Source organism: Urocitellus parryii, chromosome 7 (assembly GCF_045843805.1).
Source record: "Urocitellus parryii isolate mUroPar1 chromosome 7, mUroPar1.hap1, whole genome shotgun sequence".
Lineage (NCBI taxonomy): Eukaryota > Metazoa > Chordata > Mammalia > Rodentia > Sciuridae > Urocitellus > Urocitellus parryii.
This window is the reverse complement of record NC_135537.1, coordinates 160,453,905-160,519,358: the sequence shown is the minus strand read 5'-3', so window position 1 is coordinate 160,519,358 and position 65,454 is coordinate 160,453,905. Positions and strand designations below refer to the sequence as shown.

The 65,454-nt window shown below is 50.9% G+C and overlaps 5 protein-coding genes across 8 annotated transcripts; 1 reads left to right on the top strand and 4 right to left on the bottom strand.

Annotated features, from left to right (window-relative positions):
• Positions 1 to 7,099: 7,099 nt before the first annotated feature.
• On the bottom strand, positions 7,100 to 21,701 carry Osbpl7 (oxysterol binding protein like 7). Its single transcript, XM_026387042.2, has 23 exons — positions 21,540 to 21,701; positions 20,067 to 20,220; positions 19,842 to 19,967; positions 19,648 to 19,701; positions 18,328 to 18,441; positions 17,885 to 17,980; positions 17,657 to 17,774; positions 16,946 to 17,049; positions 16,615 to 16,707; positions 16,400 to 16,532; positions 16,228 to 16,322; positions 15,945 to 16,040; positions 15,102 to 15,239; positions 14,429 to 14,525; positions 13,272 to 13,519; positions 12,948 to 13,085; positions 10,256 to 10,319; positions 10,067 to 10,145; positions 9,095 to 9,239; positions 8,839 to 8,983; positions 8,626 to 8,752; positions 8,297 to 8,419; positions 7,100 to 8,155 (listed from the first exon to the last, which is right to left on the bottom strand). Exons 2-23 carry the CDS (start codon positions 20,139 to 20,141, stop codon positions 8,047 to 8,049), a joined length of 2,517 nt encoding a protein of 838 aa, XP_026242827.1. The 5' UTR covers positions 20,142 to 20,220; positions 21,540 to 21,701; the 3' UTR covers positions 7,100 to 8,046.
• A 2,465-nt stretch (positions 21,702 to 24,166) lies between these two features.
• Positions 24,167 to 32,480, bottom strand: Mrpl10 (mitochondrial ribosomal protein L10). The gene is made up of 5 exons (XM_026386942.2): positions 32,389 to 32,480; positions 30,232 to 30,401; positions 26,726 to 26,890; positions 26,322 to 26,466; positions 24,167 to 24,473 (listed from the first exon to the last, which is right to left on the bottom strand). Exons 1-5 carry the CDS (start codon positions 32,438 to 32,440, stop codon positions 24,217 to 24,219), a joined length of 789 nt encoding a protein of 262 aa, XP_026242727.2. The 5' UTR covers positions 32,441 to 32,480; the 3' UTR covers positions 24,167 to 24,216.
• A 382-nt stretch (positions 32,481 to 32,862) lies between these two features.
• Positions 32,863 to 38,090, top strand: Lrrc46 (leucine rich repeat containing 46). Its single transcript, XM_026387119.2, has 8 exons — positions 32,863 to 32,935; positions 33,035 to 33,140; positions 35,216 to 35,324; positions 36,274 to 36,320; positions 36,588 to 36,697; positions 36,873 to 36,942; positions 37,269 to 37,414; positions 37,723 to 38,090. Exons 1-8 carry the CDS (start codon positions 32,926 to 32,928, stop codon positions 38,088 to 38,090), a joined length of 966 nt encoding a protein of 321 aa, XP_026242904.2. The 5' UTR covers positions 32,863 to 32,925.
• Positions 38,091 to 39,379: 1,289 nt separating this feature from the next.
• Positions 39,380 to 42,816, bottom strand: Scrn2 (secernin 2). 4 transcript variants are annotated; one of them, XM_026386888.2, is made up of 8 exons: positions 42,696 to 42,816; positions 42,189 to 42,362; positions 41,708 to 41,889; positions 41,033 to 41,232; positions 40,416 to 40,631; positions 40,164 to 40,329; positions 39,891 to 40,071; positions 39,380 to 39,701 (listed from the first exon to the last, which is right to left on the bottom strand). In XM_026386888.2, the coding sequence occupies exons 1-8, from the start codon at positions 42,696 to 42,698 to the stop codon at positions 39,495 to 39,497; spliced, it is 1,329 nt and encodes a 442-aa protein (XP_026242673.2). In that variant the 5' UTR covers positions 42,699 to 42,816; the 3' UTR covers positions 39,380 to 39,494. The 4 variants fall into 4 exon arrangements, with proteins under 4 accessions (XP_026242673.2, XP_026242672.2, XP_026242675.2 ...); XM_026386887.2 differs by having other exon boundaries at positions 42,703 to 42,816; XM_026386890.2 differs by having other exon boundaries at positions 42,710 to 42,812.
• A 6,357-nt stretch (positions 42,817 to 49,173) lies between these two features.
• Positions 49,174 to 50,304, bottom strand: Sp6 (Sp6 transcription factor). The gene has a single exon (XM_026387113.2). It carries the CDS (start codon positions 50,302 to 50,304, stop codon positions 49,174 to 49,176), a length of 1,131 nt encoding a protein of 376 aa, XP_026242898.1.
• Between the last annotated feature and the right edge of the window lie 15,150 nt (positions 50,305 to 65,454).

The following is a 65,454-nucleotide window of genomic DNA, read 5'->3' as shown; positions in this document are numbered from 1 at the left end:
CAGGGAAGCCGGGGCCAGCGCTGCTGCGGGCACAGGCGACCAAGGCCGCGGCGCGCCAGCTCCCTCTTCAGTCTCTGGTTCTCGGGCTCCGCCCCGCGGCCAGCCGGCCTGCTGCACCCGAGCGAGTGCCCGGGGCCAGGGGCCAGGCCCTTCTCTGCTGCTCCCGGAGGCCTGTTCCCACCTGGCTGCCCTCAGGCATCTCGCGGTCCGCATTTCCCCAGCCACATCCCCTCCTGGGCCACTCCCTGTGGGTCCCAGAGCGTGCGCTGAAGGTGATGCCTGGGGACAGGTGTCCACATCTCCTTGATCTCCATGTTTGCCAATCTGGGTCTTCCTGTCCTTCCAGAAGTTCCTGGCCCCTTGTAGCTTGCTTGTCTTGAATGTCTGGGGCGGGTGGGACAGGACTCCCCAAGCCAGGCTCCTTAACGGGGTAGTGGCATCAGTCAGCTGACGGACACAAGGAAGGTATTCTGTCACAGCAGCTGATGGTGAAGGGACCTCAGAGATGAGGGATGCTGCTCCTCCCTTTCCGCCAATGCCAGAGCTCCCCACCTTTTTAGAGATGTTTTGTATCTTCCTATTGTTGACAAAAATACTGGGAAATTGAAGGCCCCAGCTGGAGTCTGCAGGCCCACACTCTAAACTCTGCTGTTTCTCTCCTGGAAGACTGGCTGCTGCCTGGGGAGGGTTCCCCAGAGTGGGGGCAGCACAGCCAGAGATGACTCAGGCCCAGGGTGCTCCTATGGAGGAAAGAGGCTGCCCTAAGCCTACAGGACTTTGCTAAGAGGAGTAGGGAGGGAAGTCAATGGGACCCACCCCTGCAATCTCCCACTGTTTCTTCATTCTCAGGGGTCCTAGATGAGACTGATAGGAAACAGAGAGACTCAAGTGGTGGGAACATGAGTTTAACAAATAATTCTATAAAATGGGTCCACTGTGCTGACTGACCCCCACATGCTTTTTTTTCTTTAATTTTTTTTTTTTTTTTTTTTTTTTTTTACCTGCAGCCCTGCCTGGCTGAAGTCCATTCCTCAGCAAACTACCTGTTATCTGCAGAAAAAATGCAGGCCCTAAATGCCAGTAAAAAGGGACTTTTGTGAACATTACACAGGCTGAATCCAGAACTCAGGGAGATAAGGATAATTCCCCCTAACCATAAAATCTGTAAGAACAGGTTCTAATTAGAACCGGCCAGCATGAGCCAAAGTGACCTAGAATTGTCATGGCAGTGGGGACTTGAAAGTCTGATGTCATCCTGCCCTCAGTCAAAAGTCAAGAGGTGGACCTGGTTGGAACTCTCTGAAAATTTCCCTGGAAAACTAGAGGGCAAGAGATGCGGTGCTGTCCTTCTCCCTTCTAAGAGGACCCACTCTCTCCCTTGAGAGTGTCCTCATTTCCCCTTTTCCATCCCTTCTAATAAACTCACGCTTGTTACTATGAGTTACATGTCTGAAATCTTTCTGACTTAATCACAAGAATTGGGGTTTGAAGGGGGAGGAGTCTCTGCACTGCCTCAGTTTCCTAGAAGACCCCAGCCCCGTAAGAAGATCACAACAGCCATGACTTTGCTAAACTAGTAGTAGCATAATGGATACCTTCTTTCAAGTTCCCATTCTTATCCTTCCCAGGAGGGCATAATAGATGTCCCCACCTCCAAATCACACATGCATACACGTATGCTCCCCCCTTATGCTCTCCCCTTCAGAAGCACACAGGAATCTTCTCCAGCCAACCCCTGACATTTGGAGAACCCCAGACAAGAGTAGAAATGCAGAGTGCCTGAACAGGGGTTCTGTCTGGATCTAACGGTAATGCTCTTTCTGTTTCCTTTTCTATCTGCCTTTCTCTTTGGAAGTCCAAAGTGGGATTGAAGACTCAATTGAGCCGGATGGGGTGGCGCACACCTGTAATCCCAACAGCTCCAGAGGCTGAGGCAGGAGGACTGAGAGTTCAAAACCAGCCTCAGTGGAGGTGTGGTGCTAAGCAACTCAGTGAGATCCTGTCTCTAAATAAAATACAAAATAGGGCTAGGGACGTGGCTCAGTGGTCAAGTGCCCCCTGAATTCAATCCCTGGCACCCCTCAAAAAAAGGCTAAATTGAGGGGTACCCACCCCAGTGTGTGATGGGCTGGCTCTGAGGACGCAGAAGCAAGAGAGACGTTCAGGGCAACTTAGGAAAACACCTAAAGTCTCCAGGGGGTGGAGGACCTGGACAAGTTGTCCTGGTGAGTCTGTTACCTGCAGTGAGAGGTCCTGACCACCTTCCTGCAGACCATCTAAGCAGCTTCTAGAAGTGGGTTGGGGACACCTAAGTCTCCCAGAACAGGGGTTTCCCCTCTCATGAGAATTTTCTGAGTCATTAAAGGGGTAATGGTAGAGTGACTAGCAGTTGGTAGGAATGTGGGCTGTAAATAGTGTCTGCTGCTGCCAATTATTACTGCTGAGTTCACCCCAGCCATGGCCAGGGGCTTGGGAGCCTGACACTCTGAACAGATGGTTGAAGCAGGCACCTGCCAGGTGGTGCTCAGGAAGTGACTGAACTGGTCCTTTCCAGGGCCTCAGGCGCCCTCTTCAGGATTCTTGGAGGATTGCACCACTTTGTCTAAGACACACTTCCTGCTCTTCTTTCTCCTTCTTGCTCCTGCCCTAACTCTTCCTTTCTCTTCTACTCACACATTTCCATAGCCCAGCCTGCCTATCCACCTTTCATTCTCAGGACAGGCTTCTCTTATTAGGAATCAACAGGGCCCAGCATGCCCAGGGTTCTGGCACCATAGAGCTAATGGTTTGGACTTGGCCATATGAACCAACCCCTCTTTGAAGGTTTGGATGTATCTTTCAGCAACTCCAAGATTCTGAGCACTATGTGATTATATAATGAAACACGGGAAGCACCCTAGAACCCCCACTCCCAGGGCCAACCTCTTCCAGCCCCTGAAGCCACCAGTGGAATTGAAGTCAGACTTGAAGACCTCAGCAGCTAGCTCAGGCACTGCAAGTCCCCCAACCCCACTGTCCTCACTACCTTCCATTTCCCCTAAACAGAGAGGATGGGTACCCTACAAACCTCAGCACCCTGCCATTCAGCTAAAGGCTGCTCCACCCTGCACTGCTTCTTTCCACCCACGCCAGCCTCGGGGTTGCTCCCCACCTCCCCTCAGAGGGAATATGAATGCCCGGCCCCTCCACAGACTCAGCGCTCGCTTCCTTCTCTGGTTTATTACACACACACACACACACACACACACACACACACACACACACACCACCCTTTATTCAGAAGATGCAGAGAATTTGAGGGTTAATTGCAACTCATCTTGCAATTCCGATGTACCTGTCAGCTATTCAATAGTTAAATTAAAAATAGATCCATATCTGGAGCAGTTGCTGGGGTGGTGGAAGGTCCAAAGTAAATGAGGTGAGGACTGTGACACCTCGTGCCTCTTCCTCCCTCTGCCCCCATGATTGTGATACTGAAGACAGTAACTGACTCAGTGACAGTAGAAACAAAAGCAAGTCAAGTAAGCATGAATACATAGGCAAGGCTTTATTGGGACTTCTGCTAGAGCCAGAGGGAGACACAGTGCTATGTGTCAGGCTGTTCTCATCAAGAACATCCACAGCAGGGCTCGGTGGTGCACACCTGTAATCCCAGCAGCTCAGAAGGCTGAGGCAGGAGGATCACGAGTTCAAAGCCAGCCTCAGCAATGGCAAGGAACTAAGCAACTCAGTGAGGCCCTAAATAAAATACAAAATAGAACTGGGGATGTGGTTCAGTGGTGGAATGCCCCTGAGTTCAATCCCTGGTACCTGCCCCAAAAGAGAACATCCACAGTCAGGCCTGGTGCTACATGACTGTAATCCCAGCAGCCCAGAAGGCTGAGACTGGAGGACTGCAAGTTCAAGGCCAGCCTCAGCAACTTAGCTGAGGCCCTAAGCAACTTAGTAAAACCCTATCTCCGTCGGGGGGTGTGACTCTGTGGTAGAGTGCTCGCCTCACATGCGTGAGACCCTGGGTTTAATCCTCAGCACCACATAAAAATAAGTAAGTGAAATAAAGGTATTGTGTCCAACTACAACTAAAAAAATAAATATTAAAAAAAGACACTGTCTCAAAATTTAAAATAAAATAAAAGGGCTAGGGATGTGGCTTGGTGTTAAGTGCCCCTGGGTTCAATCCCCAATGCCAAAAAAAAAAAAAAAAAAAAAAGGACAGCTGTGGGCTGTGGGATAGGCAGGGACCCAAATGTCTTGATGTCACCACATATGGAGTAGGGTTTTGGTTGGTCAGGGCTCTTCATCACACCTCTTCATGTGAAGTGTGTCTCATTACCATCTTAAGTCTCCACTTCAGGGTGCAATTTTTTACTATGCTAATAAAGCAAAGGCTAACTGTAGGTGACTTTGGGGACTATTCTATACATGCATTTGCCCTTTCTCATCTGAGGAGACCCTCGAAGTCTGCTGACCACTTAACTTCAGAAGGCTGAGCCGACTTCCCCGCATCCTGTTTCCAGATGTGTTCTCTCTCCCATAGCCTTGAAGATAGATTCACTTTTCAACTCCTAGTTTTCTGTAATGTCTGTTGACCCCCTAAGATTGAGAGCTAGCTTGACTCTGGCATTCCCCCAGGAGGTTTACCCCCTTAAACCTCAGGGGTTCTGTTGGTAATGGGGGTCCCTGATTGTCTCACTGCCTCTGCTTTCAAGCTCTGTCCTTTGTCATCCGGGGAAGTGGGCCCTGGCTCGACGCACTGGTGTACTCCAAGCTGAGTCAATATTTATAGTGGGGGTGGGGGGGCTGGGGTTGTGGCTCAGTGGTAGAGCGCTTGCCTACCACATTGGAGGCCCTGGATTGGATCCTCAGCACCACATAAAAATAAATAAAGATATTGTGTCCAACTAATAAATAAATAAGTATTAAAAAAAGGAAAGGACTCTTCTTCCCCTGCTGGTCCCCAGCAAGGTGACAACAATCTTATCTTCCCATCCCGACCTGCAACGTTATGTTGACACCTGGGCAGCAGGGCTGGGAGAGGATGCAGATCTAGATGGGGCAAGGCACAGAGGGCTTGGTTCCTGGGCAGTGGAGCTTCTGGTCTCATGTCTCCACTGGAAAAAACGACTTTGGGATGTGACCTGTTTCAAACTTCAGTTCTTAAAATACATAGAAGTCGGACACGGGCTGCTGTCAGGTGCTGCGTTGCTCTAGGGGATGGCCAGGATCCGTCATGCACACTGTTTTTAAAAGATCCTGAATGTGCATAGGTTTGGGTTGGTTTGAAGATGCACTGAGATTATTTTTGACACGTGTCATCTGGACAAGTGTGCTCATTTTGACTTTTTTTTTTTTTTGGCATTACTGGGGATTTTTTTTTATATTTATTTTTTAGTTGTAGGTGGACACAATACCTTCGTTTGATTTTTTATTTTTAGTTTTTGTATGTGATTCTGGAGATTAGAACCCAGGGTCTTGTGCACATGAGGCAAGCACTCTACCAACTGAGCCACAACACCAGCCCCATATTACTGGGGATTTAATTCAGGGATGCTACACCAACAAGCTCCTCTTTTTTTTAAATATTCATTTCTTTATTATTTATTTATTTATTTATTTTTTAATATTTATTTTTTAGTTCTCGGCGGACACAACATCTTTGTTGGTATGTGGTGCTGAGGATCGAACCTGGGCCGCACGCATGCCAGGTGAGCGCGCTACCGCTTGAGCCACATCCCCAGCCCATTTCTTTATTTTTGGTACTGGGGATTGAACTCAGGGGTGCTCTACCACTGAGCCACATCTCCTCTCCTTTTTATTTTTTCATTTTGAGACACAGTCTTGTTAAATTGCTGAGTTTGTCCTCAAGCTTGTGATCCTCCTGTCTCAGCCTCCTAAGTCTAGTGGGGGCTCTCTCTGGCTGGGGGAGAGGGAGAAGAAAGTGACAGTTCTTGTCACTCCCAGAGAAAGTATGACTTTGGGTGGGGCGAGCCACCAAACCAGAGCAGGGACAGGGGGATGTGGCTGCGGTGGGGTCGGGCAGGGGTGAGGCAGGCTGAGGGGCGGAAAGAGAAGTAATGAAGTGTGGGGACCAGGCTGTTCACAGACGTTTTCCTTTAAGACCCCAAAGAAGCCCAATGATAGATGGAAGCATCTGAACAGAAAGGCAAGGGCTACTGGACCCAGGTCACTCGGCTGTGGAATAATGCCTGAGTGGACCTTGATGGTGGACCTTCAGCCTGCTGCTCTCCCTCCCCTCCCTTCCTGAACTCTCATCCATCTTGGAGTTGGGGGGACACAGACCCTACAACAAATGCCCACACCAGGGGAACAAGGACCATACAGTTTTCTACCTGCTTGAAGATTTGGATTTTTTCCACCAGGACCTGGGCAGCAAAGGAGGTATTTAAAGCAGCAATGAAGAGCCATATTTTCTCTTTTGAAATCCCCACGAGAGCCAGCATTAGGATGGAAGTGACTGTAATAGTCCAGACAAGTGTCCAAAAGGGCCCTATCTGAGCCAGGTGCACAAAGAGAGACACTAGAGGTAGAAGTGAGAGTGAGAGCTGCCATAACAAAGTTTCACACAGTGGGTGGCGTAAAACAGCAGACATCTGTTCTGTCACAGCTGAGCCAGAGGTCCAAAAGCAGGTGTTAGCCTTGGTTCCTTCTCGAGAAGGCTCAGAGCAGGGCTCTCTCCCAGCGCCTGTCCACGCTGCCACCTGGGTTCTGCTGGCTGCAGTGTCCTTGATGTTCCCTGGTTTGCAGATGCCTCACTCCAGTCTGTGCCCACCTGCCCACACGGCCCATGCCACGTGACCTGAGTTTCCATGGTCCTCTTCCCTCTATGTGTGTCTGTGTTCCCAACTTCTTCTCTTTTTAAAAGGACACCAGTCATTGCATGACAGCCCACCCTGATCCCATATGACCTCGTTGTAACTTTCTATCTGCAAAGACCTAGTTTCCAAATGTGTCACATTCCCAGGAACTAGGGACCAGGAACATATCTTTTTGAGGAGACACAATTCAACCACCTGCAGTGGCCTTCTCTGGTGCTTGGACACATGTTTTTCAATGAAAGATCACAGGCCAACATCTGGGACAGTCTTTATTGGAGCTTGGAATGTCATAGCAGTTCACCTGACTCAGAGGCAAGAAAATGAGCAGCAACAGTGGTGGACACCCAGCAGAGGGGACATCCAGACTACATTAAGGACCCCTGCTTGCCTGCAAGCAGGACACAGTACGCACACGCACATGTACACACACACACACACACACACACACACACACACACACTCCTACACAACTTTACACTCACACCTGCTCACTCCTTCCTCGTGGGCCTGAGGCCAGGCATCTCAGACTACCCCCCTCCCCCAGCCCACCCGCCTCTGGAGAGGATTCATTCACTTTGGGGCATCTGCGGAGCCGAGACTGAGGGGAACCACTTGAGGATCAGGGACCAAGGAGCTGGAAGCTGCAGGCGTTTTGCAGTTTGGGAGGAGAGGATGCAGGAGGGTAGGGATGGCCAGGGACCAGCCACAGGAAACTGGAGGAGACCCTGCTGGACTTTCTCCAGGGAAAGGGGAGAAGATGCTGGAGACAGGGCAGGTGGAAGGAAAAGCTGTCTCCTCTCCTCTCACAGCAGGGGCCAGCGCCCTGGGCGCAGGAAGCCTGGGGGGCATCAAGGGGTCCCCTGTGTCCTAGGAAGGCACTGAAATGGGGAGCAGATCCTGGGAGCCTAGAGTCTCCTCCAAGCACTCCAAGGGGGACAAGGAAGGGGGTGACAGAGCGAGAAGGGTCGCACATGCCAGTTGTTGAGGCAACAAGACTGGGGAAGCATGGATTCTGCTTCTTACCCCAACAGTGGGGCTGGGCGTGTGCTGAGTTGCAGCCCTCTGGCCAGCAGAGGGAGAGGGCCAGAGCCAGGGCATCCCCTTTGGTCTCAAGGGCAGTGAGGGGGAGCCCGGCCTCACCCATGTGTCCGTGGTCGAGAGTGGGGGCAGGAGAAGTGAGGACCAGGGCCTCCTGCCCCCAGAGCCAGGGCTACCATAGCACAGCCCCATCCAGGTTCCCATAGCCCGGCTCGGCGCGCAGCCTCCAGTATGTGTTGTTGGTCACCCACCACTCCTTGCCACTGCTGTCCGTCTGCCGCCTGTCGGGGGGAGAGGGCCATGGGTGTGAGCAGGGGACCAGCAGAACATAGGCAGAACCCTGAAGCACTGCATCCCAAGGTTGCCCTACCCCACCCTGAGCGGGAAGGGGCTTCAGAGAGGAGCAGAGGCCGGTGCAGCACCTGAAGAAGCGGGCCTGGTGGACAATGTTGTTCTCCTCCATCACTCTTCGCCTGTCTCGCTGGAGCTGCTCGATCCTTCTCTTCTGCGCCTCTGCGGCCTGGATGTTCCCCTCCTCCAGGTACCTGATGACCCAGATGGCCATAAGTGGAGCTGCCAGCCCAGGGACTCCCAAAGCCTAGGCCTGTGTCTCCTTCCCAGCTCTGAGCTCTGTCCCCCAAACAGGCCCCATTTCCCTGAGGCAACTCTGAAGCACCAGCTCTGAACTTGCCAAGGCCCTAGCAGTGGGGAGTGGGCCCGGGGCTCCAGGGACACCCTGACTGGCACTGACCTCTGGTCAGGCCGGAGCCGCGTGTCCGTGGAAGGCAGTGTCCGTTTCAGTTCGGCCGTCAGTTCGTTCAGCTCCAGGGCAAACTGAGTGAAGCCGAAGTTTCGCTCATGGTCTGGGGGCATTGAGTCTGGAGGAGAGGCAAGGGGCTGGGCAAGTGGACTGTGCCACAGCTGTCCCCACCCCTGCCCAGCCTTCCCTGCCCATCTCACTTACTGGGTTTCCAGATGCACTGACCACCTGGGGGAGGACCCCGGTACAGCCCCTCGTGCCACTTTCCAAATAGTCGGTGGAGGACACGGCCACTCCGGCTGAGCACGGCACCCTGCACCTCGTGGACGTTGGAACTCCAGTACTTGGCCTGGGGTGGAGAAGGTGGGGTCCTAAGGGGGTGTCTCTTACCTTACCCAGGGTAACCACAAAAGAAGAAGCTGCTGGGGGTGAACAGGAATGGTCAAAGTAACAAGTCTACCTTGCAGAAGGTGATCTTGCAGTGGCAGGAGCTGTCCTGTGTGTTTCGGATAAGCACCTCCCCATAGTGCTCAATCCAGCGCTGGCCACTCAGGATGTTATGAATGCAGGATGTCACCTTGTTCCATTCAAAGTGGTCTCCAAACCTGAGAGAGACAGGGCATGGGAGGGGAGTGGTGGCCCTGGGGAACAAGTGGCCAGAGGCAGGAGGGCACCTGTCTCTCTGGAGCAGGTCACCTGAGTCTGTGGAAGGAACCTCCAGGATCCTAGTGCCAGCTCTGCAGTGAGAGATGACTTATCTAAAAAGCAAAGTCACCTTCACAGAATGCTTTCAGTGAACTTGACTCCTTTACGAAGCTCCTCAGTGCCTAGGTAATGCATATAAAAATACAGACAGGCTCCCTGTCACTATGAATAAGCCCCCTTCTTTCTGACTTCAGTACCCCACCTATAAATTGAGCTAGATGATGCCACATCCCCCTCCCTTTATTTCTTATTTAGAGACAGGGTGTTACTATGTTGCTTAGGGCCTTGCTAATTTGCTGAGGCTGGCTTTGAACTTGCCATCCTCCTGCCTCAGCCTCCGGAGCCACTGGGATCACAGGAGTGTACCACAGCTCCAAATGTGCTTTGTGACCCATCAGTCTGGACATCCCTTTAGGTTCCTCTGTGTGTGTGTATGCACTTACTGGCTTGAAGACTCAATGCATTTCTCACTATATCAAGGTCAAAAAATTGTGAAAGACACTGAGTCAGAGGACTCCGTGGGCCCTCCCAGCCTTACTGTCCTAAGGCTTCTCCCTCCCCTTCCTTCCTTTAGGGCAGCTGTTGCACATAGAGTGGTTAAACCTGCACACACTGTCACCTGCAGCAGCAGCAGCTTGAAGCCAGACGGTCCTTCCTGTCCTGAATGCCCGCCCCATTCCCATCTCCAGCCCAGAGGATACCAGCTGCTGAGAGTCACAGTACTCACCTGGGCAGGCTGACATTGACTGTCCCCACAGGCACAATCTCCAGGGATTTGCCCCAGAACTTGTTCTTCCACTTCATGTCTGCAGTTGGATTGGGGGAGGGAGAAGGGACAGCAGAAATAAGGCCAGAGAGTATCCCAGACCCTCCCTGGCTGCCCTTTCCCCAGGTCCACCTGCACCTGCCCCCTCACCTTGCCAGAAGACGAAGTTCTCTGACTCTGCGTGGCATGCCGAGATGGGGGGGTGGTGGGAGACCTTGGAGAGCAAATAAGTTCCCTTGAGGCTGTCCCTAAGGAGCTTGGGGTCTGCTCCTGACATCAGGGTCCCTCAATGTCCCTTACCCCCACCCCATTTCCCTGTGAACTAGAGGATCAGTTAGTTCCAGGTCTCTTCATTCCCGTCATCCTTGGCTACCACCAAATCTACATCTTTTTCTCCCCACGGAACCTGTCTGTTTTCCCTCCTCACCCACTCACTCCCCTTGGGAGCTCTCCTGGCACCCTCTCTATGGTGCCCTTGAGAAACCCGGCTCAGACGGAAACATTCCCTCAACCATGCCCAGCAGAACCTCCACCCCTATCGGAAACAACCCCCCGGAGGACCCTCTGCCCTCATCTTCCCCTCCCGTGGACGCTAATCACACCCTGCCCTTCCACCCCACTCCTTTGGACACACCTGGCCTCGTCCTCACTTGGGATAGCTCCACATCTGGGACCTTAAGCTCTAACATCCCATAGCCACCCTCCTCATCTCTCTACCCAGTCCTGTCGCCCATGGCTCCGGTCAAGACTTTCCTGTCCCCAAGGGCTCTGCTCTGTCAACCCTATACTGCTTCCCTTCCTCCTACCCATGCCTACACCTTGTCACCTACTGCCCTCAACGGCCTGCTTCCAGCACTCACCAGGAATGCCAGCAGCACAGTGTCCTCTGACCTCACCCCCAACACAACCCTCAGTGGGAAGCTGAGAATCGACGTGCTTCTACCTCTGGCCCCGCATCCTCCAGCAATCCCACAAGGACCCAGGCCCAAGTCAGCCCCTTTGGACACTTGCACCCCCATAGCCAGGAAGAACAGAGCTGAAGAAGACAACTCCTCAAGCCCAGGGCTGCCCGCCAGCCCCTCCCAGGCCCTTCTCCCTGGGACCTCCGCCACACCCCTCCCGCTCCCTCTTCCACACCTTCTGTCCTTCCCTCTATTTTTCTTCTTCTCTCTGAATAGAAAGAATCTCCTGTTTCTCCAATCTTAAAAAATAGTAAGCCTTCCCTTCCTAGACCAGCACATTTCTGCTCGTACCTGTATAAAACATTTCTGGGAAGATGTTAGTGGCAGATGTCCCCTCCATGGGTTGGGAAGGGACACTTGTTTCCTATTGTATTGTGTAAAATATTCACCACCTTTTTTTTTTTTCAGTACAGGGATTGAACCACTGAGCTATATCTCCACCCCCTTTTATTTTGAGACAGAGTCTCACTAAGTTGCTTAGGGCCTCGTAGTTGCTTGAGGCTGGCTTTGAACTTGTGATTCTCCTGCCTCAGCCTCCCAAGCCGCTGGGATTATAGGCATGCACCATGGTGCCTGATACTGTCTTTTTAAAAACCCTTAAAATCTAAACAAACAAGCAAATTGCCTCAACCTTTCATCTTCCCTCTAGTGGTCTCTCTTTCTCTCCTCTTTCCCTCATGGTGATATTTTTTGGAAATAGCCTATATTTTTCTCTACTTTTTAAAAAACATTTATTTGTTTTTAGTTATAGTTGGACACAGATCTTTATTTTATTTATTTATTTTATGTGGTGCTGAGGATCGAACCCAGGGCCAAGCAGGTGCTAGGCGAGCGCTCTACCACTGAGCCACAACTCTAGCCCCTCTCTACTTTTTTTCAAACCTTCACTTAACATCCTCTGTAATCCATTCACTGCCCCACCCTTTCTCTAAAACCTCCTTTATTCAGAAAGCTACTGATGCCCCCCAGGTCCCATGGACCACCCATTCTCCTGCCCAGACACACCATAGAGAGCCTGGGTCTTCTCCCGCCCTCTAAGCTGGTGACTCCCCAGTCTGCTAGCTCTGCTCAGCACTCTCTGAGGAGCTTCAGGCCCACTGACCAGTTCTGCTGGACATCTCTCTGGAAGTCGAGCCCATTGAATGATGATGATGAGGCTACCTAGCCTTCTCCCTCATTGGCCACATCTCCATCCCCTACACATAAGAATATCTGCTGACTACTGAGTCCTGTCAAGAGCAGCACATAAATAGTTTTTGAACTTAATATGCCATAGCCCAAGTGCAGGCTGTCATCAGCTCTTACGAAGATGACTTTACTGGCCTCCTAATGGCCTCCACCAACCAGCATACATCACCGAGGTGTTTTTTACACAAAGCAGCTCTAAGAAGTCACTTTAATGTTTATATCTTCCACGGCTCCCACTGTCTTCAGGATTTAGAAACAAATGAAAAGCCAAACCTCTCCTTACCTTCACCAATAGGGCTCCTCAGGATCTGGCCTGTCTCTAACCTTCCAGCCCTATCTCTAACCTTCCCGAACAAGTGCCACCTATTCCTTTATACTGACTGGAACGTCCAGTCTCCCACAACCCCCACCCACACCCCAGTGGTACCCATCCTTCAAGATCAAGTTCAGGATCACCCCTGAGGTGTGCCTTTCCAAGTCTGCAGGATGCCCCTCTACACCTGTTTCAGGTCCACTTCCCACTTGGAGTTGACAGCTCCCTAGCACAGAATCCTCCATCTGCCTGGCACAGGGACCCTGCCCCATGCTCCTCTCCATGTCCTGGCCCCACTGGCCCCAGCTTCTGGACCCTGAAGTACAGGTCCTCCCCTGCCCAGCTCCTGGAGGCTGGCCCCCTCACCCTGGGCCCACACCTGCTCGCTGATGAAGCGGAAGCCCCGGTCAGGCCGTTCACATTCATAGGTCTCGCCCAGTACAGGGTTGAAGGGCTTGCAGCCTGCTCGGTGGTACGTGGAAGAGTAGGCAGAGACGGCGAAGGCCGCAATGTATACCTGCAGGAAAGCAGGGGCAGTGTCACCATGGTTGGTGACTCAGAGTAGGGCCCAGGGAAGGGACACCCCTCTCTGCAAGCAAAGTCTGGGGTCTTGAGATGGAACTTCAGCAGCAAGGATCAGCCCATCTGGGATTTCTGGGGGACAGGGTCTCCAGGGAGGAAGAAGTGGCCCTGGGGCAGGTACCATGCGCTCGCAGGGGTCAGCCATGTGGCTGGCCTGGTCCAGGAGGCTGCTGTACTCCAGCTCCTCGCAGAGCCGCTGCAGCGTGTTGAGCGGCTCGTTTAGCTGCACGGGCATCGACACCTTGGACAGGTCTTTGCCGATGTTGTTGCGTAGGATGTTCCACAGGCTCACGTCAGCCCCCGGCCCGCTGGCGGCTGGCAGGCAGCGGCGGCGAGGGGGCCCTGCAGCTCTCGCTGGAACACACCCTCCTGGGGCCCATCCCAGCCAAGTCACTCTCCCTCTAGATACTGGCATCCCAGAAGCACAGGCCCACTGGCCAGTCCACCAGTCCACACAGCTTGCCTCCCAACCCTGGGGGGAGTTGCTGGGTTGTAGATCTGCTCAGTTCCCAGGCCCGGGTCTCCACCCACTGTGGGCTGGGTGACTGGGATCTGCTGACAAGCTCCCAGGGGTTCAGGCAGGGAGCAGGGCTTCGAACCACCCAGGGGGACAATTCCACTGCCAGACACTGTGCCCCAGAAACCATGGCCAAGTTACACTCACACACATACACACACACCCTTTTATAAACACAGAAGCAAATGTCCAGACACAGACTATTCAGCTCCTTTTATAGGAGACAAAATAGACTCCAAGAAGCAAAATGATGGGTTCAAAAGTACTCTAATAAAAAGTGGCAAAGTGGGAGGGGCGGGGTGGTACACTCCTGTAATCTCAGTGACTTGGGAGACTGAAGCAGGACGACTTCGAGTTCAAAACCAGCCTCAGTAAAAGCAAGACACTAAGCAACTAGCAAGACCCTGTCTCTAAAATACAGGGATGTGGCTCAGTGGTTGAGTGTCCCTGAGTTCAATCTCTGGTGCCAAAAAAAAGTGGGACCTTCTGCTCTCTGTCAGGCCTGTTTGTAGGCCTTCCCAGCCCATAGGAACAGAGGCCAGCACCAAGTCTGAGCCTGGCTCTCCACCCTGAGCTGCTTCTGGAATATTCTCCAGCTTGTGGCTTAGACTTTCTCAGCTCAGGGGTCATGCTGGGGTCAGCACCCAAAGCCATTAGCCCACCCATCACCACAAGGGACTGGTCTGCACGAGTCCGAGAGCCACAAGCAAATGCAATTCCTCTACCCACCCACACCCCACATCCACATGCCCTCCTGGCACCTCTCTGATAGCGCTCAGCTCCCCTGAGGTCCAGCACCTCTTCGGACAGGCTGGTGGTAATCTCACTGGTGCATGATTCTTCCTCTTCCTCAGAGCCCTGGGCCAGAAGAGATGACAGGCTGGGCAGACTGTGTCTCTCCGGGCAGCTGGGCAGTGCCCAGGGCCTGGCAAGAATCTGCCCAGCTAGCACTCTGATGGGAAGGGGAAGAGAAGGTATTGGGGGATGAGAGCTCTGAACCCTAAGACATTGCCCCAGGAGGACTGGCCCAGCTGCCTTGGAGGGACAGCGCCTAGCCCTACCACTGGTGAGGGTAGGAGAACTAAGGAACCTGGCAGAAGAGAAGGGAATCCGGGGACTGCTGAGATTTAGGGTGTAAGGAGACCTGGAGTCAAGGGGGTGCTGAAGCTGAAATGGGTCACAGGGAGATGACTAGGGTGGGAATTGAGGCAGCAATGTCAGAGGACCCAAGGGGGATAAAACATGCCAAACTCGGTCTCCAGCAGAGATTTCTGAGCAAGACCATACAAGCCCCAATAGATGTGGATGTGTTCCCAGAGATAGCAGCCAAGGTGGTGAGAAAGGACTCAGGAATCTAGATCCTAGTCCCTCTGGACTCACCCGTACCTTCCCAATTTCCCTTCCCCCTCACTGCTGGCTTTCCTCCTCCCTCACCTCGTTCTCTGAAGAACTGGCGGAAAGGAGAACTTCACAGGCATCGAAGAACTCCGTGTGGGAATCAGCCAGGGACAGGATGCTACTCTGGGACAGTTGGGGGGTCAGCTCTCGCCCCTTCATGTACAGAGCTTCTTGCTGTGGGAGCCAAGGGAGGGTCAGGCCATGGTGAAAAGCCAGGCAAGGCTCGCTTTTGCTCAACACTCCCTTGAGAGGGAAGCACTATGGGGACATCCACTGAGTCTGCCATCTGCAGAGCAGGAGAGGCAGGGGCAATGTGCAGGACGCAAGAGTGTAGAGGACCAACCCCAGCTTCGGGGGAGGTGACCCGGTTCCATAGTAACTGCATGCACTTCCTGGCCACCAACTCTGAATTCTGCTGCAAATCCTTTTCCTGTATCAACCCACTCAGTACTGACACCCATCCTGTGCAAAGGTGCATTTTTTACCTCCACTTTGTAGGTTAGGGTAGTGAGGCTCAGGCCAAAAAGCTGGCACATAGCGGAGCCAGATTCAGACCCACAGAGTCCAGTCCCAGAGTCCGTTCAGCCTGGCCATAACTGTGGGGGCCTGGGCCCATCAATTCGATTGTTTGGGTCTCAGTTTTGTCATATGGTAGGTGAGAGCCACCACCTTATGAACTCTGAATTCAAAGCAAAGCATACTACATCTGTAAGGATGGGTCAAGGGTGGCCGTGTCCATATTGCGTGAAAAATATTGGAGCCAGGACTTCTGGACTTTGTTTTCAGGCTAAAACCCAACCTTGCCCAACACCCTGGCCTTCGCTCCTGTAGTGAAGAAGGTGCAGGGGAGATGGCCTGAAGCCCGCCCTGGCTCCTCACCTCCTCGGGGTTGAGGGAACTGAAGGAATCCGCAGTGGTGTCTGAGGAGATGGACAGTGAGTGGAGGCGCCTCTGCCCAGCTGGGGCCTCAGAGACCTGAGGAGGAGGGTGAGGGGACAGGGTGAGGGAGGAGAAAGTCTTCCCAGCCCTGCCACCCTCCTCTCTGCAGAGATGGCCTCTGCCAAACCCCCAGCCCCAGAGCAGACCTGCTGTTGGACTGGAGGCCTGAAGTCCTCAGCCTCAAGCCCTGGCCCTGACCAGCTGCCCTGTCCCCAAGGCTCACCCCCATCCTTGACAGCTCTGAACCCTGGTGCAGGTCCCTCAGTCGGTCCCGTTCGGTGGTGAGGGCAGCCAGAACACTGCTGAGGGAAGTGTGCACTGTCGGGGGCAGGGCAGGCCATCAGACTCCTTGCCCTCTACCTCCTGCTCCTCACCACCCACTAGATTGCACTCACCCTTCTGGGCCAGGGCCCAGAAACTGCGCTGCAGGTGGGCATAGTCTTGGGGTGGCAGCCCACGGGAGCCAGAGGAGTCCCGAGACTCCAGGTAGCGAGACAGGTTGGGAACAGAGCCATGGAGACGACCAACCTGCAGGTGAAAGGGAGGGAGTAGATGGAAGCTTCCTCCCGGGGATCCTGCCCCGGCAACTGGGGTCCTCACGCCACCTCACCCGTCCAATGGTGTCGTCCTTGGCAAAGCTTTGTGTGCACCACATGCGGCTGGTCCGTTTTCCTTTCTTGGGTCTCTCAGTTGTCACTGAGGCCTTGCAAGTTGAGGAGGGAGAAGTTTCACTCACAGGGTGGGGAAAGGGGGCAACCCGGGGAGAGGCAGACACCACAAAAGAGGGCACAGATCATGCTAGGCACCCAGGTACCATCCCCAGGGAAGTGACATCTCAGAGGAAGAAGCGAGGGCCGGGGAAACTCCAGCAATGGAGAGGAAGGGAGGCCCACCCCAGGGAGGTGATGGGGGTGAAGCCCTGTCTCCTCCCCCATCCTTACCTGGTGTGTGGGAATCACAGGGGCAGAGGGGATCCGGTGCAGGGACTCCAGGCTCTGGAGGAGTCTGTGTAACTCCTGGAGCTTCCCCTGACACTCAGAGAGTGCTGATGGAGAATAAAGGAGGACACTGCTCCAACACCAGCTGTCCCTCAGCTTCCCTTCTCCTCCCAAAATGTCACTAGCCACCACAAAGACCCTGACACTGCTCCTCTTCCCTGCTCAAGATCCCAAAGCTCCATGGTGTGGCCTCCCTGGTTTCTACCCTGTCTGCAGACAACCCCTCAGCTCCTCTAGCCACACATAGGCCCTATGCCCTGCCACTTTCCTCACTGGGTGCACACTTCCCTCCCCAGGCCAACACCACACCTCCCTATTGCAGGAACCCGATTCTAGAGGACATCCCCGCCCGGCACTACAGCTCAGGATTCTTCCCTGCACGGGCATTCACTGTCCTCCTTGTCAGGAATCCTGGTCATGCATCCATGTCTGTCTATGGGCCTAGGACACAAGCCCCACCATCCTTTGTAAGATTGGGGCTCCTCCAAGTAGGTTCAAGGAGACTCGACCACCTTGGAGGCAGAGGCCATCTCCCCCATCAGACTGGGGCTCCCTGGGGTAGGGATGGAGATACCATTTTCCCCTCCTGCTGACACCACCTAGACCCGACAGCATGGGTCACACCCACAGAAGCACTTGAGAGGGATCCCTCACCATGAGAGCAGCGGTCTAGCCCGTCACTGTCCCTCAGCCAGGAAGACACCTTCTCCCGAGGTCCAACTCCAGGTAGAGCTGAAGTGCTACCTGCTGTCAGAAGCTGGGTGCCAGGAGCCTGTGTGGTGAACCAAGGGTCAGGAAGGATGGTGCCCACCTTTGTGGGTCTCACAGTTCCCCGGAGCCACCATCTCTGAATCATCACATCCACCCTGCGGCCCATCATACCTTCCGATGAGTGGTGCTGGGCAAGTCCAGGCGCTGGGCCTGGCGGTGGGCACGCAGCTGGGCCACCCAGCTTTGGAACAAGTCCTGGGATTTGATCTGCAGACATGACGGAGAAGGGAGAGTATATTTGAAGGGAGGGCTACTTGCCAGGAGCTATAAGGACTCTGGTCGCAGGCAAATAGTGTCTGTCCCTATAGTGCCCCATTAGTGCAAAGCCCCCTTGCAAGCAGGTGAAGCACAGTCCCCTGTCTGAGCTCTTAGCCCCAGACCTGTTCACATAACAACCAATAGGGCTGGTCTGCTGTTTGATACAATGGCAACTTTCTTCTTGTCAAATTCAGGAAAAGACCTTGAGCTCCACAGACTCTCAGCCCCTATGTCTTCGTGCCCAGCACCTCTGCTAGGCAGAAGGCCATAATATTCCCTGGTTCCCAGGATGTTACCTTGAGATGGTAGATGTTGTCCTCAGTGTCAAGGTCAATGCGCTGGGCCTTTTTGTTGATGGACATGACTGATAGGCGGACATCAATGGAGCCATGGAACTTCCCCTTGGTGATCTTGAGTAGAAGTTTGGTGAGGACTGGTTTTAGTGTCTCTGGGCCACAAAACCACCATCTCCTAATACCACTCTAGGCTCAAAGGTCAGGCAGTAATTCACCCCCAGGTCCAAGGCACACTATCAGAGGGGGTTGCCAATCATGTTCTATGTACAGAACCCTCCAGTATGTCCAGCCTCACTCTGAGTTAGGAAGCCACAGAGCAAGGACAAATACTCTCACCCTGGGAATCTGTCTGGAGGAAGGTGGACCCCTCCCCATGGAGAACCTGGGAGTGCAGCCTTCAGTTCCTTGTTGCCAGTATGAGAAAGGTGAAGGGGGAACGCTCTCATTTCTTGGGTAGTTTGTACCAAGGCCTCATCCAGAGGTCTCATGTGCACTATGCCCTTACCAAGAGGGCAGCTCTACCTGGGGGCAAGCATGCTCCCCATCTTAGTGAGAAGGAGGCTGAGGCTCAGGGAAGTACAGTTGTCTCTAAGGTGTCTGAGAGAATGGTTCTAGAACCCCCATGATATCAAAATCTGTGGATGCTCAAGCTCCTTATATAAAATGGCCTAGTATTTGCATGTAACCTATGCACATCCTCCTGTGGGCTTTATTATTTGTGAGTGTGTGTGTGTGTGTGTGTGTGTGTGTGTGTGTGTTGCTGGGGATGGAGCTGGGCAAGTGCTCTCCTACTGAGCTACACACCAGCCCTGCTCCCATACACATTTTCAGATTATCGATAATAATTAATACAGTGTCAATGCTGTGTAAATAGTTGTATTGGTGTTTAGGTAGTAGTGACAGGAAAACAAACCTATACGTTTTCAGTACAGATATAATTTTAAAATACATACATTTTGTGGGAAGGGAGGGAGGAAGTGCTGGGGGATGATATTGGCCAAATTATATTGTATTATCACGTGCATGTATGAATATGTAATTTCAAACCCCATCATTATGTACTAATATCATGCACCAATAAAAAAAATGTGGAAAGAGAAAAAAAAAAAAGTACATGTATTTTGATCTGCAGTTGGTTGAATCAGAGAATGCGGAACTAAGGATCCAGAGGGCTGATTATAACTGGCCAGAGGCTGCTCACTCAGCAAATGGTGTACCTGGGACTTGGACCCTGCTCTGGGTTATTCCAGATACCCACTGCCTGCTCAGGGCATCCTGGGGCAGATTCCTCCCAGAACCCAAGCCAGGGCCCTGACTCACATCTTGCCGGGTGGTTGCATAGTGGAGGATCCCATCCTCGAGCACAAAGTACCTCTGTGAAGTCGCCCAGGAGAAGTAAGACCGTGTGGCCCAGAGGACAGAGAACAGAGAAGAGCAAATGCACATAGGCTTTTCTCCTCCATGTACAAAAGCCTGAGTAGCCAGGCAGCCTCCCCATGCCCTGCACAGCCTACCTTGTGCCAGCCTTTCAGAGGCCACTTTCTCTTCTTGAGCAGGTGACCTTCCTGCCTTTCAGGCTTGACACCTTCTGCTCCCAGCCTGCCCCGAGGCTCCTCCACTACCTCCCACAGCTCAGAGGCCTGCAGTCCAGGGCAGAGGGAGGGAGCTACTGAGCCCACTGCATTGCCTCTGCCCCTCGGGCCCAAGGTAGGCCCACCCATTGCTGCTGCCCCTCAGACCTGCTGCGTGCTGCTAGGCTTCGAGGACTGAGTGCTCTCGGCCAGTGAGGGGGTGTCCCTCTCTTGGAAGTCCATGGAGGAGGGAGAGGCCACTCCCTGCTGAGGATGTAGAACAGGTCAAAGGGGAAAGATGTCACCTGAACCTGAGGGGGCCCTTGAAACAAGAGAGAGACCCCATTAGTGCTGCCCTTGCTTTCACCTACCCACCTCTGATCCCTCCTGTGCCCTCTGGGAATAAGGGCTCACCTGCCATGCTTCTCCCCCACACCCTGCATCTGTTCCCATGCCACCCTGGGCGGGTCCCCTGCCTACACCCTCTGGTTATGGCTGCTGCTTAGAGAGGTGAACCAGCACACTGCAGACAGGTTGGTGCTGGGAGAAAACCATAAGAAGTGTGCCCAATCCCAGCTTGGGCACACATCCTGGGGCTCCCGGAAACACTAGGTGCTTTCTTGGCAGGATTCCCTGCAGGATGGGGATCAGAGGTAAAGCAGGGAAGTGAAGGAAGAGGCTCTAAGAAGAGACAGAGGGACTCAGATACTGGACAGGCAAGAGTTCAATCCAGCTGTCTCTTTCTCTAGAAACCCTCCACCCCCAGCGCAATGGTGTGGAGACTCCTTTGCCACTATCACCCTGCAGAACACCCATCAAACCCCGATTGGTCTCCATACCCGCAAGTTCTTGGACTCCTGTTTTCTGCTTGGGGAAACTGAGGCCTGAGATAGCCCCTATTTTCCCTTGTGCCTCCTCCCACAAAACATGCCTGTAGGATTCCCACCTCAGTCCCCTCCAAAGCTTCACTATCCTCTTACTATGGCTCCTGAGAAGTACCGCCCACCCAGAGAGAGCAAGACACTGGGCTGATGGGGACACTGTGGGCGGCAGAAGAGGTGGCCAAGAACATGCCAAGGTCCGCCCAGGTCCCGCAGCAGTGCCCACAGGCGCCCTTGGCACGGGCCCTGGTCATCCTGGCTCCACCAGGAGATCAATAATGCATGAGGCTGTGTGAGTGTGTGTGGGGGGGGGGAGGGGACTGAAGGGGTGAGGATGTCCTAAGGCTGGGGAAGCAGCTCGGACCTTCTTGTGGAGCTAGTAAGCACCTGAGGAGCTGAGGCCGGAGGGGACAGGGACGTGGCAGGGTAAGAGTGGCCAGGAGATCGGGGCTAAGGGCCCAGGGTGCAAGATGCTGAACGGAGGGGAAACTCCTGCATTCTGCCATTGAAAGTTCCCAAACTCTTCCAGTGTTTGGGTATCTCTGTGCCCTTGTCCTGGCCTCTGGGATCCTGACCCCTCACAGCTTGCCCGCAGAGGGGGAGATTCTACCATTAGGAAGGAGGGGGTCCAGAGGAGGCAGGCAGGTACCCCTTTGCCACCTCCATTCACAGCCCTGGATCCAGAGAAGCAGACCCACCAGCTCCAGGTGGGAGGAAGCCCTCCTTGGGAGTGTCAGCTTATGTCGCGCAGCCCCCTTACCCCAGGGTCCATGGACGCCAGTGCTCCTTGGCCCGCGCACCGCTCTGCCTCTGAGTCACTGTCTCCGAGTCACCGGCTCCCTCCTCACAGAGCTGAGCAGTGGCAGCAGCTGCTGCAGGAACCAGGAAGGAAGGAGACGTCGGAGCCTCCCCTCTAGCCGGATCTCCCCACCTTCCCCTCCCCCCTGTCGCCTCCTCCCGCCAAGCTCCAGGCGGCCGCTCAGCTCTGCCCCCCTGCTCCCCGGAGGACTCAGGACTGAGTGGACCAACGTGGTATGGGAATGGGGGCATAGTCTCCACTAGGCACGGTTCCAGACAGATTAGAGGACTGGGGAACTGCTGGCCTCAAGCCAGAGTGGTAAAGGATTTGTTCAGACTAGTGTGGCCTTGACCCAAGGGAGCGCCCAAGGCCATTTCCTTATTAACCCTGGCCTCTCATTTTACATCTGAAAATAGATTGCAAAATTTGGAGCTAGGTAAGGTATCAGGTTGACAGGGAAGGGACAGATGCCCCCCTCCCTCCCCTGACACAATAGATAGTGCCAGGAGCATAGTCAGCAGTGCAGTCAGGGGGAGAGGGGACAGTCCATGACCCCACACTGAAGCTGCTCTCAGGGAGTAAAGCCCCACCATGCCTCTTCAAGAGGGTTCAGAAGTGTCCCTGAAGTGAGACAAATCCCAGAACACAGTGTCTCTGAGCCAGGAGCTCAGGTCTGGGGCAATAACCCACCAAATACTAAAAAGGGAAGGCAATTTAGACACCCTCACCTGCCTTTCTGAGCACCTCTACCCTTCTGCTAGAGGAATAAGTCCAATTGCTCAAATCTAATTAAAAATTGGCTCTTGAGAAAGATCTAAAATTCATTCAAAAGGATTGACAGATTGACAACTTTAAGTGCAATGAAGCAGCTTTTTGGAAAGAAGTGGGTTTTTAACTATGGCGACTCAGGCAGGTGAAGATAGAATGTGAAGTTCTTTTACAGCCCCAGAAATCATGTGGGTTACTTATCTACCTCACCTTGTCCCCCTGTGGGCTTGGTCACACTTCAGAGTCATGCATCTCTTAGGTACCTGCTATCCTAGCTCCGCAAAGAATCTCAGCACTACTCTAGCCTCCCCAGGACAAGGAGTGTTGTTAATAGTTGGCAGGGTTCTGGAGGCTGGGAGAGCCACTATGCAGCCCTGGGCAGCACTAGCCAGACCAGCTCTCACATCTAGGAGCCTCAGGGGTCTTTTAATTCACTTCACAGTAATTGGACATCCCTGGGCACCCAGGACAAAATTGGGCACTGTGAGTGGCCCAGGCCATGGAAACACTGCTGCAGATTATCACTGCCAGATATACCTATCCAAGACCAAGGACATTGTGGCATTGCTCGTCTGGGAAGGAATGCCAAAGAGCCGCCCTCCTGATACATCCTTGGGTTCACCCAGGATGTGCTCCTATAAAGACAATGACAGGCCACTAATTCAGCTTTTTTATTAGGAATTTTGGGTTCCTCAAGACTGGGGGAGTCCTGCTAGAGTCCCCAGAACCCTTGGGTCAACAGAGAACCCAGCTACCCTAGTCCTTTTGTGCAGAACCACTTGAGAATTTTTGCTACTGGACACAGCTGTCAGCTGCCGTCAAAAGGACAAGCATGGAGGGGCTGGGGTTGTAGCTCAGTGGTAGAGTGCATGCCTTGCACGTGTGAGGCACTGGGTTCGATCCTCAGCACCACATAAAAATAAATAAAGGTATTGTGTCCATCTATAACTAAAAAAACATTTTAAAGAAAAAAAGGACAAGCATGGAAGAGATGCCATTTATGGTGAGGGAAGAGGAAAAATCTTCTAGGAAGGGAAGTGAGGAGAGTCAGAGACGACCCTGAAAATAACCTTGTAAACAGCGAAACAGAGTCTGTAAAATATACTTCATTTTATCACAAGCAGTGCTCCAACCTCTACAACATGGCACACACCCCCAAGGGTGGAGCATTAACATCAGAGCTCACCCCAAACCTACTTGGTGTCAAAATTCTGGGTGAGGTCATCAGAACAGAAAGTCTGATTTGAGTCCCTGTCTGCCATTTACTAGCTACATGACCTTGTGCAGACTATTTAACTTCTCTGACTCTTCATCTTCTGTGAAATGGGGACAACATGGTGAGGAATAAACTGATATGTATACAGTCTTTACTTAGCTGAGCTACTGTGACAGGTTGTAGCCCCAAGAGGGTGGGCTGTGGAGATATATGCAGTAAAGAACTGTGGTAAGGAGGCAGAGGCAAGATCCTCATCTTTCCTGGCTCTTTGCCTTGTACCTGGAGAACTGACAGGCTTTGCACTATCAGGTACCAATTTGGGAAAACTAAGGACAAAGAGTGATTAGGGGCTGGGGCTGTAGCTCAGTGGTAGAGTGCACTGGCTCAATACTCAGCACCACTTAAAAATAAATAAAGATATTGTGTCTATCTACAACTGGAAAAAAAAAAAAAAGACAGTAATTAGCAGCCTCCATTCTGATATGGAATTCTTGTGTATCTCCAAGTGGCCCTGCCCCCAAGGAGGTCTTTGTTAATAGAAGTCAAGTCACATGACACTCTCCCACCCCAAATTCTTCCACAACTCTGACAGAAGACAGCACAGTCAACAGGAGCAGAGTATATTTATGGGCATGGCTTGGCAAAACAGGCTGGCTAGGAGTCCAGAACAGGGTCAGGAGGATCAGGCTTCCCAGTGGCCAAAGTGGCAGAGTCCCCCTCTCGCTGCTGTCTGACATGCTGACCCAACAGGGCCGTCAGCTGGATGGGCTGGTGCTGAAGCAAGAAGTGAGTCTGGGCCATGAGGAAGGCGAGCCCTCCTACCAGCTCCCCTTGCAGCAGGGACAGACTGGGTAGCTTGGTGTAGTTGATGAAGCCCTGTCTGCTGAGAATGGTATCATCGATGCAGCCACCTGGAAGAACAGAGAGTCAGCTGGGCTCCCCACAAATGCCTGTCTTCTCTAGAAATAATGTCCCAACCCTAGGAATCTGCTCTCCATTGCCCCTCTCTCCCCTCCCAGCCTGCCCAAGTCTGGGTTCCATTGCCACACCCACTCCCATCAGTAGAGATCTTTACCCTCCCTTCCTTCCTTCTGAAAACTTGCATCATGCATCCAATGGCCCCAACCCCCTGAAGTCAGCATTTCCTAAACTTTCTTAAAAACAGAATCATGGAGTGGAGGGAAAAAACAGGGAGTTATTTGATAGAGTTTCAATTTTACAAAATGAAAATTAGGGGCTGGCTGGGGCTGGGGCTCAATGGGGTAAAGGTCTAGTCTAGCATGTGTAAGGCAATGGGCTCAATCCTCATCACCACATAAAAATAAATAAATAAAATAAAGGTATTGGGTCCATCTATGACATATACAAATATATGATGAAAAGTTATGGAAGCCAGGACTGGTGGTACACACCTGTAATCCCAGTGACTGAGAAGGCTGAAGCAAGAGGATTACAAGTTCAAACCCAGCCTTGGCCCTATACAACTTAATTAGGCCCCTCTCAAAAAAAAAAAAAAAAGTTATGGAGATGGTGATTACACAATATTATAAATGTATTTAACATCACTATACTTTTAAAAATAGCAGGTGAAGATGTGAGGGGGGAAAAAAAGAAGTGGGTCACATTAGATTGGGTAGAGAGAAGTGATGGGAGGGAAGGGGAAGGGGGGAATGGAAGGACAGCAGAATAAAATAGACATTATTACTGCTGTGGATATATATGTGACTGCATGACCAATGTAATTCTGCAACCTGTACACTCAGAAAAATGAGATATTATATCCCATCTGATTCAAATGTATGATATGTCAAGATCATTGTACAGTCATGTGTAACTAATTAAAACAAATAAAAAAAAAGAGAGAGAGGAAAAAAAAATATTTAGCAGGGGGGCTGAGGCTGAGCAGTAGAGTGCTCATCTCGCATGTGTAAGGCCCTGGGTTTGATCCTCAGCACCACATAAATAAGATAAAGGTATAACTGTCCATGTATAACTAAAAAAAAAATACTAAAATTAATTAAAATAGTTAACAGGGTAAAATTTATTTTATTTTTTCATACTGGGGATTAAACCCAGGGGTGTGTTACCACTGAGCTATATCCCCAGTCCTTTTCATTTTTTATTTTGAGATAGGGTCTCACTAAGTTGCTGAGAGTCTCACTAAATTGCTGAGGCTGCCCTTGAACTTGCAAACCTCCTGCCTTGGCTTCCCCAGTTGCTGAGATTACAAGTGTGTGCCACAAATTCTGGCTCCTAAAACGGTAAATTTTATATTATATGTATTTTACAACAGAAAAATTTAAGGAAAAAAAAGAATCACGGGTGGTACTATAAAAATGGTTTTCCTATAAAATTCAAATTTCCTAGGGACATGGGCAATATTCTTTACAGATAAGCACCCTAGTGAGTCTTAGAAGAATCTGGAAAAACTGGTCATTGGTCCAGCACCCTTTACTTCAGATATTTATTTTAAATACCTTTTATTTGTGTGGGTTTCAGCACCCACTACATCGCAGACTCAAGGTGTCTGAATTTGCCGTCTCCCACCCCAGAGCCCCCTTTCGGTCTTCCTTAGTCTTTCCTCTAGCACAGAAGTGGGGCTGTGAGACAACAGAGGTGTCAAATGACAGTCAGCCCTCAATAAACCTGCCGTTGATTCTGGTCCCATCCATGACAGCATGTTCCCTGTAGACCGCACCAGGCTAGTGGCACCTGCCCCACCTCACTCCCAGATCTAACTGGCAGGAATGTTTGCTCACCTAGCAGTGGTAGGAAAGGCACACCCTTTAAGATGCGCACCATCTCCTTGACCTTGGGCTCTTCGCTGACCAGCAACATGTTGTGTCCCACAAAAAGGGGCAACAGATTTTGGTACTTGGAATCTTCCAGAAAGGGTTTCAGGACCTAGGATGGCAAGAAAGAATGGCTGATGGGGAGAAAGTGGGGACAAGTGACACTTACCTTGGTCATGGGCCACATCAGGTGAAGGTGCAACCCCTCAGCCCTTAACTGCAGCTTAGGCACCCGACTAGGAGGTGGTTTGTCTAGGCCAGCTAAGGGAGGAGTCAGAAGTAGGCTATGGAGGGAGCAGAGCCAACCTCTGTCTGGCAGGCATGAAAGCAAAGGGTGGAAAAGACAGGCCTTGTGACAGAGTCACCCCTACCTCATTGGGAAAGACTTTCATGAAGATCTTGTGTTTCCGCAGCTGGTGCCGTATGGCAAGTTTGTCCTCTGCACTCAGGGCCACATTTTGGCAGACGGCTATCATTCGGTTGTCTCGGAAAACTGCTGCTATCTCCCGACGGAGGAGCCGGATGAGGCCTGTTTCCTGAAGGCAAGAAGGGATGCTGAGGGACATCAGCTGTCTATCCCCCTGGCAGCTCTCAATCTCTCCCAGATAGGCACTGGGGCTTTCGGTGATGGCCAAATGTGCAACACATTGGGGATCAGGTGAGGTAGCTGGGCACCTGACTCAGTGAGGTATAACACCTCCCACTGTAACCCTTCTGTTTTCATTAGCTAATCACAATCTTCAGAGTAGTGCTTTCAAACCTAAGAACTCTTGACCTCCCCAAACAGGTCAGCAGGCTCCCTAGTCAACACTGTTTGACAATAATATTGTGAAAATTACTTCAGTTATCAATCTGACATTGTATTCATATTAAATTATTTTACCAGTTATAAATACAAGATGAGGATATAGTTGGGTGACAAAGCTTGTGCTTAGCATGCATGAGGACCCAGGTTCAATCTATAACACCAATTAAAAGGAAAAAAAAAAAAAAGAGTCGGGTGCAGTGATGTGCACCTGTAATCCCAGCTGCTTAAGATGCCGAGACAGAAGGATTGTGAGTTCAACGCCAACCTTGGCAAAAGTGAGGCACTAAGCAACTCATGAGACCCTGTCTCTAAATAAAGTATAAAATACAGTCTGGGGTTGTGCTTGCCTAGCATGTATGAGGCACTGAGTTCAATTCTCAGCAACACATATAAATAAATAATTAAACAAACAAAATAAATAAAGGTCCATCAACAACTAATAAAATATTAAAAATAAAATATAATAAAGTATAAAACAGGAATAGGGATGTGGCTCAGTGGTGGAGTACCCCTGTGTTCTATCCCTGGTACCCCTGCCACAAAGAAAAAAAAAAAGAAAGAAAGAAAAATACAACACAACTTTTGCACTGTTAGTTTAAATGTGAGACAAAACATTTTTCACAGAACAAAACTTAATTTTCATTTTTTTTTTTAATTTTTAATATTTATTTCTTAGTTCTCGGCAGACACAACATCTTTGCATCTTTGTTGGTATGTGGTGCTGAGGATCGAACCCGGGCCGCACGCATGCCAGGCAAGCGCTCTACCGCTGAGCCACATCCCCAGCCCAATTTTCATTTTTTTTAAAGAGAGAGAGAGAGAGAGAGAGAGAGAGAGAGAGAGAATTTTAATATTTATTTTTTAGTTTTCAGCAGACGCAACATCTTTGTTTGTATGTGGTGCTGAGGATCGAACCCAGGCCGCATGCATGCCAGGCGAGCGCGCTACCGCTTGAGCCACAACCCCAGCCCAAAACTTAATTTTCTTAAGAAAATGTTTCTCAAAATTGAGAACCTCAGGACCTAAGAATACACTTACATATCTCTACAACACTGTTTAAGATTTTCTATTTCCCTAAAGCAAAGAATCTAAAATTTATTTAGCTGGGGATGTACCTTGGTAGCAAAGTGCTTGTCTAGTATTCTCAAAGCCCTGGGTTTGATTCAGCACCACAAAAAACATTAAAAAAAATTGAAAATAATAAAATATATTTAAAAAGTGGACAACCTAGAAGTCATGTGCTTTTTGCAGAATTCCATGAAAAAAATACAATATTGTACTAAATGTAGGTTCCAGTCCTGCCGTGTTTGATATAGTAGCCACTAAGGCAAATGTGGCTATTTATATTTAAAGTAATTAAAATCAAACACAATTAAGAATCAGTTACTCAGTCACACTAGCTTTATTTCAAATGCTCAGTAGTCACAAGTGGCAAGTGGCTACCATATTGGACAGTGCAGATATAGAACATCTCCTTCATTCCACAAAGTTCTATTGCATGTGCTATTTTAGATTCTTCTACAGTTAAGAAGTAGCATGCCCAAATGGCCTAAGAAAAAAGTATGGAAGAAAAATTCCATACAATTTGACTGAACTGAGAGGGAAATGCTGTGAATAGACTTTAACTGGATTGACCCAGGTGTGGCAGCACATGCCTATAGCCCCAGCTACTTGGGAGGTTGAGGCAGGAGGATCACTAGAGCTCATGAATTCAAGATCAGTCTGGAGGGCTGGGTTGTAGCTCAGTGGTAGCACACTTGCCTAGCACTCATGAGGCACTGGGTTCAATTCTCAGCACCACATATAAATAAATAAAATAAAGGTCCATTGACAACTAAAATAAATAAATAAATAAATAAATAAGATCAGTCTGGAGAACATGGTACATAGTGAGATCTCATCTCAAAAAAGCAAAACAAAAAAATAAAGGTCGAGTAATATTTAAGTTTGCTTTTTTTTTAAAGATGCAAAACCAAACAAAAATTTCCTAAGTACTGATGGAAGAGGCCCAGTCACTAAAGTGTGGTTTGCCAAGCAATGCTCCATGGGCTGACCCTACAGGGCCATTTCAGAGTTCTCTTTGTTTTCACAGGCAAAAACCCAGATGCTAGGTTGTCTTCTCATTCACCTTTGAGGAAGCTGCTCAATGACTCAGAGCATCTCTTCCATCTGACCTAACTCCCTCAGGCTGCAGTTGCTGATGTCCTTCTCTCCTGCAAGAGAAGACAGCTACCTAATCCTTAAGAAGCAGCAGACAACTAGAATACTAGAATTTATTAGGTATACAAAACAAAAGCCACTAAAAAGATACAAATTCCCAGGGCTGGGGTTGTGGCTCAGTGGTAGAACACTTGCCTAGCATGTGTGAGGCACTGGGATCGATTCTCATATAAATAAATGAATAGGATAAAGGCAAACAGGATAAAGATAAATTTTAAAAAAAAATTTAAAAGATACAAAACTCCACTAGTCTTCCTGTTTTTTTTAAGGACAGAATGATTCTCTCATTTCTTTAGGAAAACATGGAAGCGTCAACTCCTTTTAAGACAGGAGAGGATTGGGGTGTCACTTAGTGGTAGGGTGCTTGCTTAGCATGCACAAGTCCCTAGGTTTGATCCCTAACATTGCAAAAAAACAGAAAACAAAAAACACAAAAATAGCAGAGACCTCTCCCCTCCCTCCACCTGCCCAGGTAGCTTTCACATGCATTTTTTAAATGCCATTATTTTATTTATTCATTTTCATGTGGTGCTGAGAAGCAAACCCAGTGCCTCACACATGCTAGGCAAGCACTCTACCACTGAACCACAACCCCAGCCCCCCCACACACATTTTTAGAGATAAGAACAGAATGAAGGAAATCCAGGAGGCCATCTAATCCATAGAACCCACAGGCAAATGTAGAATCAAGTGCAGATTTCATCTTAAAGTACCTGGGCCACAGGATCAAGTAGAAATGAAACAATGATATGAGTGACTGTGGTTTGGAGTCCCACTCACTATGAGAGAAAAAATAATTTTAATCCACTATCCCACCACCAAGTGATGTGCATGCAGTCTCCTCCTTACCTCCTTGGGAGGGCTGGGGGGAGGTGGCAGGCACCTTGGGTTGATGGCAGGTTTGGGGGGAATATACTCAGTCACAGCCATCAGCTTCTGACGTTCAAAGTGCATCACACGACGGTGGCGGGTTACGGCCTTTGAGCCATAGCGGACAGTCTGGAGGGTGGGCAGCCGGCCTGAGGGAGGAGATGGTAACACAGTGAAATACAATCTTTTGGAGGCCCTAGTTTGCCCAAATGGAGCAAAAGCACACCCTCTAGACAGACACAACATGGCTCACAGAGATAGACAAGGAAGTGCCTGCCAGAAATCCTGAAATCCCAAACCTTCTCTTTTTTAGAGCTTGATGTTTTGAGGCTCCCATTTCTCCAGCTTGCTTTTTATGCAGAATTGGGATAAAAAATGAGAACAAAGGAGAAAATATTCCAAACACATTAAAGGGGGAAAAGGCTCAGCAAACCTTTTCCTAAATGGACAAATAGTAAATATTTTAGATTTGGGGGCTGTACTATCTGTCACTTATATTCAACTATGCCAAAATGTGACCATGGACATTTATGTAAAAAACAGATAAGGTTTGCTCCAATAAAACTTTATTTATAAAATACAGTGACCAGGGGCTGGAGTTACAGTTCAGTGGTAGAATACTTGCCTAACATACTCCCAAGTTTAATCTCCAGCACCACAAAACAAAACAAAAATAAAAAACCTCAGTGACTAGCCTTGCCATGATATGCCAACCCCTGGTCCAAGTCAGTGGTTTTTGAAGTATAACCTACCCTCACTCAGCCATCAACATCAGCATCCTCCAGTAATTTGTTAGAAATACCTTCCCTAGACCTATTGAATCACAAACTCTGGGGTAGGGCTTAGCAAAGTGTATTAGTAAAATCCTCCTGGTGGGGGCTTGAGATATAGCTCTGTAGTAGAAAGTTTTTCTAGCACAGGAAAGGCCCAGAGTTTAATTCCCAGTACCACCAAAAAAAAATAATAAGTTCTCCTGGTGATTCTGATGCATGCTCAAGTTTGAAAACCATGCTCAAACACTGCCTGTGAGGGTGGGCACACATTTATGACCAGTATGCTACCTGACCATTATGCTACTCTTCCACATCTCTCTTCCCTTCTCTCTTCTTGTTGACAGGCAATGCTTGAGAGCACCCCTCAGAAAACAAAGAGACACTTAAAGCCCTGAGCTAAAGTGACCCCTTCATCCTCAACACAAGGGCCAAGCCTAATGTTTCCCAATTTCAGCCCCTCCCAAGGCTGAGATGGGACCTCAGAAAAAGGGTCTGCTAGAAGGTAGCTCTGACAGACAGCATGGAGACCTGCTGGGGCTAGAAGTTTATTGCCAGTGGCCACAAAATCTAATTGTTATAAGTGGCTTTGGAATCGGATGAAACTGAATTTTAATATTTCTTCAGCCACTTACTAAGTGTGACCTTGCCCAGTCACTAAACTGGTCCAAAACTTGTTTCCTCATCTGTAAAGGGCAGATGGTAATCCTTTCCTTACAGGATGCTTCAAGATCTAAATGGGATAATATGTGTAAAACATTTATCACAGTTCCTGGCCTATAAATGCTCTAATTAATTCATTAAACAATTATCTGCTGCATGCCACTAAGGTCAGAAACCATGCTGCCTGCTGGCTACGCTGTATAAATGATTCTGTCCTTTCAGAGCTTAACCCAGGAGATAAACGAATAAGTAAAAGTAAAATTACAGGCTATAATGGGACGAGGGGGTCAGTAAACAGGGTACAAGATACACAATTAACTGAAGAAACCTGCTTTACAGAGGTCAGAGGGAAAACTTGAGGAAGAGACAATCAGGCTTAGAGCTTCAAAAAGAGGCATAAGGCAAAAGTTCGGGCAAAGACTGGTGCAACCAGGGGCGAGAGCTAAGTGGTGGGGTAAAGAAACCCAAGGCAGGGGGATCGGGACGTAAGGAATAAATGCTTTTGTTGGTGACATCGTTGCTATGATAATCTAGAGTCACAGGGAATTAGATGGGATAAGACCCGCGATCTAGCTGGTGTCAGGGATCACCGGGACATCTCTAGAGTCAGAGACAACCGGAAGTGCCAGAAGTAGAGGAGGGGAGACGAGGATTAGAGAGCGCTGGCCAAATACGCAGTGAGATCTTACGGGCCGCTCCTTACCCGCCTGGGGCAGGAGACCCCCTCGCAGCATTCCAGCTGCGGCCGCAGCCATCGCCACCGGAAAAACAGACAGAATTGGTACGGAGCCGGAAGAAGCTAAGGATTATGGGCCAGCGAACCCTGGGGTCGGAAGTGGTGGGCAAATCTTCCGGATAGAGCCGTAATCCGCATGCGCAGAGAGGCACCCTCACTTCCCCACTTCCTCTCTAGCTGGCGTCCGGTATCCTAGCAACGATACGAACTCTAGGAAACCGCCCCTTTCTCATCCCTCCTACCCACAACCGCCCAATTTGCTGCCAGCAAAGTCTTTCCACACCCCCACAAACTCCAGACCCTTCACCCCTATTTACTTGTCTTCGACTACATCCCTAACAAGTTGTTCTGAGTCAACCCCTTTCCACTGTCTCCCAAGTCTAGGATTCTCTCTCACCCGCCATTCTCGGTTTGGCCATCCTTAAGAACAGTCCATCCTTAGGAACTTCTCCGCTCTTCTTCGTTCCTCTCTCGCCTCAAGCTAGCAGCTGTCTATTTTACATCATGCCTGGGGGTAAGTAGGGAAGTGGGTTGGTAAGTAGAACAGTTGGACAACGGTAGGGTCAGCCTCCAAGAAAGAAGAAAGATGACAATTGGACTCATGTTTTCACAGCTAAACTTGCCCAGAGTCCAGAGGAAAAGGATGTCTACATTACTGAGGCCCTTATTACTGAGCGGAACTTGACCTACCCTGAGGATGAAGATCTGTCAGAGAAGATGTGAGTGCGGGGGTGGGGGGGGGGCGTGCACGTAGTGACCGGTTCGCTGAACCCTACAGATTTGTCCACGCATCCTTGTTTCTTTACTTACTCCCACTCCAATCAGTGATCGTGTCCAATGATTTTCCCTCCTTAAAAATTGTTCCTTTTAGAGGCTGTGGCTGTGGCTCAGCGATAGAGTGCTTGCTTAGCACATCCGAGGTGCTGGGTTCGAGCCTCAGCACTGCATAAAAATAAATGAATAAAATAAAGATGTTGTATCCAACTTCAACTAAAAAATTTTTTTTTAAAAAATCGTTCCTTTCAGTCAGGCACAGTGGTGCAGTAGTCTCAGTAACTCAGGAAACTGAAGCAGGAGGACTGCAAGTTCAATATCTGCCTCAGCAACTTAGAGAGACCCTGTCTCAAAATAAAAAAATAAAAAAGACTGGGTATGTAGTTCAGCACCTCTGGCCTCTGGATTTAATTCCCAGTGCCAAAAAAAAAAAAAAAAAAAAATCTGCTTTCCAGCGTCCTCACCCAGCTGCCTTAGATAAGGCTGTCATCCCTTCTCAGAAATCTTTTTATTTATTTATTTAATACTGAGATTGAACCCAGGGCACTTTATTAAAGTTTTGCTAAATTGCCAAGGCTGGCCTAGAACTTGTGGTTCTTCTACGTCAAAATCCCAAATTGCTGGAATTACAGGTGTATAGTACTGTATGGCTTAAAGCAATCCTTTTTTAAATTTTTTTTCAGTTTTCAGTGGACACAACATCTTTATTTTTTTTATTTTTATTTTTTATGTGGTGCTGAGGATCAAACCCAGCGCCCTGTGCATGCCAGGCGAGCGCTCTACCGCTTGAGCTACATTATTTATTTAAAGCAATCCTTTTTTTTTTTTTTTAAAGAGAGAGAATTTCTTTTAATATTTATTTTTTAGTTTTCGGCAGACACAACATCTTTGTTTGTATGTGGTGCTGAGGATCGAACCCGGGCCACATGCATGCCAGGCCATTGCGCTACCACTTGAGCCACATCCCCAGCCCTAAAGCAATCCTTTTAAATAACAAATCTGATCAGGTACTCTGTAATAGAAACTTCCTCAGCTCCCTATTTCGCCACAATAAACTCCAAATGCCTTAAAATGAGTTGGCCTCTGTTCTCTTCAGCCTATTTCCAACAACTCTCCATTAGTGTGTTCTCACACCTTAGCACCTTGTTACTCAAAGGTGTTGGGGGCAGCAACATTGGCATTCATCTAGGAGTTCGTGAGAAATAAAAAAATCTGAGGCTCACCGCAGAACTACTGAATAAGAATCTGCATTTTAATGATCCCAAGGGATTGGTGGGCCTATTAAAGTTTGAGAAGGGCTGAATTAGCATACACATGTACTGTTCATTCTGCTTGAAATGCCTTCTCCCTGTCTCCCTCCCAGCTTTGTAGCTAACTCCTACTCATCTGTCACTTCCTCTAGAAAGCAATTCTGGATCCCCTTATTCCGGACCTGGTGCACAGCTGCCAGAGACCCTTGTACCTGGCTCTGTCACCCACTTGTCATAGATGAAGGCTGGGGGAGTCTGAAGACTTCCCTAAGAGTGATGGGCAGAGACTCTGTCATTTATCTCTAGTTGGAACCCAGTAAATGTTGTGGAATTAATGAATGAATTCATGGATGGAATGGGTGACTTTCCACTCCATGGACCACTCAAAAGGTAGAATGAGGAAGAATCTTCCTGCATAGATGCTGTCATTACTGCCCCACCTACCATCCAGGCTGGCCCAAGAAAGAATTTCTGGCCTCCAAATCTCTCCAGGAATCATGAATGGATTTCACTCAGTTTCCCAAAGGGCCTCTACTCTCTCAGTCTGATTCTCCCCAGTGCCATCAACAGAGATAGAGGTCTCCTAGCAAGCCAGCTTCATGACCTGGACATCACTTCATGGGTCAAGAAGCTGTTCTTGACAATGATGAGAGTCACTCAGCCATCTACCCCTCCTCAAAACATCTCTTCTCCTCCTCCTCCCTCCCATCTCTCCTGCTGAAACCATAGAGGTGAGCTTTGTCACACCACTCCACCCAATCTTCTCCCAGGTTTCACACCCTTGCTGAGCTGCAGATTGTCCGCCTGGACCGGGAGGGGATTACCACTATCAAGAACTTAGAGAGTCTCCAGAATCTTCACAGTCTTTATCTACAAGCGGTAACTCTTGCCCCTTGCTCTTCCTTTCCCCTGACCCCTTGTGAACTAGGTCTGTCTAATCCAAAAGCATCCAAACAGGTCATCTTGTGCCTTCTTTGATGTTCAGACAAATAGGTCTATGTTTAAATCATTCCCAAATAAATCAGGAATTCTCCTCAGTTGAAAGACTGATCCCTCTGAAAGAGATCTTGAACATGCCCTTGAATTGTTGCTCCTTAATCAGACACTTCTTTTGGTCTAGTTCTTCTTGGTATCTGCCCTAGACTTTTCATATTATACAGCCCAAGCCCATTCCTGTTTTGAAGAAGAAGAAAATTGAAGATTCCTGTACACCTTTTGGATCCTTGAAGGCTGCTAGACATTGGTGGTGGTCTTCAGACTCCCTCAACCTTCATATTCCCAGCTCCCTTTCAGTTTCCCCACAGAAAGTCTTCAAATCAAATGATTTTTTTTTAATTTTTTTAATATTTATTTTTTTTTAGTTTTCGCCGGACACAACATCTTTGTTTGTATGTGGTGCTGAGGATCGAACCCGGGCCGCACGCATGCCAGGCGAGCGCGCTACCTCTTGAGCCACATCCCCAGCCCAAATCAAATGAATATGTGCTCATTTTCCCCTTTTGGCATGCAAGTCACCACCAAGGCTTTTTTCCATTTTTCTAGTGGCCCTTGGTTTCCTTCCCTGATTCCAAGGTCCCTCTTTGGCTGTGGGGTCAGAAAAGGGTACTTCAAACCAGTTTATCCAGCCCCAAGTTTATACTTTTAACCATCCATCCAAAGAAAGCCAATCATCTCCCAAAGATAGTGACAACCAGTCAGGAGTGGGGTTGTTCCCAAAGTGCAACATCTCCAGCTTTAAGTGCAGCTGTGGTACTGGGGCTTTGTCCCCTTACAGGGCTCCCCACCCAACTGACAGCTTGGTTTCCCCCACTTTGGTTTCTTCCTGCAGAATAAGATCCAGCGAATTGAGAACCTGGCTTGCATCCCCTCCTTGCGGTATGTGGCAACAAGGCTCAGGTGGGGGAAGGAGTAAGGAGTGGGAGGGGAAACACGGCAATACCCCAAGAACCTGCTCAGAGCTTTTCAAGCCTGGCTCTTGATCAGCCTTGATCAGCTCTTTCCAAGCCTTGCTCTGCTTCCTCTACTCCCATAGGCCAGGTGTCCCCACTAGTCATCCAGCTGCCTGACAGGGGGCCCAGGTGTCTGGTGTCTTCCTCTCTTCCTCAACAGTGCTGTCTCTGCCCCCCACCCTTCCTTCCCTAGTTTCCTGTCTCTAGCAGGAAACAGAATCAGGCACGTGGAAAACCTCCTCAACCTCCCATACCTCCAGTTTCTGGACCTCTCTGAGAACCTGATAGAAACGCTGAAGCCGGGTAGGAACACCCTAGCCCTGGCTCATGGCACATGTCCTGTGTGGGGACCTCTCTTTCTGCCCTCCTCCGCCACCTCCCTGTGCTTGTGCTCAACACAATCCTGCACATACACTTCATCCTCGGAGGGTGCAGAGTTGGTATGAGAGCCTCAATCCCTGTGTCTCTCCATGTACAGATGAGCTCCCCCAGAGCCTCCTCATCCTCAACCTGACTGGCAACAGCTGCACCAAGCAAAAGTGCTACAGGTGAGGGACTGAGGGAGGGAGGAACAAGGTCCTGGTTAAGTTCCACCTACTAACTCCACAAGGGCTCCTTCCCAGCCTGCAAACCTGGCATTGCCCATGGCCCCTGCTCCTCCAGCCCAACAGTTCAAGTTTGCTCCTTTCCCATTTCGTTCCCATGCTGCACAGGAGCCAGCCCTTAGCTCTTTGGGGCTGACCTGAGGCCCCACTGCTAGACCATGAGCTGCTACCTGTCCAGGTGTGGATGCTGTGACATGTGTCCTTGTGTCCTCCCAGGTTCCACACCAAGGATGCCTTCCTCAGTAGCCTCTGCTCTTACTGCCTTGCAGGGAGATGGTGCTAGGAGCCCTACCACTGCTCCTGGACCTGGATGGGCAGCCTGTGTCGGAGCGCTGGGCCTCAGATGAGGAGGACAAAGCCTCTGATGGTGACGATGAGTTCCCGGAGCTGAGTGGCCCATTCTGTTCAGAGCGAGGTGACACTGTTTTCCATGGCTTGCAGCCTCCCCAGAGCCCAACCTATGGGGTCTGGAGGAAGCTAAGAGGGCGGTGGTATCTGGGGAGTGGCCTCAATCCCAATCAGCATCTGGGCCATGGGTGGTAGAAAGTGCAGCCAGGCCAGGTCCTTGTCCTGGGCATGCAGAGGACTCACTCCTCCCCATTGTCAGCCTTGGGCTCCTCCCTACTAAGGATGTGTGGTGCAGGATCACCCAGAGACCTTCCAGAACCCAGAGGGCCCTCCTGCTGAGCCCTAGGCTCCAGCCACCAACCTGGCCCCTCCCAGGCTTCCTCAAGGAGCTGGAGCAGCTGAGCAGACACCAGGAGCGCAGGCAGCAGGAGGCCCTGACAGAGCACCTTCTGAGGATGGAGATCCAACCCACCCTTACTGAGCTGCCCCTGCAGCACGGGGTACCCGAGGCTGGGGAGAGCAGCCCTTCTGTCACTCCAGAGCAAGGGAAGGAGTCACCCCCTGAGGCTGCCTCTTCACTCCAAGCCTCATCTCCCACCAAGAAACCGTGCACTCTGGTTCCCAGGGCCCAGCCAAGCTCTGTCCAGGCAAGGAAGGGGGCCCCAGCAGCAGCAGCCCCCAAAGCCTCTCTGGTTGGGTCCCTTAGCACAACCAAAACTGCAGCCAAAAATACCAAGAAGTGACGTGTGGCCTCCCTATGTGAGCTTCCTCTTGTCCTCTCACCCCTCACCTGTGGCAGGAGCCTCTCCCTGGTAAACTGTCTCTAGGCTTTTCATGTCACTTGGTGGCACCTCAGGGGAAGGAACCAGTAAATAAAATAGCAACTTAATTCTAAAAAACTAATTTCTTCCTTCCTTCCTTCCTTTTTTTTTTTTGTTTGGTACTAGGGATTGAACCCAGGTGTGCTTAACCAGCCACATCCCCAGCCCTTTTTTGTATCTTATTTATAAAAGATAGGGTCTCCCTGAGGTGCTTAGGGCCTTGCTAAGTTGCTGAGGCTGGCTTTGAACTTGTGATCATCCTTCCTCAGCCTCCTAAACCACTGGGATTATAGGTGTGCACCGCCATGCCTAGCTAAAGAACAAATTTCTAATCTTCCAAAAGGCTGATATCCCTCAGGGTCCCAGTTGGCGTCACAGCTCCTGAGTGGGCAGGAAGTGGGTACTGCCTCATGGAGGAGGCCATCTCTCAGGGTACACCTCACTGCCTCTCCAAGGGTGTGTCCTTCCCAATTCTAAGCCAAGGACCCAAGCCTGTGGTCCTAATTGTCCCCAGACAGGGCTGAGGGTGTAGCTCAGTGGTAGAGTACTTGCCTAGCACATGCAAGGCCTTGGGTTCAATCACAATAAATAAATAAATAAATGTCCTCACAAATAGAAGCCAGCTACCACACAAGGCATGATCTTTGATCTTAATGCGCACACACGTATGCACCCCCACAAAAAAATAACACCCACACCATTAGGGATGTTTCCTCCCTGTTCTCACATTCCCTCCACAAATTTCATGGCTAATCCCTATCACCTCCCTCATTAGAATGTGCTGGGTAGAGCTAAGTGTGGTGTGCACACCTGTAATGTCTGGGATTCAGGAGGCTGAGGCTGGAGGATTGCAAGTTTGGGGCCAGCCTCAGTAACTTAGTGAGTCCCTAAGCAACTTAGCAAGACCCTGTCTCAAAATAAAAAATAAAAAGGGCTGGGAATGTGATTAAGTACCTCTGGGCTAAATCCTGAGAGAGGAAAGAAAATAAGGAAAGAAGGAAGGAAGGAAGGAAGGAAGGAAGGAAGGAAGGAAGGAAGGAAGGAAGGAAGGAAGGAAGGAAGGAAGGGAGAAAATTAGAAGGAAGGAAGGGAGGAATAAAACAAAAGAAGGAAAGAAGAAAATTTCAAAAATGTGTTGGCGTGGCAAATTTGGATCTGCCCTTTGCCCTCACCAGCCTCTTGTGCCCCACTGAACCTGGAATTCAGCTCACTGAACAAGAAAATAAACCACATTTATTAAGGGCCAAGGCTGTATCAGCCACACAGAACAGGCCAAGGGGCAGGAAGGAATTGCCCCAAACCACCATCACCTCAGGGCAGCTGGGGCTAGGATCCTGCCCCGCCCTGGGCCAGGAGGAGCTTTGTGCTCAGCTCTGTGTAGGCCTGGCTCTCCCTCTCCACGAAGGCCTGGAAGAGGCCACCCAGCTCCTGGTGGGCTGGGGTCTGCTCACCAGCCAGAAGCCCCCGCGCAGCCTCCAAGCCTTCCTGCTCCAGGACTCGCTGCTTCTGCCGCAGCTGCTGCCCCTGCTCCTGCTGGAAAAGGCCAGAGCGGGAAATGTATCTCAGGAGGAGAAAGCCAAGGTCACCACCCTGTCCATGGCAGCTGACTCCAAGAGTGGGGCCTCTCTCCCAGCTCTGCAGTCTCCTCCCAGCTCCTTATTTCCAAAGTGCCAGTTGGTGTGGGGGTGTTCCCCCAGGGTATGCCCTATCCCCTGGGGTTACCTGCTCACTCTCCATCAGCCCCAGGGCCACCTGCTGTCCACGGTAGAGCATGTGACGGCGATCCACTTGAGTTTGGAATCGAGGCAGGGTCCGAACAGGATCCTGTACTCCAAAAGTGGGGGACAGCACCTGGGGGGCCTGAGTCGCCCCCACCCCAAAGATGAAAGGTTTGAACACTGACCTAATGGAACATGGACAGCAAGACTGAGGTGGCTCATCTCCTGTCGCCTCCCCTGCCTGGTACGTGGCACCCCAAACCCTTATTCTTCTCACCTGGATGGGTCTGGTGTGGCTGTGAGGAAGTGGACACAGGGCCGCGTGGGATCCCGAGGCAGGATGGACACCATGCTGGCTGTGGTTCGGAAGCCTCCAGAGTCCATACAAATGCCACTCTCTTTGTTTCTGAGAATGTCCATCATCACCTCTGCTGTGATGTTCCCTGCCAAGAAGGAAAGCGTGAGGTTCCCAGCAGAGGGAGAACTGTGGCCCTCCTGGGACCCCACCCACCCACCCACCCATACAGACCTTGCCATTTCTGTAGCAGTTCCCGCCCAGCCCGGAAGCGGGCCTTGGCAGCCTCCATGCGCACAGGCTGCTGGGTCAGAGAGAAGACCTGAGCAAAGTCAAAGGCGCCCTGCCCACTCCACCAGCCCTGGGCCTGGGCATGGCTCCGAAGTTCCGGATGTTCAGCTGAGATGTCCGTGCCAATGCTCAGCTGGTTGGAGATGTTTCGAGCACCCCCTGTGAAGGAGATAAGGGAGTTGTTCATTTATCATGAAGTACCCATTGAATGCCAAGCTCTGGGCTAGGTGCTGAGAATATGATGGTGACAAGAACACCCTACCCTCATGGGGCTACAGAGGTGGGGGAGACAAAATAATCACAGAGATAAATGCAACGGCGAGGAGGTACCTGCTTACATGTAAGGAAGAGCCTAACTACCCAGGGAAGTCCAGGAAGGCTTCCCAGAGGAAGTGACAGGTTGACCCACAGGAGGACTTAACCAGGTGAAAGGAGGGGAGAGTCCCTATAAGGGTCCCCAAAGGTTGGCACCTGGATGGTGTCCCTCTCTGTCCCACCAGCTCTACCACCTCCAAAGGGGAACAACTTTGGGAGGTGGGCCCTGGCACTGGGCCCCTCACCCTGGATCCTCTGTGCAGCCCACAGTCTCCCAGCTGTCTCCAGCACCCATGCCTCAGTCCGGTCAGCCAGCAGAAAAGTGTTGTGGTAGCAGAATGGCATGGGGTCCTCCCGGCAGCTGCCCCCCTGCCCATAGCGCTCCAGCAAGCCTGTGATCACATGCAGGGCCTCCTGGGCAGTGCTGCCCCGTTCTAAAGCCAGCCTGGCAAAGAAAGGTCAGGGGACAGAAGTGGCCCAGAGATATTTGGTAACAAGCCCAAGTCACACAGCAAACCCACTGCCATTGGTCATATTAAACATAATTATGCCAGTGGTTTCTAAGCTGTGCTCTGAAGATTCCATAGGAAGGCCTGAAACAGTCTGAGAGAGAGAAGTGCCCTGAGCCCCAAACTTATCCTCCATCAGAGCTGCTCTATCAGTTTTATAAACCTGGATTCTTCAAGAGATTTCAATTGAAAAAAAAAATTACTCTTTAAAAAAATGTAAACCAGTGCCATCCCATTTCTGGGCCAGGACAGGCTCCTTATCAGACTGAGGAGATGGGGCCAGGGGAGAGGAGGGGCAGGGAAGCCTCCCCTGGGAGGGCATAAGGGCAAATTCAGCAGAAAGGAGTCTGTCCCTATGAACCAGACTCGGGGAGGGAGGAAAAGGGAGATGGAGGAGGGAAGCATCCACACCTGAGCAGGTCCATGCCCAGCAGGGCTTCCCCCTCCCCAACTGGCTCCTTGGTCCACACAGCTTCGTTTCCAATGCAGACACCATGTTCATTGGCACCCATCTCAGCTCCCCACAGCCAAGAAGGACGACTCAGAATCACAGCATGTGTCTTCGACACCTGTTCCACTTCAATGTAGGTGCACTGGAGGCAGAAAGAAAGGAAGCATCCACTCAGAAAGGGCCAGAACCTACACTGTGCAGGCACTTTGCCAATCACCCAAGGTATTGTCCTTGGGAACGTCTTATTCCTATTTTACAGCTGAGGAAACTGGGGTCCATTGGCTAAATAATAGGCTTATGGTCCAGGTTGGTAGACTTGAAGCTCATATTTCTTTTTCACCACATCTGACAACCTCCCAAGCGTAGAAAGCAGAGGAAGAAGGTCTTAGAAGAATGCCTAGAACTGCCACCCTTTTCAGTATGGCATAAGGCCTTACCCACCTGGAGCCGGCTCCCAGGGGGGTGAGTGCCTGCTGGTACAAACACCACCTCCTGCACCTCATCCCGGGGTCTGTCTGAGTTCTTTGCAAAGATCACAGCCGGAATGGCAGAGGCCGGAGGCACGGAGACCAAGCAGTCGCAGGAACAAGGGGTGTCATGGATTGAGGAGGACATCTGCGGAGAGTGGGGGACGACTGTGTCCCTTTCATGCCACCTTTCCATAATCCTGCCCACGTCTCAGGCCTAAGGCGCTCTCTCCCCCAACACGTGTATACAAAGGAAGACACTGAACAGCGCGGACACTTGATGCCTGGGACCAAACAAACCCAGCACATGGCTTGGAGTCAGCTGGTGGCGCAGAGTCCTAGTCTGAGTGTCCTGCCCTGATAGTCTAGGATAGAGTGGTACGGACTCACTGGCTCTCCCACTTCTCGCTGGTGTCCCACGCTCCTGTGCATGCCCAAAGACCCGCCCCTCTTCCATTCACACCCTTTCCATCCCCAGTACCATTTACCCCTCACTCTCTCAGCCTCCAACGCCCCCAACTTGGTCACCGGAGCCTCCTCCTCCGCTTCGTGTCGGGTGGATTCCAATGGACGGAAGCTTCTAGGTGACCTGGAAGGCCTTTGGCCCCGGAGGCGGAGCCAGAAGATCGCACCTGCGGTTCCACTGTTTTCCACCTGGGTGCGCACGAACACCACTTCTCGGAGCGCAGCGGTTTGTCAAGTCCTGCGGGACTCCTGCAGCTCATTACCCGGGCGCCCCTCATCTGATGGGGTCGCTGTGGGGAGCTAGAGCTGGGAGTGGAAAAGAATCTGCGTGAAAAGGGAAGCTTCCTAAGAGATCGGGGACTGCTGGGGCATCTGGAAATTAAGGAAGAATCTCAGTTACTTGAGTCCTGTCTTGAATTCCAAAGTCACAATCCCAATGAGCTATATGAGGGGTCACAAGCTAGTAGGTGTAGAGATAACAATTCCTTTTTATAAAAAAGCACAAGGACACATACGCATATCGTCCCACCCCAAAAGTTCTCTCCTGCCCCATAATGCTTTTAAGAATATAGCTTTGAAAGGAAATTTAAAATTTTTCTAGTCCAAAGCTTTGGTGTGTTTTACATATAGTGAAACTGAAACAGCAAAAGAAGCGTCTTGGTCAAGGGGAACAGACACATCACAGTACAGAGATGGATCATGATCCCAAATATTCTTTTTTTTTTAAATATTTACTCTTTAGGACATAACTCAATGCCTTTATTTTTTTATGTGGTGCTGAGTATCGAACCCGCGCCCCGTCCCGGCTAGGCAAGCGCTTTACCGCTGAGCCACAATCCCAGCCCCATGATCCCAAATATTCTGACTTCCAGTTCATTTTGCACTATAAAACATTTCCATAAATCCAGTGGGGTGGCGCAAACCTCTAATCCAAGCTACCTAGGAGATTGAAGAAGGAAGATCTCTCAAGTTCCAGGCCCAGCCAACCTGGACAGGACAAGGAGACAATCAAGACCCTCTCTCTCTTAAAAAAAAAAAAAAAAAAAAAAAAAAAAAAAGGTCTGAAGATCTAGCATTTACAGTGATAGAGGGTTATATCCTTAGAGTAGCCTTCGGGAAGCCCTGGGTTCAATCTCCAGTACCAACATCAAAAATAAAATTATCTCCATAGCCAGAATTTAAGCAAAATTCGTCTCACACACTTTTGCTTCATGGAGCCCTCCAGGAATGTGGAATGAGGTACATTACAGACTAGGTACTGCCGGGGATTGTATTGAATCTGTAGGTCCCTTGGGGTAGTATGGACACTTTAACAATATTAATTCTTCCAAACTATGAACACAGAATATTGTTCCATTTGTGTATGTGTGCGTGTATTCTTTGATTTCTTTCATTAATGTCTTAGTGGTTCAGTGTATAGATATTTCCCCGTACTTTGTTAAATTTATCCCTATTTGTGTCAGGAGTGGTGACGCTCGCCGGTAATACCAGTGGCTCAAGAGGCTCAGGCAGGAGGATTTCAGGTTCAAAGCCAGCCTCAGGAAAAAGCAAGGTGCTATACAACTCAGTGGGACCCTGTCTCTAAATAAAATACAAAAGGGCTGGAAATGTGGCTCAGTGGTCAAGTGTCCCCGAGTTCAATCCCCGGTACCAAAACAAACAAAAAAGACCTCTATGTTATAAACTATTAGTAAATGGGATTTGAAAGGAAAGTGACTACAACACTCGGAGCGACCAAGAGATCTTTATTGCAGCAGTGCAAAAAGAGGAGAAAAGAGAGAGAGAGAGAGAGAGAGCAGTGGAAGAGAGAAGGGGGGTGAGAGAGAGAGATCGAGATGGGAGGGGGACCAGCAGGAGGGAGTTTTTATAGCCCAAATCTAATGGGGTCTCTGGGTCTGCAAGCTGCCTTGTTGGTGTACAGTGATTGGATCATACAGTAGTTGCTAAGAGTGTCATCTTCTGCCTTCAGACCTAGGGGGCAGGGGGCAGATGTGGGTTTCCATTGCACCAGACTGGTGGGGATCAAGTGTTCAGCCTTGAGTAGGGTTGAGTATTCAGCCTTGAGTGGGGTTGAGTGTTCAGACTTGATGCAAACTGGTGATAAAGGACCAGACAGAGGGGGTGTTGAGTGCCCAGGTTATCCTGCAGCTAACATTCGTTCAGCCTGCCCTACAGACAATTTAGTTCAGCCTGCCCTGCACCTTACTGGACTATTGATTTCTTTTCCGGATAGTTTATTGTTTGTATAGAAATGCTACTGATTTGTGTGTGCTGACTGTATCCTGTGACTTATTAATTGATTAGTTCTAACAGTTTTTTGTGGAGTTTGTTTCCCAAGATTCTTTTCAAGCCTACACTGCTAATGTGCTGAGCGGTCAGGCAAGCTAGGCTTATTGGGACAGTGAGGGTGGTTTCTAGTGCATCGTTGGGGAGGGGCTGTGAGGATGCTATTGGTTGTCATTGCAGCAAACGTCAAGGCTTTGCGTCCCCCAAACCGGTTCACCTTCTGCACTTCCTCAGATTGCCCGCTGGGTGGCGAGAGCAGGTAAGAGAAGAAAGAGAAAATAGACTAGGAGAGATCATAGCGCAGCCTCAGGCTGCAGTTGGTAGGCTGCCTTCTCCGCTGTCAGATTTCCCTTCCTGACTTCATTTCCCCACCCTACAGGGCTTTTACTTCACTTCCCAGGAGAGGAGCCGGCCCAAAGAGGTCACCCATAGGGTCAGCCCTGAAGCTATTTCCCTAATTTCCTCCCAGCATCGCCAGGATCATGCTGTCTGCGCACCACATCTGAGGGGTCAGAGGTGGACTTGGGCTCCAGTCAGGGGGCCCAGGCCAGCCAGGCAGCATTGCATACCAGCAAGCAAGCATCAGCCCCACCAAAGGCCCCCGCTAAGAATGCAGGTCAGCGGGAGGAGCTGCAAGGGGAGGAGGAGCAGCCTCAACCCTGCCCAAACAGGCCTAGCCGGCCCCACAGCTGCCCTCCTATCCCTGGGGGCAACCTGTGGAAAAAGGAGGGGATTCACCAGGCTTCTGGGGTCTTATTCCCCCAGAACCAGGAAGACAAAAAAGGTGTCCAGCAGAAGTGCTGCAGGTATGAGGTCACAGAGAAACATACCTGTTCCTCCTCTTCCCAAATTGCTCCATCCCAGAACAGATAGAAATAAACAGTTGCCCCCTCCAAATAATAATAATAATAATAATAAGTCTGGTTTCCTCTATAACCCTTAAATCATTCCAATACCCCTATCCCAAGGTTTATTCTCCTAAACTTTGTGGACCAGAATCTCAAGAAACAAGGATAGAAGGGGCCAAGTGAGAGTCAATTTGGTTGGAGAAATTAGGTTAGGGATAGAGTGGGGAAAATAGGAATCCCACTAGGGGAAAATAATACATTTGGCAAAAACAAGGGTAGAAAGTGAGAAAAAAAAAAAAAAACATAGCCCTACCTCTTTGGGGCCTAAACCGGACCCTCTATTTACTTTCCTATTTGGAGGGCTCTTGAGATTTTTACTCCCTTGATGCGAATTAGGCATCAGATGCCTGGAAAAGTGTGTATGGATGGTATTTCTACATCCCTCTGAGTGAGGCACACAGTGGGCCCAGTGAGCTGTCTGTGTACACTGCAGTTGAGTAACCCTGGCACTGCTCTAGCTGCTAGTTGCAGTAGCAACCTTTCCCTCAAGACTTTCCAGCTGGGCAGGAGCCCATCAGATATCTTGGCTGCCTTTCATCGCCTTGTCCCTGATAGGGATCATCTAGGTGAAGAAATTGCTGTCAGTCACCCCCACCTCACTCACAGCCAGAGGGCCCGGCTCGCACTCATGGGGGCGGGATGAGGGGCCAGAGGCTGGCTCTGGCTGAGAAGGAAAGGAACCGGGTTCTTAGGGGAAGGAAAAGAGGGGACTTATATAGAGAGGAAGAAGGAAATATCTAGAAACCTACACAGGTGAAGACCAGGGAGGGACAGCTCAGCAGTAAACCCAATGAGAGTCCCTCCCTCCCACTGCCCCTCCAGGGCAGGATCAGACCCCAGCTCTGACCCAATCAAATGGATGGAGGTGAGGCTGTCCAGGGGCTGCAGGATCAAAGGGAAGTCTCCACCCTGCCCTGCAGCCCTGATCTGGTCCTCACTGCAGAGGTACACCTTGTCAAAAAGGAAACCAAGCTAGAAGACAAATGAGGCAATGATGTGGTTGATGACTTTATTGTTGCATAAAAAACACAGGCTGTTTCTTCCTCCCCCCTAAATGGGTTCACAGCAGTTAAAGAAAAATAAATTCCTACATTTTCCTCTAGGGGGGCTGCCTAGAAGAGCAGGCAGCCAAAAAACCTAGAACTATAAAAGAGGGGAGCAGAAGAAAACCTATTCAAAGCCCCCACCTGCATACCTTAGGACTCAAGGTCTCTTTAAGGGGGAATATCCATGTCCCCCTACCAATATCCTTTTGGGAGTTCCCCTCAGAATGGTCACTTGGTAGCACAGGGAGGGGGTGGCTGGTTTCGATGGGTGGAGGAGAAAGGCATCCTACACCCACGGTGCCCTCCTTTCTCCCCCCTCCGCCTGGTCAGGCAACCTGCAGGCTCAGTCAACTCCCCTCTTTCCCTTAAAGCTCTCACAAGGAAGGGGCCTCTGGTTGTGACCGAAGGAGGTGGGGAAAGAGGGAGAATATAGAAAGAACCTTACTTCTTAAACTACTGCAGGCTCATGAGTCCCACAGGGAAAGTCACCCTGTCCCTTTCAAGGGGAGCCCTTACTACACAAATACATATTCCCACCCAGATCCCAGCCCCCACTTCCCATATAGCTCCCAGTCCTTGGACTGGGCTCCAGCATCCCCAAGGGAGGAAAAGATGCTGTGGGTCTATGCCCTAGACCTCGGACAGGTGAACAAGTTGGGGTCTCAGGAGACCCCAGGCTCAGTAGAGAAACACACACATATACACAGTGTACACACAACACACACACAGGCACACACACACACACATGCCCTAATATTAAATAAAATACCCTTTGCTTATAACTTAAAAATCAATACACAGCTAATCCCTGCAGAGGGCTCTGGGTGGAGAGAGAGGAGCAGGGGAAAGGGGATGTCAGAGAGACTCAAGGCCCCTACCTCTCTCCTGGGAACTCCCCCAGCCCCAGGGTCCTGTGGCCTGCCAGACCCTCCCCCATATCTGTTTCTTATCCCTCAGCCTGGCTCAACTTCTGCTGGGCTTCTCCCCTCCCCACCCCCATGATCAAAATCCAAATGTATTTCTACTATCTAAAGAGAAGGGAAGGATCTGGACAATTTCCTGGAATCCCTTCCAATGGGAGAACAACTCCTTCATATGGAAGGAAGTCTCCCCCTCAAGATAAGGGGGAGAACTCTATAGCAGGAGCAAGGAACTCAGAAGAGTCAAGCTAACAGAGTGGGGTCTTAGTTCTTGATGGACAGGAGAGGAAAGTCAGGGGCACGGTCCACCACACTGGGTGGAAATTGTTGGGTCCCTCTGCAGGGACACCCTCACCTATTCCCAACCAGCCTAAGTAACTCTCTCCCTTCCATCCCAAGAGGAAGGCAGATGGTGGGGACCTAGGATAAGGAACTATATCAACTCTAGAGCTGGTGCTACTGGCTGCCTTAAAATCCTACCTAGGGTAATGAATGGGGCAGGTGGACTAACTGCACCTGATTTTTTAAATGACCAAGAGTTAATGACTGAACCAAAATTAAAGAGGGTAAGGTTAGTTTCTTCTATCTGCAGTCCTCCCCCATTCCTATCTCTCATTTTAGAAAGGGACTTCTCTGCTCACCCTACCTACCATCTAACTCTGTCATTCACCCACAACTCTGACTTAGAAGCTGTCCCCTCTTCCTTTGTGGCCCTATCAGACCAGGTCTGGAAGGGTTAATAAGGAGGCACATCAAAGGAGTTATTTCAGCAACTCTCCAAGCTAGATAGACACTCCCTCTAAGAGGGACCACCGGCCTCCCCCACCTCATCTCAGCTCTCTCCGGAAACCCTAGGGGCAAGAGCATGAGAAGGGGGATGAAAGGGACCCGGGCCGCAGGGCGGCTCCAGAGGCGCTTTTATGTCGGGGTTCCCAGGCGCTAAGGATGTGTTCAGACAGGTAGCTGCAGCACCCCGGCCCCACTCCGGGGGGACGCACCATCTCCTCCAGCCGGTCCCCTCCACCCCTAGATGCAGCAAGGGGTGCCCCATTCCAGCCCAACCTCTGGCCCAGGGACCAGTAAAATAGTGAGGAAGTGAAGAACCGAGGGGCATGTGCAGCTCCTTGCAGCCTAAAACAGTCCAAGGCGACCAGTCCAACCCCCAGAGACCAAAAAACCCCTACCGCCTGTCTCCCAGTCCCCGCACCACTTTTCCTCCTCCTCAATAAATAACCACCTTCCCCTCTTAATCAAGCAGCCCACTAGGACTTCAGATCTAGGTGCTCTCTTCCGATGTCCCAGGGACACCGGCAGGGAGGCGGCACCAGAGGGCTTCAGTTGGAGGGGGCCGAGCTGCCCTCAGACTCTCGTTTGCCTTTGCCCCCTGGGGGCTCCACTGCACCTCCAGCCTTGGCCTCTCCCGGGGCCGCTCCCGCAGCCTCCTCTTTGGCGCCCTCGTGAGTTTTCATGTGCTTGGCCAGGTGGTCGCTGCGCATGAAGACTCTGCTGCAGACCGCACAGGGGAACTTCTTGGTTCCAGTGTGGGTCTGGAGGTGGCGCTGAAGCTCATCCGAGCGCGTGAAGCGCTTGCCACAAAAGAGCCAATTGCACACGAAGGGACGGTCGCCGCTGTGCCAGCGCAGATGCGCCTTCAGGTGCGACGTCTTGGCATAGGCCTTTCCGCAGCCTGGAATATGGCAATTGTGCAAATGCTTCTTCTTGCTCCCATCCGGACCGCATGGAGCCCCCAATCGCTCGGCCTCCAGACAGTTGGGACAGCGACACACCGTCTGACCTGAGCTGCGGGGCACCGACCGCCGGGAGCCTTTGGGCCGGGCAGCCGCATCCAGACTGGAATCCAGCCCTTGGGACTCTGGCGCAGCCGCTTCCAAGGCCTTAGCCCCGTCGGGTGGCCCCAGAAGGTGCTGCGCTCCAGCAGCTGGGAGGAGATGGTGAGGGTGCGGATGGGGCGGCGGCGCACAAAGCTGGTGGTCTCCGACATAGCCCCCCAAGCCAGCCTGAAGCGCCCCCGGGTGGCCAGGTGAGGCCAATGCGCCCTGAGTGTGGGGGAGGTCCATCCAGCTGGTGCCCGGATGAAGGTCCCACCAGGAACCATCCTCTGTGCCTGGGTGCGTCGGCCGGAACCACGATTCGTAATGGTGTGACATGTCCGGCTGCAAGAGCTTGGAAAAGGGTCCCGGGGCCAAGGGACTGTCGCTTTCCAGATCCTCGCAGGTTACCCGCGAGGAGGCCCCCGGCAGCTCATATCCCTGAGAGAAGTCGACCTCCGGGCCCAGCGGGAGGCTCTGCAGCTCTCCAGGCTGCAGTGGGGAAGGGTAGTCCCCAGCCTCGGGGCTCGTGTGGCCCTGGTATGTTTGGAGAGGCTGCAGGTCGAGGCGCGGCGGAGAGGCGTGAGGCGCGTCGGTGTGCTGGCTGCCCAGAGAGCCACAGACAGCGGTTAGCATTGCCGGGATCCGGGGTGGGTGGGGGCAGGGACGGTCAAGGGCACCTCAGATGGAACCTAAAGGAGACAAAGAAGAGGTGAGGAAAATAACGGGCTCTTCTTCTGTTGTAACCCTGATCCCCTCCCTGCGAAGTGTTCCTCTCTGGTATCCAGGTTAAAAAATAAAATGAAGAGGGGAAGGGGTGGTCTTTGGGAGAGGACTAGAGATGGGTTAAGAGTTTGGGAGTACAGACTGAGAATGTGAGCCTCCAGGAGGGCAGAGGAAGACCCTTCCTCTAAGTGACCCCTCTTATAGGTCCCTGAAGTTGGGCTAGTCCCAGGGTGCTAAGTTAAAATGCTAGAACAGTCCTCACCCTAGCTACTCAGGTCAGAGAAGGGGGCAATGGCATTTCCCCCTGCAGATCTGCTGCCAAATGGAAACACTAGACCCATCTCAGCTTCCTCATTTTAACTCAGGACACAGACAGGGAGAGAAGGGTGGCCTGTTTTTTGCAACCCAAAGCTTCAGGTAACGTGCCCCTCAGGAAAGTGCTGAGTTTTGGGAGAAAGAGCCCTCATGCCATCACAGGCAAGATGAATGAAGAGCATTGGTCTACACTACTCTTCTCAGCTTCCTGCCTGGCTTGGTTGACTGGGCCCTTCCAAACTCACTCCCACACCCAGCCTCCACTCTCTTCCCTCCAGCAGGGACTTTGCCTTCCTTGGGTGCAGCTGTAGTGCCAGTTTCCAGGGGAGTTTCCCCCATCAGAGAAAGCCAAATCTCCCTTCTCTGTCTTGACCCACACCAATGCCAGCCAACTCTCTTGTTGCTACCTATATCCCCTTCTCCAAGCTAGGGGAGACCCAGCTATGAAGCTGGGAAGTTTGGATTCCCCAGAGAAGGGGATCACCCAGAAAGAGCTTGTCAGAAAACTCAGGAAGGTACAATTGCCACCCCCTTAAGGTGGTAGAGTAAGAGGTCAGCGAGAGGAGGGCAGCAAGAAAAGCCATAATCACTTAAGATCAAGAATTGCCAAGATGATAAAAGGAGTGCATCCGAGGCCCAGGTAGTTTTGAGAAGCTCCCAAAATGATTCTAATGTAAAGCCAGGTGTTGGGAACCATTGCTCCTGGCCAACCCTCTTGTTTTAAAAAGGAAACCAAAGCCATTTTTGAAGCAGTGGCTTGAACAAGGATGTCCATTTATTGCTTCAGTCAATAAATATGTACTGTGCAGAACCTCTGTGAACCAGTTCTCCTGGCTTCTGATTGTTACTCTTTTCCTAAACTATTAAAAATCTAAGGACCCTTTCCCCCTTTCTCAATCACACATCTGTGACTTGAAGGTCCCCCTCTTATCATCTCTCCTTAAGACGTAGGAGCTTTTTGCCTCCTGTGTGGGCCTTTTCTGATGGTGGGGGAGGAAGCCAATGATTTAGTGTAAGGTCTTCTCCTCTTGCCACCCTATGCCTCTGGGACCAGAGAGGTGGCATTGATAGTCTGGGAGAGGCAGGGAGAAGAGGGCTGGGGTGCCTACTCAGGCTCTGGCTGCCTCACCACAAGAAAGGAACAGGGTGAAGCAGCAGGAACGAAGCCTCAGGCCCGGGCGGGGCAGCCCAGAAGGGGCTGGGCGGGAGCAGTGAGGCTAGGGACCCTAATAGCTTTTGGCGCCTGGGAACTGCCCCAGGGGCTGGGGGATGGGGAGGCTAGAACGACCCAGACTCCAGAGTAGCCTCTCCCTACAGAAAGCTTGAAAGCACAGGCCTGGTGCGCAATGGCCTGCTACCTAGGTTTCAGAAAAGGAGAGAACAGAGCGCCCACCATCGCTTTCCGCTCCGCAATTAGGGAAGGCGAGTAGAGACACCATTAAGTCTCATTTACCCGGCTGCTTTCCCCGATGTCCGGCACTCAAGCGGCCGGGACTTTGGTACTCTCCGTTTCAGTGTGCCAGTACTCTGGTTGTCCCAGTCGCTCCAGTTTCCCCAGTTTGCAGCCGCCTCTCCCATCCGCCCGAATTTCTTTCGATCCGGGCTCTAAGCTCCCCAGATCCTTTAGGGCTCCCCCCGCCCTCCGGAGTCCAGAGGAGGCTGCGGCGCGATCGGAGCGAGTTTTTCGCAGAGGCTCTCCACAGAGCGCACCCTTGGCGGTCCCGGCCCGGGCTCCTACCTGGAGGCTGAGCTCAGGCTCCCGGCAGGCGCGGCTGGCTGGTGTGCTACAGACCCGCGCTCATGGGCCCGGTGTGCAGGACTGCTCTCTGTGGCGAGAGTCAGGAGCCAAAGGCTGGGTGGGGGCGCGACGAGACCCGGAGATCCGCAACGACCGAGGCGGTGAGAGCCCGCGAGAGGGCGGAGGGCGGGCGGGAGCGTGCGAGCAAGCGAGCGAGCGAGACCAGCTCCGCCCGTGACTCACCGCGCTCTCTGCCTTCATCCTCTCCCCTGCGCTCCTTTTTCCCCAGAACTCGCGGCCCCGCCCACCTCACCTGCGGCCGCCTTTAACCCTTGCGGGCTCGGCGGAACCAGAAGCCCAGCCCGGCTGCGAGGAGGGGGCGGGCAGGCGAAGGGGAGGGACGGCTAACTAGGCCGTATCCCTCCGGTTCCCTTGCTCCTCCCTTGAACCCTCCACCCCCTGTGCCAGGGGCCCGCCCGGGGTGTTTCCCAGGTTCTGAGACCCGCCCGAACGAGTGGAAAATTGCCCTCGAGCAGGCTTGGTCTGAAGGAGGACGGCTCAGACCCTGGGGGAGTGGAGGGGAGCAGGTCCTGGGAGTTTTACAGAACTATCCTTAGGGCGCCGGTTGCTTTGGGTGCCCTTGACCCACCCGCTGGGGCCAGACAGCGCTGTCCCATAACTGAGAAGAGAAGGAAACAGGATTGAGCGCCAAGTATGTGTCCGGTCCACAATCATGCCTAGGCCGTGGGAAATTTGTCTTGGCTGCGCTTCTTCTCCACTTCCCCACATCCTCCCCGGTCCTTTTCCCTCTCGCTTTCTAGTTCTTCCTTTCTGGTCACTCACCTTTCTGGATGACCGCTTACCCCCACCACCACCTCCACCAACTTCTTCTTAGCTCCAAAGTTTCTACCTGCTCCCACTTGTCTCCCAGGCCCCCTCTGCGCTCACCCTCCACCTCCCTTAGGCGACAGCCCCAGCGCTTCCTAACCCCACTCCCTAACACGCCTCCCCCTCCTCTCCGTCCGGGAGGTACTGTGCCTCCGCCCGTCACGCTCGCGCTGAAGCACCGGGCTCTGAAGCCTGGATAGAGGCGTCTGAATGGCGCTGGGAAGGGCCATTTCTGGAAAGAATTGGGCGAGCCCATGTCATCCATCAGATCTTCCCGATTCAAACCTAGATGTTTAACTTTGGGGAAGGGTCTTGGATTCTTTTTGAGAAAAACAAAAGCACACACACAATACATTTTCGTAAAATTTCAGGGCGTTCTCGGCATACACCTAAGAGATCCAGATCGGTCAAGATCCTGAGACCCATGAGGTGGGGTCCCCCCCATCACTCCCCGCCCTGCTTGTCTGTGCTCGGAGGTAGCTTGGTGCTCCTTGCCTGATTGCTCGGTGGGTGCTCTGTTGCCTCCCAAACCCAGTGGCATTGATCTTCTGAGGTGACCTTCCCCCCAGCAGGGGATATATGATCAATTTCCCTATTTCTTTCGTTGCTGGATTGACTTGCCCTATGCTCTTTGCCGTCACCTTTTCACATTTTCGTTTTTTACAGCCAAATCCTCCTTTAGGCTGATTTAATCTCATCTCTGTCTCCTCCATTCCACACTCATTGGTTTACCCTTCGTCATTCTTGTTTAGAACACACTAAAGTGTGACCATAATTTCATGTTTAAATCCACAAGCTATTTAAAAATCAATCAATCTGTGTGCCTACATGCGTGATGGTTCTCCCCTAAGCATGCACACGTTCTTATCTAGAGACATGTCTGATTCTTTTGTGCATCTCCTTTTCTAAAGCTCAGTTCCCTTATCTGGACAACCTGGGTACAACAAGTTGGAAGGGTTTCCCCGGGGCTTAAAGGAATTGTACCTAAAAATACTAAGCCCAGGTGCCCCCTGACCAGCACCAGGAAAGGGAAAGATATCCTTGTCCTCATCATTAAATAAGTCTGTTCCCAGAAATGTTTGTTGATTTCATATATATTCATAAGGATCTTTGGATTAGAAGCTCATGAACCTAAATTCTACCCTCAGCTCTGCACTCCTGTACTTGCTAAACTGACCTTGGTGGATCAGGTTACTCTAAGCCTCAGCTTCCCCAGTTGCCCTGCAGTGTGAAGGAAAGGCATTTGGAAGCCAGCAAGCACTTCCTCGGCATCAGCAATTGAGATTTCTGATCAACCGGGATGTTCTTCTTCCCCGTACTTGGGACCTGCAATATAGATTCACAAGAATCTTGGTGGCTGTGGCTAAATTAACCCTTTTTCAAGACAGTTATATCTCCATCCACTCAGCCTGCAAATCCTGGCTGGTTGGGTTTGCATCCCATTTCAGAGCCACCTTTGAAGCACAGTTAGGGATTCATCATGTCCAGACCAGAGTCCCCGACCTGACTTCCGGTGACTCTGATTCCTAATTTAAGACTGATTAGACCCCTTGGAATGTCCGCTCTTCCCCTCCCAACTGCCTACTGTTGCCTCATTTACTGCTTTTTGTGGAGCTAAAGTTGGCCTTGGGGGTATGATGTGGATGAAAGGACCGAATCTCTCCCATCTACAGGCACCAGATGTCTTCCCAGTGCTGTCCACCTTTCCTGGAAAGCGACAGGGAAAAGGATGACAGACACCCTACCCCACTTTCACCCTAGCCCCCCTTTAACTCTACTTCCCCACACCACAGCTCCTTGGGGTTCCCCAGAGCTTGCATCTGCCTGTGACTCACATGAAATTCAACAGTAACAGTGTTGTCCCCAGAGACTTTCAGTCATTGTGACTTCCTGCCCTGTTACCGCCTTTCTTCCAGATTCCCCTAGATCTCATTCCTTTGTTTCCAGCCCTTTTTTCCCCCACTTACTAGGTGTTTTCCTACCAAGAGATAGCCACGGTCTGGTATTGACATGACTACTAAGGTCACAGACCATAGTTTTATTTTATTTTATTTATTTTTTTGTATTGGAGATTGAACTCAGGGGTGCTTTACCACTGAGCTACATCCCTAGTCCCCCGCCCTTTTTAAATTTCTTTATTTTGAACAGGTTGCTTAGAGCCTCTGCTAAGCTTCTGAAGCTAGCCTTGAACTTGTAATTCTCCTTCCTCGGCTCCTGAGCCACTGGGATTGCAGACCTGTGCAACTACATTCAGCTACCACAGCCCATATTCTTTTGTTTTGTTTTAATATTTTTATTTGTAGATGGACACGATACCTTTGCTTATTTATCTTTATGTGGTGCTGAGGATCGAACCCAGGTATCGAGCACTCCACCACTGAGCCACAACCCCAGTCCTGTGTTTTGTTTTGTTTTAATATTTTTTATTAAACATTTTATTATAGTTGTCAAAGGACATTTTTAAAATTTATTTGTATTCAGTGATGAGAATTGAACCCAGTGCCTCACACATGCTAGGCAAGCCCTCTACTGCTGAGCAAAATCGAAGCCCCACAGCCCATATTCTTGAGTCAAAACTGAACAACACTGCCCACCATACAAACTGAGATCTGCCCAGGACTTCAACCATTTTTACTCCTCTCTCTTATCCCCTCAGAAGTCTAGTTAGATTTCCCCTCAAAAGTATTCATCTCCCATTCCTTCTACCCCATCCTTCTCAAGCTCTATTTATAGAAAGTGATCCATTTTGTATCTGGAACAGTCTCCTTAGTCTGTGTGTTCATCATAAGCATCATTTGTTTATTGAACACCTACTATGTGCACTCTAGGTGCTTTACAGAAATACCTCTAATTCTCATGAGCATGCAACAAAGTAATTATTATTATTAGTCCCATTGTACAGATGAGGAAGCCAAGGATCAAAGAAGCTAAATGACCTACCCAAGATTACAGAGCTGTTAAGAGACAGAGGAGGAAACCAAGTCAAGATCTGTCAGGCTGCAAAGCACACATTCTGCCTGGTATCCAAGCTGGCTTCACTATTGTAGAAATAATGGCTCTGGAAGTCCAGATCCTCTAAATCCTCAGGGTGGAGAGGACAGCATTCTTAAACTGATCCAAGCCATTCACCATCCTGCATCTAATAGGATAAACTGATCCCATCTTGAACTGCTGGAACAAGTCACACTTTATACCGGTGGTGCCTTCCAAACTTCAACTCTCTGGGAGACACTGCACTATGACAATATAAAAATGGGTCTACCTGTAAAATTTGTCTAATCCAATACATCATTTTACTGGTAGGGAAACTAAACCCCAGAACAGGGAGGCAAGTAGCTCAAAGTCACACAGCAAAAGCAGAAGAGGAACAAGAACTCTACTTTGCCAACTCCTGAATTCCTAGTTATTCACACTCCCACTTCAAGACTGTATTCCTCTCCCACCCCCAGAGCTCAAAGATGCATGCTTGTAATCCCAGCAATTTGGGAGACTGAGGCAGGAAGATTGCTAGTTCTAGGCCTGTCTCAAAATAAAAAATAAAAAAAACTAGGGATGTAACTCAGTAAAGTTCAATCCCCTAGTACAAAAAAAAAAAAAAAAAAAAAAAAAAAAGACTGATACTTCCAAGACTGTCAGCTGATGACTGACCCTGGACACCAACATATTCCTACTTTCCCTCACTCTTCCATATTCCTGGAAAACCAGGCAGAGTCTTGAGTTGGGTCAAATAATTTTATTTTGTTCATCCTTTATTTATTCAACAAATAATTACTGAGGGTCTACACAGGGCCAAGCACTATGCTAGTTACTATTTTTTTTCTCTTTCTCTTGCCTTTGTTGTTGTTTTGTTTTGTTTTTTTGGTACTGGGGATTGAACCCAGGGGTTCTCTATCATGAGCTGCATCCCCAGCCCTTTTCATTTTTTATTTTGAGACAGGGTCTTGCTAAATTGCCCAGGCTGGCCTCAAACTTAAGATCCTCCTGCCTCAGCCTCCTGAGTAGCTGAGATTACAGGTGTGCACCACTGTGCCTGGCTAACGCTGATTCTTTTATAAATCCAAGTATTACCAGCATCCAACATCCCTTTTAAGTCTGGAAGGTGAACCCCCCTAAAGGTAGTGCACACGTATGTCCATGTGCATGTGTCCACAAACATGTATGTGCATCATGCCTCTGCCCATCCTCTCCCTCCATTGTAAAGGGAGCTCCCCAGTGGTCCTCCCTCGCTCCTTCTGCAGGGGTTCCATCATTCATGAACGCCCACGTGGTGTGTGAGCTCCGCATGTCTATTAATATTTACATTTCTTTCTCTCAGAATCAAGTCCCCAGTCATAAATCCTTACTCACTTCCCCCCCAGATCTCATCCAAAGACCTCCAAGGGCTTTTCTTTGGTTCTCTCTGCAAACCCCACCAAGACCTCCCTCTTATCCCCCTCTCTGATCCCTCCCAGTTGGGGAATTGAGAGAGAATCAAGCATTGCAGATTCTTCTCCATGACCCCCCACCATAGAGTGGAGTCCTGGTCCTCTTTGTGGAGGTCCCCCGCACTGAACAGGGAGCAGCCTCTCTTACCAGTCCATGGAGCCCAGAGCTGGCAGCGGCATCGAGGGGCAGGTGGGGGTGATAAGAGAGCCAGGCTTTATAAAGGAGACGACAGCCAGAGCCAAAGGGGGAGGTAAGAGACGCGGGCAGAGATGCTGCCAAGTCCTCACGGCCTCGGAAGCTTTTAGGATAATCCAGGAAACAGTGGCCCCAGCTCTCCTGGGGGAGTGTAGGGGGTGAGATCTGAGTCTCTGAGGCTGCCAGAAAAGGAGGGTTTCAGCTGGAAAAGGCAGCTGGGGGTGGGGACGGGCACTGGGAGAGAAGGACTTCCTTCCCTGGGGTTGGATGGGCAGTGGGAGAGGGACCAAGTGGTTCTTGTGGGATGGAAGAAATGAGAGCATTGCTGGGGGAGAGCACCGGGGAGGCTGGAACTCTCCAAATTCCATCCCCTCCTTTTGAGGTTTTTCTCCATGGACTTGGTGGGAAAGAAAAAGCTTCCACTTTTAAGACCCGAAGCACACACAGGGTTGTGATTACTCCGAGGGTCTCTCCTGCCTCTGCCCAGGGATCTTTCACAGTCAAATGAGGAAAGAGGACCTTCTCCCTCACAGCCTGGGTTGGGCAGCTTGGAATGAACAAGGGCTCACTTAAGACCCGTCGCAGAGCTCAGCCAAACAGTTTTATAGTCAGTGGGGGACCTGGAACTACAGGAAGATGAAGAGGTGGGGGCCGAGGGGGGCATAGGGGAGTAGGGGAAGGTGGCCTGGAAAGGGGGAAAAGGCTTGGAGGTGAATACAGGTGGAGCCCCCACATCCCCAATTATTTACACGACCCGAACTTTAGGGTGGCATTTGGCTGACAGGAACTTGTTCTGGAGCAGAAAGGGACCAAAAAAAACTTAAAAGGAGAAGAGTTGAAACAGAATAAGACCATTTTCCCCAAAGGCCTCTGAAGCTGAGGATTCTGATCCCCACAGGAGAATGGCCTGGGGACTTTCGGCAGGATGCATCCTTTCTCAGCCAAGGCCAGAAGCCTGTGGCCCTCAGTGCAGTGCAGGCACAGCTGTTCACCGCCCCACTCAGAACCCAGCACCCCAAGGCTGGTGTGCTACCTCCCTCCCACAGGGTGAGCCAAGGAACCTTCATCCCAAACTGCTCTCTGGCTCTTCCCCTCCCCCCAGCCACCTCTAGACTGGGGATTCCCAGTGTCTTCATTAGCTTTTCAGTAATTATCCTGTAAAGGCCCTGACAGGTTCTTCCTCTCCCCATTTCAGAGGTGAGAACATTGAGGCTGTAAGAGGCAAAAGCTCCACAGGAAACCACCCATCAAGCAGGAGAGAGAGAGTACAGTGGTTGGGGGCTTAACGGGTAGCACTTCATCTCCTCCTTGCATCCTAAGCAGAATTGGGAGGACAGAGCCAGCACAACCCCCTTGGGGAACCCAGGCGTCAGGACCAAGGCTGGCTCCAGGGAGGGGCTTCCCTGTATCTCCCCACCTTCCAGCTCAGAAAATCAGAGTGTGTGTGTAGGGGGGGGAAGCTAAGGAGACCACACAGGTGGAGTAAATAATGTTAATACGGGAGCATTATCACTAGGGCATTTCCTCATGGATAAATGTCTCAAATACCAAAGGATGCCTCCAAATTATAGTTAATTACAGAGTTGATTTGCATAAATTATAAGGTGAGCATACAAATTCTTTCAATCGGTTCCATATGCTTAGGTAGCAGGTCCAGTTGAGAAGATGGGGAGAATCTTGGGGTGGGGGAGTTCAAGAGAGGAAAAAGACCCAGCCCTGGGCCTGGACCCCTGGGTCCACACAATGACCCAGCCCCGGGCCTGGACCTGCGGGCCCACACACCTTCCCTGGCTTTGGATCAGTAAAGAGTGTGTGGAGACTCTGCCTGGGTTGTGGGGTGGAGAACAATGAACACAATCAGGACCCTGCTTGGCAGGAGAACCCCTTTCCTCCTTTATCTGCACCTCCCAACAATGTGATTCCCCATTACAAAGGCGGGCACGAGGTAGGAGAGCCAGAGGGTGGGCACCGAGGAGCCCAGAGCTGCAGAGTGCGGGTGGAACTCTGGAGTCTTGGTGCTGGTCTTCAGAAGAAGGGGTGGGGGCCAGAGGAGGGTGAAACCCCAGCAGGATTCATGGTAGATTCCAGGCCCTGTAGCTGGCTGGCCCTCAGCTCCTGGCTGGAGCCACCGCCCCCACCTCCCAACTCCAGTTCCCTCCCAGAGCCAACCCTGGGATCTCAAGTTTGATGTTGCCACTGCCTGTACCTTCCAGGTGGCTCCTCAGCGGCTCAGACTCCCAGACTCTGTCTCCAGTGCCTGGGCCCATTTCCTCTGCCCTTGCCTCCCAGTCCCCCCCCTCCACCCCTAACTGCTAAGACTCTACTTCCTTCTCTCACTCTCTAATTTGTCCCTCCTTCCCTCCCTCCTTCGGCCCCCATCCTCAGCCCCAGAGGCCTCTCTCCCACCAGTCTTCCCTCATCTTTACCTTCCTTACCCAATCTCTCTCCCCCAAAGATTCCAGCACCCCCCATTGAGCTGTCAACTTTCCTTTCCCACCTTCCAATTGCTTTCTGATACCCAAGTTTGACCCCCCAACATTCCTAGCATGTTATTCCCCAAATCTGTGCTGCTTGCAGATCTCTGATGTTTCTCCATATTCCTGCCCCAAAGGTAGAAGCTCTGGATTAGCTAGGGCATGGGGGGGGGGTGGACTGAGGTGCCCCAGGTGTGTGGGGGGTGAGCATTCACTTTTGTCTTCTCCTCAGTCCCAGAATCAGACAGGTGGGGATGAAGGAAGAGCAGAAACGATGCCTAGTACTTAGTATTTCCTAAATATTTGTTGAATGAATGAAGGAAGTGAAATGGGCAGCGATCTAGGACAGCTCTGGGGATGTGCCAACTTGCTGACAGGAGTCACTTCTTATCTAGAGTAGTTTTCAGGCTTCCTTTGGGCTCTCTGTCAGCCTGTGCTCACCCACCTAAGCTGTCCCAGATCACAGATGGATCATCCTACAATTGCCACTACAATGCGCTTCCCATCTCTAACGCTTCCTGTGGCTCTCCAGGGCTAGCTGGGACATCTTCGCCTGGTCCTTAGCCTCACCGTGGCCCAGCCAGATGTGATGTTCACTCAGCACAGCTGGCCTTCCCACTTTTGCTCAGACTAAGTCCACCCCTGCCACCCCATGCCTGCCTCGGGAAAGCAGATCCTTCCAGCTCCAGGCTCAAAGCTGCTTTCTCTAGGAATCTTCTCTTATCAGCAAGCACATCAAGGGCTTGCTCCTAGGAATTTCCTTAGCAATTAGTGCCTCATGCTCTGTTTCCATGGGGCTGTTTTATCTTCTCTGCTGGTTGCAGCTCCTTGGGGGCAAGGACTGTCTCTTCTTCATCCCACACAGTCCTCATCCCAGCATCTTTGTGAAGGAGGTGGATAAGCCATGGCCAAGTGAATTAGAGGAATGTGTCCCTGGAATCCAGGTTTCTGGAAACTCCTCAATGAAAGGGGCAGCAGTGGAACATGAAGCCTGGGGAGGGGGGACACAACAGGGGATTTGAAGCATAAAAATCTATGAAGAGATGTGTGTCCCTCAGCTGGCCTTTGGGATAGGGTATTCGGAACATGCAGGATTGGCAGAGGATTGGGTTGAGGTGAGAGGAAGGGTGAGGTTTCCCACCTCCTTAACCTGAAGGTTTGGGGCAAAAGGAACAAGGGTAGTGAGTGGGAGCTAGGAAAAAGGGCTGGTTGAGTGGCAGCCATAGAGAAAGGCAGAGGCAGAAAAAGCAGAATCCCTTTAGCTCTTTGTGGGAAGTTAATTTTTTCCTTCTAGGGGTGGAAGGATCCTGATCATGCCGTGCCTCAGCTGAAAAACATTCAATAAAGCCAGATGCGGTGGCACATGCCTATAATTCCAGCTATTGGGAGGCTGAGGCATGAGGGTCATAAGTTTGAGCCCAACCTTGGCAACTTAGTAAGACCTTGTCTCAAAATAGAAAGGACTGCGAATACAGTCAGTGGTAAAATGCAGTTTTTCAGTGTGGAGAAAAATCCACACTTTGGCTGGAAATCTAAGTCCCATTCCCCACTGGATCTCAGTCTACCTTTCAGCCATGTCCCTCCCTGGGTTCATGGTAGATTCCAGGGACTTCTCCATCCTCCGATGCCTACCTATTTCCACGCCCTAGATTTTTTTTCCCTCCTGTCAAATACTCCTCTCCATTTCTCTGCCTGATGAGTTCTAATTGTTCCTTTGAAACCGAGTTCATACGTCTCCCTCCTCTGTGATGCTTCTGTTCTCCAAGTAACCCTCTTCTGTGCTCCCAGGGTCCTAAAATATAGAAGGATTAATGTTGTTGTTGGGTGGTAGGATTTGCTATATGTGTGTCTCAGATCCTGAACTCCTTGAGCAACTGGGATTTTTTTTCTGCTCATCTTTGAAGGTCCCCAGCACCTCAGTGACTGGAGCAGAATGTGCAATAACTACCCATTGCACTGGATTGAATGAATGGTGCCCTTTGCAGAGGAGAAGGGACCCCCAGGTCAGAGGTTGGTGAGTTCTCCATAAAACCCTTTGTCACAACTACCCAGAGTTTGCTTCATGGGCTTCAAGATGTTGCACCAAAAACATGCTCTGAGCCTTCCTCTTTCACCTTGACCTATGCCCAGTGCCCTGCAGGAATCCAATGTCAGGGTTGGAAGAAGAGGTTTAATAAGAGGCCCAGCATCCTATGCCCTGGCCAGCTGGGCACTGCCCCCAACCTGCCAGCAGGGTCACCCCAAAAACCTCCAGCTGAATCCCACGAGAGGGGGATTAGAGAGGAAGGCTGGGTATCAGGACCTGGCAGGCAGACTTGACCGGGTAGGGGGAGGGCGGGCAGTGCCCTGAAAAGGGGGCCGGCTTCATTGTTGTGGTCTGTCTGGGAGATTCCTCCCCTTTTTAATTTGCTTCCTGATTGAGGGGTTGGCTCTGCCTGCCCTGCTCCCCCGTCATTATCTGTTGCCGGTGGCTCAGGTGCTGGCGAGCCTGGCGTGGCCCCTGGGTTATTACCTGGAGCTCTGGGGGTGGCAGAGGCTGCCCCTCTGGCCAGGGTGGGGGCCTGTCTGGAGTCTGCCCTGATCCTACCACCCACAAGGCAGCCATCTTGATGCCTAGCATGGTGGACACACTCACACAGTGGGTGGGTAACGTTTATGGGAGACCTTGGTCCCAGGGAACTTCAAAATCTAGAAGAAGCTTCATCTGTCAAGCACTTACAGAATTAGTTCAAGAATCTGAAACTGATAAGACTTGGGTGATAAAGACTGATAAGACTTGGCCCAGTTTTGTGGATTTACTAGCCAATCCACAAAAGCTAGTAAAATTACCCAAAGTTAGGCATCAAAAAGGACTTTCCAGCTAGGTTGGGGCTGAAAAAGAACCATGAGGCTTGAAGGTTTCCATCCTGAGTCCTCTCTATTATACAGTGTTCAGAAAACCAAGAGTCAGAAAAAAAGGGGTGACATTGGTCTGTGAACCTGGGATAACCAGAACCTAATGTGTAGGAACTCCCTGTAGTGCCCAGGGCAGGGGGTTCTTGGGGTGTCCTGGAGCATTAGGCTTGAGATCTGTTCCCAGTGCCCTTGGGCTCAGCTAGAAACCTATGGGGAGAATACCCTTGCTTCTCCCCTCTCTGAGTCCCCAAAGCTCCAGACCTTTGCCTCATCCCTGACTGGGCCCATGGGCTTCAAGGACAGGCGATAATATCAAGACAAACAGGAAGTGCCAAATTAGAGACACGAAGTTTGTTGTTTTAGAGGGCGCCTGGAGCCAAGCAGCGGTGCCAGGTTGGCAGCCCTGGAGCCCGGAGTCTGCCTGCTCTCCTGCATCCATCTGCCCCTTCCCACCCTCTCACAAGGCCACGGCTGGAGGGCTCGCGGGAGAGGAAGGGGTCAACCAGTTGACTCCTGCAGTGTTACCTCTGACTTAGATCTCTCATTCCACAGCTATTTCTAAGGGTTTCTTCTGTGGCGACACAGCCCCTTCCCCCTCAGCCAACACTCTCCTCCCTGGATGGTAGGTTCTGTGGAGGTGGGGGTCTGTCGTTGCTCTTTCCCTAGTGCTTGGGATGGTGCCAGGCACTCTGTAGTTTGTTGAATGGTTGAATGGAAGGATGGACAGGTGGAATGAAAGAAAGAAGGAAGGCAGGAGGAGGGAGTGTGGGCAGGAAAGGGTCCCCTGATTTTCCTCCTGATTTTCTGGGCCACTGGGCTTCTTGTGGTTATTTTTTTTTAATATTTATTTTTTAGTTGTAGTTGGACACAATACCTTTATTTTGCTTATTTATTTTTATGTGGTATTGAGGATCGAACCCAGGGCCTCACCTGGCTCTACCGCTGAGCCACAACCCCAGCCCTTCTTGTGGTGTGTTGTTGTTGTTCTTTGGTGCTGGGGATCAAACCTAGGGCCTTGCACATGCTGAGCAAACACTCTATCACTGAGTTGCCTCCCCAGCCTCCTTGGATTTCTTACTTTTTTTTTTTAATTACAATGCAATAAAGCTGGTTTTATTTTTAAAATATTTTTAGTTGTAGATGAACACAACACCTTTTTTCTATTTATTTATTTTTATGTGGTGCTGAGGATCAAACCCAGTGCCTCACACAAGCACTAGGCAAGCACTCTACCCCTGAGCCACAACCCCAGCCCAAGAGTTCTTAATGAGAACATGGGTGATCTGCAAATGCTCTCCTCTCCATCCTAACCACCTGGTAATGAATCTTTGAATTTTGACACCATGGTCCAGGCCCTTGCCCAGATGTCCCCAGGGACTTCAGCCTCCAGACTGCAATTGCAGAGATTGAGGAAGGAAGGCTGACCGGGAAGCATGGGCAGTCCGCACAGGCAGCCCACCAGGCCACAGCGGGCCCCTCCCTGGCATCAAGGGGCTCGTGGTCTCCCAAGGCCCACAGCTGACTGCTCTCCTGGACCCAGTCCTCCTCCCCCCTACCTGAAGGTGCCAGGTAAGGCTTGGGGCATGGCAGAGGCTGAACCAACAGCCACCCCACCTTGTTCTTGTGGCTCTGTTCCCCCATCCACACCCAAGAGGTGAGATCCTGGGGCAGTTGGCATCTGACAGCCTGGCATCGACTCATGCCAACAGCTTGGAAGCTGCAGTAATTAGAAGGAGAGAGGGGGAGAGAAGGAGAGCGAAGGCAAGCTCCAGAGAGAAACCTTCTCCGGCCTGCCGCAGGGCAAACTACTTCAAACGAATTCGTTTCGCTCTTGTGAAACTGAAGACAATTTCCTTTTCTGTCATAAAACAAATTATTGCTCATCAGGAGTGCTGGGCTAGTCTCTCTCCCTCTGAGAGTTTGCGCCTGCCACTGTGCTTGGCCTCCAATGGAGGCAACCAGGGCGTGGGAGGGGATTCTCGGGGAGGCCCCCTGAGGAGGGGTAGGAAGAGGTGTGGGGAGGTTATCCTTCCTCTCAGGACAACCTCCCCCACTGACCAGGGAAAGGGTGCAAGATGTACCAACGGCCCTGACCACCAGTGCCAAAGGGGACTGGGGTGGGGGGTCATC

Excerpts from the sequence above, each read along its gene's own strand:
- Lrrc46 (XM_026387119.2), top strand. Across the intron at positions 35,325-36,273 it reads ACAGTCTTTATCTACAAGCG|AATAAGATCCAGCGAATTGA; the intron begins GTAACTCTTGCC and ends TTCTTCCTGCAG. Across the intron at positions 36,698-36,872 it reads GATAGAAACGCTGAAGCCGG|ATGAGCTCCCCCAGAGCCTC; the intron begins GTAGGAACACCC and ends CTCCATGTACAG.
- Mrpl10 (XM_026386942.2), bottom strand. The coding sequence starts at position 32,440 with ATGGCTGCGGCCGCAGCTGGAATGCTGCGAGGGGGTCTCCTGCCCCAG. Across the intron at positions 26,891-30,231 it reads CCCCCAGCCCTCCCAAGGAG|GAAACAGGCCTCATCCGGCT; the intron begins GTAAGGAGGAGA and ends TCTTGCCTTCAG. Across the intron at positions 24,474-26,321 it reads GCCTTTCCTACCACTGCTAG|GTGGCTGCATCGATGATACC; the intron begins GTGAGCAAACAT and ends CTGTTCTTCCAG.
- Sp6 (XM_026387113.2), bottom strand. The coding sequence starts at position 50,304 with ATGCTAACCGCTGTCTGTGGCTCTCTGGGCAGCCAGCACACCGACGCG.
- Osbpl7 (XM_026387042.2), bottom strand. The coding sequence starts at position 20,141 with ATGGACTTCCAAGAGAGGGACACCCCCTCACTGGCCGAGAGCACTCAG. Across the intron at positions 17,981-18,327 it reads ACAACATCTACCATCTCAAG|ATCAAATCCCAGGACTTGTT; the intron begins GTAACATCCTGG and ends TCATGTCTGCAG. Across the intron at positions 13,520-14,428 it reads AGCTGAGCGCTATCAGAGAG|GAGGGTGTGTTCCAGCGAGA; the intron begins GTGCCAGGAGGG and ends GATGGGCCCCAG.
- Scrn2 (XM_026386888.2), bottom strand. Across the intron at positions 41,890-42,188 it reads CCCCTGGGAGCCGGCTCCAG|TGCACCTACATTGAAGTGGA; the intron begins GTGGGTAAGGCC and ends TTCTGCCTCCAG. Across the intron at positions 41,233-41,707 it reads CTGGGCATGGACCTGCTCAG|GCTGGCTTTAGAACGGGGCA; the intron begins GTGTGGATGCTT and ends TTTCTTTGCCAG.